The sequence below is a fragment of the Cryptomeria japonica genome, chromosome 10 (assembly GCF_030272615.1).
Source record: "Cryptomeria japonica chromosome 10, Sugi_1.0, whole genome shotgun sequence".
NCBI classification, from domain to species: Eukaryota; Viridiplantae; Streptophyta; class Pinopsida; order Cupressales; family Cupressaceae; genus Cryptomeria; species Cryptomeria japonica.
The window spans coordinates 567,477,146-567,549,234 of NC_081414.1; the positions used below are offsets into that span (position 1 = coordinate 567,477,146).

General features: G+C 35.7%; 1 protein-coding gene across 1 annotated transcript; it reads right to left on the minus strand.

Moving 5' to 3' along the window:
* Positions 1-1,566: 1,566 nt before the first annotated feature.
* LOC131060723 (uncharacterized) lies at positions 1,567-48,848 on the minus strand. The gene is made up of 3 exons (XM_057994067.2): positions 47,815-48,848; positions 3,047-3,388; positions 1,567-2,617 (listed from the first exon to the last, which is right to left on the minus strand). Exons 1-3 carry the CDS (start codon positions 48,259-48,261, stop codon positions 2,048-2,050), a joined length of 1,359 nt encoding a protein of 452 aa, XP_057850050.2. The 5' UTR covers positions 48,262-48,848; the 3' UTR covers positions 1,567-2,047.
* Positions 48,849-72,089: the final 23,241 nt, after the last annotated feature.

Here is a 72,089-nt window from a genome sequence, read left to right on the forward strand (position 1 = left end):
ATATTCCCATAGAGCTAGCCCATGTAATTATCTCACGAGATCTAATCATTATCTACAAGCAAGAGCACTTCCCTAGAAGATAATTATCAAACAAAATGATTATCATCAAGCAAGAACATTATCATCTACAAGCTATCTATCCACACAAGCAAGCAATATTTCTTATCAAGTATCAAGTTATCATCTTATATTTGTGATATCATGGTTATGCTACTTTGAAGAGCAATCCACAATTCAAGTATTCAAGAAAATATCAAAGAAAATAATGAAGCAATCTAAGGCATTTGTTATAGTATAATTATTCGTTATTATCTTGTTTTATGCATAGATCTTACACTTTATTGAGTGAGTGTGAGTGTTACTTTGGATCTTGCATTGCATTGTTTCTATTTTACATCATTCACAATAGCTATTAAATGTGATTTTAAACATATAATTTATTGTATATATCTTACGGATCGATCTAATTGTCTTTAACTATAAATTATTTTTATTAATGCTTAGAGATTGGCTTTTTACTTACTTAGAGTATTCAAATAAAATACTAATTTAAACATATTATTAAATGTGATTTTAAATCATTCACAATAGCTATTAAATGTGATTTTAAACATATAATTTATTGTATATATCTTACGGATCGATCTAATTGTCTTTAACTATAAATTATTTTTATTAATACTTAGAGATTGGCTTTTTACTTACTTAGAGTATTCAAATAAAATACTTATTTAAACATATTATTAATTTAGCTTAAGAGTCTAGTTGATGACATTATTTTAAATGTTTAACGGTGAAATTATATGTTCTACACTCTTTTTATTTGTTTTGAGTTTACTTTTACTCAATTTGTATAAATGGGGTGTTTTTTTCAATAAAAGTTGGCAAACTACTTAACAACAATTAATTTTGACCTCCCACATTTTAAATGTTCAGACCCAATTTGTAATTTACCTCTTTTTTTTCTAGGTGGACTAGCATACACATGTATTTTTGTTGAAATCTAGTGAATTAAATATGAATTATTGCATCCCAAGCGTCTAGATCTCATTCATAATTTAATGTTTTCCAACCTATTTAGATTCTAATTTTATAGCACAAAACCAAACCTCACACCATCTTCAAACTAATTGTTGTCCATCAACTTAAACACATAACATTTTAAATTGATTTCTAGAGTAATATAAAAGAACATGGCCCTACTTAGTATGGTCATCTAAGATCTAGAAAACCATATCATACTAGTTCTAGGACAATTTTACATCATCATTATTAAAGCCTTACATCAAAACTTAACATTATATATCTACACTAACAATTATGAATCATTTTGTACTATTTAATACAATCTTATTGATATATGAATTAAAAGTAATTATTAAACTAAAAAAATATGGTTCAGTGGTGGACTTGATATGCACTCTCCCTTAACTAAGAAAACAAAATCTCATCCTAAGTTTTATCCAGCCTTCAAACCTCCCTTGATCTCAATTACAAAAACAACCTAACTTTGGTGTCCTCAAATTTTCTTTTATCTCAATTGAACTAAAGAAGATAGCCTTACTGTAATATAACATCAATCTTACATAACTCATTAATTATACTATTCTTGTAATTTGCACCTATTTTCAATTTAAAAAACATTGATCTTACATAGCCCATTAATTGAACTATTGTTTGGGGGACTGGTGGATGGTGGATAAGCCATAATGGGCAAATTCCTCGTGTAATTTTTTGGTGGGGGGACAGTCAAAACGTATATTCCTTGGAAACAGTTCTTATACCCCTATCCCTAAACCAAAAAAAACTATAAGGCTGAGGTATTTAGTTGTAAGGTAAAAGCCATTGACGAGTCACTATGAAGGCCAGCCTGTAGTTGATCTGGTTACCTGAAAGGTTCATCAAAAACCTGTTTGAATTCCATAACCAGAAAAGCTGCTACAACGCGAGCTTCTTTGCTACAAATGATGATGAGTTATATATGTACTTTTACAGCATGAGGAAACCATCATTGCAAATTCCAGAAAACCTCCGGACAGGGAAATTATTATTTTAGTTGCTTTAAACAAGTCTGCCAAGCATTTCCATTTCCAAATTTATCTAGTTTCAGCTCTCCGGGATCCTCAATATCTGATCCCTTTTTGACATCAGCTGGTGGAATGAAGCAGTCCATGGAAAGACCAGGAACATTAAAAACAATTTCCTCTATCACCCATGTTTCTTCCATCCGTGTCTTGGCATAGGTCATTCCAATCTGAGCTCCAAATGTAAAAACCGTTACTACAGATCGACCTGCGTGAGCAATCATCACGCCATCCACACGCTTGTAGTCATGAATTGTTGTTTCCGTGGTGGTTTCCCAATATACAGAATCCCCTCCAGTAGATTCAATTCGAGTAAGGTGAGAATCCTCCATGCATACAAGAAGACCACTTCTTTGACTGAAATAACCAAAGAGAACATGTCTGATGATCTCTGCAGGCCCATCGCTACGTTCTGCTAAAACTGAAGGACTGGCTACAAGCTTCAAGGTAAAGCACTCTTCCTCTCCAATTCTTTTCTCCCCTACACAACGCGCATTGAGGAACATGCTTGCTGTTGTTCTAGGATCTAAACCCTGAAAGAAAAGGTTTAGAAAAAGGCAATTATATTAATGTCCCACCAATAATTAAAGTAGGTCCATGGGAGTCTAAAGAAACAAAATTACAAAAGCTAACCACGAGTTATAAGAGGCAATTACAATCAAAAATGAAAATTCTGAAGCGTGCTTAGATCTAAATCTTAGAAGCAATACAACCAAATATTAGGATACACAACAAAATTGGTAAGATTTGTAAACAAGATGTATATGCAAAGACATTTAATATAGCATACTCATGAGAAAGGAAGGTCTTGTGTTGAAAGAACTGTTGATAGAAGCAAGACAAGGTTAGGTAGCACTATTAAGTCGCAGAACGTTCATACCCATCTCTTTGCAATTGCAACTACTTCAGTGAATATAAGAGTCCTCTTGGCAACAATTTCAAGGTTAAAACCTCAAGTATACCTGTATGGCACGACGTAGAGGGCGCGCAGGACCTTTTGCTGCATGAGATCCTAACCATGGAGTCTGTCGCCAGACAATGTTGCCATTACTTCCAGCATGAATCTTATTTGACCCTACCACAAGCTCCATCAACCACATGTCTGGTGTCAATTGCCACAAGACAAAGCATCCACTTTCAGCACACTTGGATACATTTTTAGAAAGCTTTGTGGCGGTTTCATATTCTGTGGCCAGCATTTTCAACTTTCCCATAGTGTATGAGCTCTTCACTGAAGAATGGATATTTGCGCAACCTGTTGCAGCAATGTATTGTTGAACAATGTACTGAGCTGAGGATGTTTCCTGTCAAAATTAAACAGATAAAAAATTTCCTTTCAAGCCTAAAAGATTCAAAACACAAGTTCTAGAAGCAGAGTAACAGGAGTATTAACTAAATTCCCTTGGTGAGGAATGTCAACAAGGGGCTGAATCAGAGGAGCTGTAACAAAAAGACTCGTAGTCTTTTACTTTAATACAGTAAATGGATTTAACATTGACTTCGAATCAATAGAATCGGAAAAATGATAAGAATACACAACATTTAAGCATCAAAGTACAAATGGAAGGTGAAGATCAACATTTATACCAAATAAAAGATTCAACTCAAATCCGTTATATATCAACTCCTAGAGAGGACAACAAAGGTGAGTTTGATGCCTCAAATGAAGTTAAACTCATTTGGTGGTCGTCAACCATTGGAGGTTAGCCATAAGACAACTATATTTATGGTCTTTGACACTTGCAAGGATGTTGAAGTGAGGCTATATCAAAATTTAGAAAAGCAATCAGTATACTATTATATTGCACAATTGTATTGGTGTACAATTCTCTTTACTTGAATTTGTTCACACTCTGCAACAAGAACCAAGCATACATGAGTTGAGACAATAAAAATCATATTCTTTGTCTTTGTTTTTGTTCCTAAAGGTATCCTCCAGGAAAATATCAGAGCTCGCCCATTGATCTAATCTCGGTTCATCGTCATACTTGCATAATGCCAAATTTCCAAGGCATTCAAAGGCAGGTTGGCACATTATAAGAACTGGCTACTGACAGGAACCATGCATTCCAGATAAAGTAGCTTCAATCAAAGTGCTACTACATGCTGGAATTAACTTGCATATTCTTTTAAATTAGATCTGTTTACTCCCCCATTTCATGAGACCATTCTTTATTCTCTATAATCCAGAACATAATTCATAAGAGGCCAAGTTTCAGAATCCCAAACACATTAAATGAGACGTTAGCGTATTTATATTGACAAAAAATATCAACTCTTGGCACAGACAATGACCTGTAACTAAGATCATAGATCATGAGATGTAAAATAAAACATCAATAAATAATGAAAGGTATCTAAGAAAACTTGAAGAATGAAAGGAATCTAATCGAAATTGAGATCCTTGCCATAACCCAACCAGAATCCAAAACACGAGCAAATTTTGGTTCCAAAGGAAAGCATGGAAAAAGCCAAGGAAAGAAATCACCAAAGAAGAAGCCCTATATGGAAAATAGAAAGAAGTTATCAGACCTAGGAGGGTGAAATCCCCTCCTCGAGTGCAATGAAAATCATATTTTGGAATGTTGGGTTTTTTATTACAATGCCACTTGCAAAGGTGCGTTGTTAAGCACCACTTAGAGTTACAACAGACTGATCTAATTCTTATTCAAGAAACTAAACTAAGAAAGGAAGAGGCTTTGACCCTGTTGGAAAAATAGTAAAGATAGCACGGAGATTTCATCAGTGTTGAAGGTGACTTGAGTGGCTTGGGTTTTCTTTGGTATCCCCTGGATTAGGATCTGGAGGTGCTTGGGCTTGAGAACAAAATTAGCAATTCTGTAAGGTCAAGAGCAATTCTGTAAGGTCAAGAGCAATTCCTCAAACTTTGTTTTCTTTGTTTTCAACATCTATAATCTGATCGGCCATATTTTGAAAAAGAGTTTTTAAAATTTTTGAATCAATTAGTCGTCGTTCATTTTGGGCAGCGACCTTAATGCAAAAGACAAAGAGGTGGAGTTCCTAGAGCTACTCAATCCCAAATTGAGTTTTCTTCCTTTGTCAATCAAAGGAATATTGTGGATGTGGAACCCAAGAGTAGTTTCTTCTCTTGCACTAACAAAAGATTGGGATTCTACAAGATTGCAGAAAGATTACTAGATTAGATAGATTCCTCATCCCTCCTTCCTGGTTGAGTAGAGATTGGATTTTGAAAAGTAAAATCCTCCTGATTTCTAGGTTGGATTATTTTCACGTCTCTCTAGAGTTCATGGAAACTGGCCTCCTCAGTAGTCCCCCTTCAATTTCAAAAATATGTGGTTCATAGAGTCAAGCCTTCCGACAATATAAAGAATTGGTGGATGAATGCTCCCAAGTTGAAAAGTTCAAAGATATTTAGTCTAGCAAAGAAGCTTGCCCACATAAAGGTTGCCTCAAAGATTGAAATGTGAATGTTTTCAAGAATATTTTCTTAGCGAAGTTGAGAATAGAATCAAAGTTGGAATCCTTGAATCACTTGGTATTAGATTTTGGAATGAATTAGGATCCCTTTATAAAGAAAAACTTTTGTTGGTTAAGCGTGCTAAAGTTTTGCAAAGAAAAATGATTTTTCAAAGACAAATCTAGGGAAACTTGGTTGAAAGGAGACAAAAACAATATTTTTTCATAACTACACTCAACTGCATCGTAATGTTAATTGGATTTCCTCCATCAACTCTAGGGATGGTAGAGTTTTGGAAGATCCCTCTGACATCAGAATGGAAATGATTGGTTTCCTTGAGGAACTCCTGGCCAATAAGGATGTCTCAGCTTTGCTTGAACACAATTTTTTTCTTCTGAACATTTCACACATTGTCTCTAATTTCCTAAAACAAACACTTAAATGCATAGAAATCTTAGTCAAGATACATAATAGATGAGTTGACATGGAAAGAGACCTGAAAATGGATTAATGCTGGCTCTTTTGGTCCCTTAGACAGCCCGATCTCATGAACGTTATTAAAATCATTCAATTCAATTCAATCAGATTTTATCCACCAACTTTGTAATGTCCCCATCCTAGTCAGGGACTTGGGATTGAGGAGTTAGCTTATTTTTGGACCCTTGTAGGCTAACAGAATATGGATAAAGGGGTCAGTAATGCAGTATCTTGAGGAGTGATCTGTCTATTTGTTCTAGTTTAGTGTTGAGTTCAGTTATGGTCTTCGTTTCATCAGTTTCTAACACTTTATAAGGATTTCCTATTTTTTAGGGAAAAATTGCTAAAAATAGACATGGTCCTATTTTCATAGGCATGGCGAACTGTGACCCTAGCTTCAGACAGATTCAGTTTCCAAGCAATAATGAGAGAGATGAATTTTTTAATGGTTCCACAAGCAATTAATATTTTAATGAAATATTAATATAAAATCATAAAGTGAATCACTTAAATTTATTTAAGTGAAGATTTATTATCTCCTAAGCTAGGCGTGACTTTTAGGGTTAAGTTGGGAACCCTAAAAGCAAGTTATTATTTTTAAATCCCTAATTACCAAAAATCACACCTTTTGGGTATTTAGGCAGCCAAGATGGAAATTAAACCTCATTCTTGATATTGAGCATTTGCATTTTCTTCTGAGCACTTGGCTATGGCGGCTAAGGTTTGGACCTGTTTTTGGAGAGCGTGCATTCGTCAGAATTCAGTAGCTTTAAGATTGTGAAAGATCAATCGAATTGTTGCAGCTTGGTTGGCTTCATTCAAAAGTCAAATTGAATTGAATTGGGGCAGATTTGGCTTCTTACAAGGCAGATTTGTTGTAGGATTTTCCTATTTACTGTTTTGTTGTTGATTCTTTTGTGGTTTGGAGGCTTCTTTTCCCAAACACACAGCTTGCTCATTTATTGGCACCATCTTCCACTGTTTGGGTGTCTTAGTATTTAAATAAGAGCAGATCTGAATTGTTCCAAAATAAAAATCAGAACTTTGTAAGTTGTTGATTTATTCTTTCTTTCCAATAAATTGGCTAAGGACCTACGGGTATGCTTCTAAATTCTCCAATTCATTGTTTCAGTTGATTAAATTCATGTATTATTCAATATGTGTTGCAAATTAAATAACCCTCTTCTGCAACTTCTGTCTATTTCTGAAAGACCATCTTAATAATTAAAAAATTACAAGAAGATCTACAAATTACAGCAGGTTGAAGAGTTGAACCAACAAGGGTTCATCACAGTGGTATCAGAGCTTTGATCCTGCCTTCCTAGAGGGTTAGATTTTTTTTTATGCATCAACAACAGACTGGGCCTCACAGGTATTACACACGCATGAGACCTAATTTACAGGGTGATCCTAATCAAACTGAAGAAATACCCTTGGAAATTATGGGGGACAGAAATGATGATGAGCCACGCAGAGAGGCTATGAACAATGAGGACCTAGATGCCGGAATTATTATGAGGGGTTTAGTAACAGGGCAGCGACAAGTGGCAAATGTGTTGCAGCAGTTGACTACAGCCATACAACAGATCACTGTGTCGAGGGGGCATAATCAAAACCAGGAGGAAAATGGTAGTGTTGTTAGTCGCCCAAGGGTAAGAGTGACTCCCACACACACCTATGATAGGCCTACACGCCCAACCTTTGTTAGAAATGAACCTGAAGAAGAGGACGTGGCTGAGGAGGAAGATGAGGTGGCCTTTACAGTTAACGTAACCACACTTCATGATGAATGGGATGCATTACCACCAAGAGTTAAGGAACATCTTAACTTTGACAGGTTTATGAGTCAAAAGAGGGAACACAACAAGAAGTGGAATTGGAATGATAGGAAACCTTGGAACAAAACTAATGATCTCAAATATGCAATCAACAAGCTCATACTTTCTACTTTTGATGGCAGCGGTAGTGTTACAGCCAGAGCTTGGATCAGCAAGTTGGATACCTTCCTGAATCTACGTCCTATGTCAGAAGAAGATGCTATTAAGTTTGCAGCTTTGCATTTGGATGGGGTAGCCCATGCTTGGTGGCACCATGGGATGGTGACTTTGCATCATGACCTTATTACTACATACCAAGAATTCACTGACAGATTGGTTGAGCGTTTTGATAAAAGAGATCCGAGTTGTATTTCAGGGATTTAGCTCAGTTGAAACAAATGGGCAGCTTGGAATCTTATATTAGTGAATTTTAGAAGCTTTCAGTTATGGTAACTAACATTTCAGAGAGAAGACTGGTCATTCTTTTTGTTGAAGGTCTTTATGAGCCTATGAAAGGTTGGATTAAGGCTTTTGATCCCCCTACCTTGCAAGAAGCCACGAGGAAGGCACGCAGCATGGAACTTACCGCTCCTCGTAGTAAGTTCACTCCTAACAACTCAAAACCATCTTCATCATTTAATGACAGCAAATTTGATCAAAAGAAATCAGAAAATGCGGACCAAGGGAGGAAGTTTACAGCACCTTTGTATAGGGGAACACTCAATGATTTGCATAGAAGGAGGCTATGTTTTCATTGTAAGGGTCCTTATGATCAAAACCATGACTGTCCCCTCAAGCCTAAGGGTCAAAATAGGAATATGGAGTGGTTTTATGAGGGAGAAAACATGGCTGATAACACGGACCAGCATGCAAGGAGAATTCGATCTACGGGAAGCTCATAGGTCTAGCATGCAAGGAGAAGGTTCTTTTAGGTTGCGTGGACTCTTGGCTGGTCAAAAGTCATTTCTCTACTTGATACAGGTGCAACTCATAATTTCATAGATGCACGGTTGGTGGAGAAGCGTGGGATTCAAACTCAAGAGTTTGAAGGCATAAGGGTGAAAGTTGTTGATGGTAATGTGTTGACTTGTGATAGAATGATTTCAGACTTACCCATGAAACTCAATAATTATGAATTCAAACCTGATTTTTATGTGGTTAACATGGGAAATACGGATGTGGTTCTTCGCATTACGTGGCTTCATGCCATAGGTGAATTTTCACTCAACCTCAGAGATATGGAGATGAAATTCAAGGTTGATGGGACTAATCATGTTCTTAAAGCTATCAAAGCCAGCAACTTGAAATTAATAACTCTTAAAAGAATGGAGAGACTTGTCAAGCATGACATGGTGGATTGGGCAGCAGGGTGTAAACTCTGTCTACTTATGAGGAGCAGCATAAAACACCTTATCATTCAGATATTCAGGAGCTTAGAGTTAAGCATACAAAGGTGTTTAGTGACATACCTCCTGGTAGGCCTCCTGATAGAGGCATAGAACACATTATTGAGCTTGAAGAGGGCACCAAACCCATTATGATTACACCTTACCGGCACCCCAAGCGGTTGAAAGATAAAATTGAGAAAACTATCAAAGAACTTCTAGCAATGGGACACATAAGGCCGAGTAAATCTCCTTTCGCTTCATCAGTTGTTTTGGTGAAGAAGAAAGATGGACTCAGAATGTGCATTGATTACCGTATGCTGAATAAAAAGACTATAAAGAATAGGTATCCCATTCCTCGCATTGATGAGTTGTTAGACGAGCTTCATGGAGCTTGCTACTTCTCCAAGATTGATTTAAGAACAGGTTATCATCAGATCAGTGTCAGGGAGTAGGATAATGAGAAGACTGCATTTAGATGTCATTGTGGACACTATGAGTTTTTGGTTATGCCTTTTGGGTTGACCAACGCACCAACTACCTTTCAGTCCACTATATACAGGGTCTTCCAATCTCTGTTGAGGAGATTTGTTCTGGTTTTCTTTGATGACATTTTGGTTTACAGTAGAACTTGGGAGGAGCACTTAGTTCACTTAGATACTGTTTTGGGCATACTTGACAGGGAGTCCTTCTACGCCAAAGAGTCCAAGTGTGCATTGGGAATGGCAGAACTTTTGTATTTGGGTCACATAATCAACAAAGAGGGAGTTCGCATGGATCCTGATAAGGTTCGTGCCATTGTTGATTGGCCTACTCTTGAGACCCTAACTCAACTCAAGGGATTTGTTGGTTTATGTGCCTTCTACCGTCGGTTTGTTAGTGGTTTTTCATGGCATGCTGCACCACTCACTGATTTGACCAAGAAGGGTGCATTTGTTTGGACACCTCTCACACAGGAGTGTTTTGAGAAGTTCAAGCAATTGATGACTACATGTCCAGTTCTTGCTTTACCCGATTTCACCAAACCTTTTGAGCTTCATTGTGACGCATGTGGAGAGGGTATTGGTGCAATAATTATGCAGGATCGTCATCCTATAACTTATGAGAGCAGGAAGCTTCGTGGTCCAGAGAGGAGCTATAGTATTGATGATAAGGAAATGTTGGCCATCATGCATGCAATGGCCAAGTTCAGGCAATATTTAGTTGGCAGCAAGTTTTGTGTCAAAACTGATCATAATAGTTTGAAGCATTTTCTTGGACAGCGGGATCTAAATGAGCGTCAACAGAAGTGGATCAACAAGTTACAATCTTATGATTTTGACATCTCCTATGTCAAAGGGACTCAGAACGTTGTTGTTGATGCTTTATCTCGCCGCCCCCAATTGAGCTCCATGGCAGCTGTGTACGGAGATTGGAAACACTTGATTATAGCAGAGTATGCCAAGAATCTATGGGCATCTAGTATTATTGATGGAACAGTACAGGACATCAGATACTCTCTTGTGGATGACCTCATCATTTACAAAGAGAGGATATTTTTAGTTCCAGGTTCTGAGGTGAAATGCATTGTATTGAGGACTTTCCATGATTCACCTATGGCTAGACATCCTGGGTACTTGAAGACCTATAGGCAGGTACGAGAGAGATTCTCTTGGAAGGGTCTCAAGTCTGATGTTCTTCAGTACGTCAGAGAGTGTTTTGTTTGCTAGCAGAACAAGCAGGAGCACAACTTCCTTGCAGGGTTACTTCAGCCACTTCCTATTCCTGACAGGAAGTGGGAATGCGTGTCTATGGACTTTATTACAGGCTTGCCAAAAGCCCAAGGGAGAGACAGCATATATGTGGTGGTTGATCGGTTGACTAAGTATGCACATTTTTTCCCGATCACGACTACTTATTCCGCTGGTTAGGTGGCTGATCTTTTCTTTCGTGAGGTATTTAGATTGCACAATTTACCTCGGAGTATTTTCAGTGATAGGGACAGCTATTCATGGGTCACTTCTGGCAGGAGTTATTCAAACTTTGTGGGATAGAGCTCACTCCGAGTACCAGTTACCACCCCCAAACTGATGGACAGATAGAGATTGTCAACAAGTGGGTGGAGGGATACCTGCGGAACTACATCTCAGGGCAGCAGAAGGCTTGGGTGAAGTGGTTACATTTGTGCGAGTATTGTTATAATTCCACTCACCGCACGACTATTCAGATGACACCTTTCAGAGCTCTTTGTATGGATATGATGCTCCTAGTTTTCTGGATTTATTGATGAGCAATTGTCGAGTACCGAGTGTTGGGAATCTACTACAAGAGAACCAGGATATTATGAGAGCACTTCATGATAATATTCAGAAGGCTCAGAATCAGTAAAAGCAATATGTTGATCAAAGGAGGATTGAGCGATCTTTTGAGATCGGGGATATGGTGTATTTGATGCTACAGCCCTACAGACAGTCCTCTCTTAGAAAGAAGGGCTCAGAGAAACTCAAGCCACGTTACTATGGTCCTTTCAGGATTTCCAGGCGAGTTGGCCAGGTGGCTTATGAGTTAGATTTACCGGCTGATAGTAAAGTTCATAATGTGTTCCATGTGTCACGCCTTAAGAAGGCATTGGGACAACAGATAGTTCCCTCTGCAGTTCTACCACCCTTAGATGATGAGGGGAAGTTAGTGCTAGTACCTGAGGCCATTCTGGAATTCAGAGAGCGTCATTTGCGGAGAAGTGTCATCAGAGAATTTCTGATTAAATGGAAGGATCTGCTGATAGAGGATGCTACTTGGGAGTGTGATAGCATTTCACAGCATCCAGCATTGAGTTTGCTTGAGGACAAGCAAATTTTGGGAGGGCGGATTGTAATGTCCCCATCCTAGTCAGGGACTTGGGATTAAAGAGTTAGCTTATTTTTGGACCCTTGTAGGCTAACAGAGTATGGATAAAGGGGTCAGTAATGCAGTATCTTGAGGAGTGGTCTGTCTATTTGTTCTAGTTCAGTGTTGAGTTCAGTTCTGGTCTTCGCTTCATCAGTTTCTGACACTTTATGAGGATTTCCTATTTTTTAGGGAAAAATTGCTAAAAATAGACATGGTCCTATTTTCATTGGCAGGCGAACTGTGACCGTAGCTTCAGACAGATTCAGTTTCCGAGCAATAATGAGAGAGATGAATTTTTTAGTGGTTCCACAGGCAATTAATATATTAATGAAATATTAATATAAAATCATAAAGTGCATCACTTAAATTTATTTAAGTGAAGATTTATTATCTCCTAAGCTAGGCATGACTTTTAGGGTTAAGTTGGGAACCCTAAAAGCAAGTTATTATTTTTAAATCCCTAATTGCCAAAAATCGCACCTTTTGGGTATTTAGGCAGCCAAGATGGAAATTAAACCTCATTCTTGATATTAAGCATTTGACATTTTCTTCTGAGCACTTGGCTATGGCGGCTAGGGTTTGGACTTGTTTTGGAGAGTGTGCATTCTTCAGAATTCAGTAGCTTTGAGATTGTGAAAGATCAATCGAATTGTTGCAGCTTGGTTGGCTTCATTCAGAAGTCAAATTGAATCGAATTGGGGCAGATTTGGCTTCTTACAAAGCAGATTTGTTGTAGGATTTTCCTATTTACTGTTTTGTTGTTGATTCTTCTGTGGTTTGGAGGCTTCTTTTCCCAAACACACAACTTGCTCATTTATTGGCACCATCTTCCACTGTTTGGGTGTCTTAGTATTTAAATAAGAGCAGATCTGAATTGTTCCAGAATAAAAATCAGAACTTTGTAAGTTGTTGATTTATTCTTTCTTTTCAATAAATTGGCTAAGGACCTACGGGTATGCTTCTAAATTCTCCAATTCATTGTTTCAGTTGATTAAATTCATGTATTATTCAATATGTGTTGCAAATTAAAAAACCCTCTTCTGCAACTTCTGTCTATTTCTGAAAGACCATCTTAATAATTAAAAAATTACAAGAAGATCTACAAATTACAGCAGGTTGAAGAGTTGAACCAGCAAGGGTTCATCACAAACTTCAAGGATAGTAGAGTTCTAGAAGATCCTCAAACATCAAATTGAGGCAGTTGGTTTCTTTGAGGAGCTTTTAGCCTGAATGGTTTCCTTGTGGCTTTTTTAAAAAATGTTGCGATTTTGTTGGAAAGGATGTTTGGTTGGCGGTGGAAGAGACTAGGAAATAAAGAAAAATGTTTAAGGAGCTAAATTGTACTTTCTTACTTTAATTCCAAAGACTGTTTAACCTTCCTCTACAGAATTCTCCCAATCTCTGTGTAACACTAAGTATAAAATTATTGCAAGAGCAATTAAAACAAATTGAAAGTGCTACTCCTTTATCTTATCCCAGTTGTGCAAAGTAGTTTTGTTCCAATAAGAGCTATTGCAGAATGCATTTTGATTTCTCATTAAGTGGTCTATTGAATAGTCACTTCTTATTTGAAAAGAATGATTATCAAGTTGGATATGAGCAAGGCATAGGCCAGAGTCAACTAATTCTCAAAAATCATTGGTTTCTATTTGAAAGGGAGGGAGTGGATCGTAGTTATATCTGAAGTCCTGAATTCTCTATCTTACTCAATAGGAGTCCACCTTGTTTTTTCAAATCTACAGGTGCTCTGAGGCAAAGAGATTCTTTCTCCTCTTTCCTCGTCAGAGACAATGGAAAGATCAATTCAAGTGGCAAATTTGGCTCACTTTTGGAAAGGAATACAGATCATTGATGGTCTAAAAGCTTTCACACACTAACAATGTGCAACAACAGAATTCTCTTTGTGAAATCTAATTTGTGAGAGGCTTCCATCATCAAAAATGTTATTTCCACTTTTTCTGCAGCTCCAAATCACAATGTGAACAAAAACAAGTATGAGATTTTTTTCTTTAATTCTTTTGTTATGTAAGGTAGGATTGCAAATGTGTTGGGTTTCAATTTCAAAGTGGGATATTTCCCAAGTAAATATCTAGGTGTGCCACTAGTTGTTGGAGATGGCCACTCCTCCCTTTGGAACGATTTGGTTTATTGTTCCTATTACAAATTGGCTTCTTCGAAAGGCAAGTGGCTGACTTTTCCCAGGAGAATCTTCTTGATCAGATCAGCTGCATTTTTTTCATTCTACATTATGTCTTCCATCCGTACTCACTATAATCTTAAAATCACTAGACAAAGTTATGAGAACCTTCTTATGGCAAGAAATGGAGGAGAAGATATCGATGTTGGCCTACGATGTTGTGTGCTCCCCCAACTATGTTGATCTAAGAATCTTGAAAAAGTTGAACAGAGCACTGGGAGCAAAATTGGTGTATGGTTTTTTCGAATCCTTTAGCCAATGGTTTGTTTTTCTCTAAAACAAGTATTTCTTACTCCTGCCAACCCCCTTAAAGGCTCACATATTTGGATTTTTTTTTTTGCATTGTCAACCTTTAATCAATGATCATCTCTCTTAGGAAGTAAGGAATGATCAAAATGGACTCTTCTATGAGGATTCATGGAATTGGTTGCATCATTTGAGTTTGAGAGGAAATCTGAAGGATGTAAGGGAGATCTTAAGCGCTTCTTAGGAGAGTTAAGTCAGGGACTACATTGCCCAAAAACAATCCAATTGGTTGGTATTGTTTCACTGGAAAGAGCTATCTAATATAGTGATCCTAGAAAATCAAAAGATTAATTTTGAACAAAAAATTGGATAACAAAACAATTGTCATCATGGACGAGGAGGATATAATTAAATAGGCAAGTTCAAAATCTCGATCGTTCTTAGCCAAATTGGGTTACTTGATGGTCATTGATCCTCCAACTGATGATGAGTAGCTCGTTTCAAAATTTTGGAATAGGGATTGCCTTACCAAGGCTAGTGCCTTCGTGTGGCTGCCTTGCACAAGACGATCCTTCGTGGAGATGATTTGAAAAAAGTTGGGTTTGTTCGTCAGCTTTGGCATCAGTTAAGTCATCCTCCTATTTGTGGAGCATTTGGAGGTCAGTTCAATCTCTTGTCAAGGGACGAAGCTAAATGGATCAGCCGCTATTCGTTTCTTTCAAATTAAATTTTGATGGGCCCTTCTGTGGAAATCCAGGAGCCTCAAGAACTAAGTGTGTGATCAAGGATTCCTCATGTTCTCTCATTTGAGTAGCTTCAAAGAAATCGAATGAGGTAAATAAAAATGAGGTAGAGGCTCATGCCTTGGTGTTGGTTTTTCAAGCGGCAGCTCAAAGTGTCATTTTCTCTATGCAAATTGGAGGGGGCTCCATGGTTTTACATTCCTTGGCCTCTTGGGTTTCATTGTCCTTTGGACATCGCTTAAGGGAGGCAAATGGGGTGGCAGACTTTCTTGTCAACTTGGTGATAGATTCAAATGAAGAGTTAACTATTGATGACGATATGGAAAGTTGGTAAGGCTTAGAGGTCATATCTGACTATATCCCAAAATTATTTGAAAGTGCTACCCTTGCTTCAGCGCATTGTTACAAGCGTATGGCTTGTGAAATGACTTATGTCCTTCTGGGGCCCAGTTTTAGATCTTTGACTGGGTATCATCTTAGTTTTGCGGTTAGGTTCACTTGAACAAGTGGTGGAGGGAATAAGGTCTGTTGATCTTGAAGTCGACATTAGGAGTAGAGTCGATTCATAAAAAAAATTCTTCCGCATCTAGAACCTCGTAGATTTTGATAATGACAAGGACTTCGTTAAGTCTCTTGCTATTGATTATGTTAAAAACGATCACTAGGGTGGTCTGGATTCGGTATCAGCTATGGGGGGGATTATTTACATGTCTCCCACTTGTAAATACACTATCGGGGGTGCAAATAATCCCCCCATAGACGGCACCTCTGGATTCAAGCTTGGAAGCGTTCAACGCTTCACCAGTGAGGTTATTACTTGTGGTGAGATTTGAATTTCAAGGATTAGTCTCAATGGCCTCCTTCAAAGAGCTTGAGGCTCATTTCCAGTTACTAGGTGAAGAGTTTGAGAAGATGCGAAAAATTCTGAACAATGGTCAGTAAGGCTTTTTGCCTTGCACGTCTTGGCATGTGTAAAGGTTCGTTTTTGTCCCCATTACCCTCACATGGACAATGATAAAGTAGACAGCGAAACGAGCGGTGAAATACCCAATAAGAATTGCGGGCTTGCTTGAGAAAAATGATGGAGCTCCTGGTTTCAGCACCCCTGTACAGCCTGTGAATATGGAGCAAGTTGCAGAAGATATTATGGCAATCCTTTGGTTCTTTTTGTTGCTCTTGAAAACTATAAGATATATATATTAGGGTTCAAAAGTTTTCCTTCCATATTTTTCCCTGGATTGTGTTTATCCCAATTCCATCTTGTTCAAATAATGAACCATTCGATGTATTTTAAAAATGTGTTAAATAATAAAAAGGGGCGGGGCTCCAACTCCCTCGATTAACGTATTAAGAAAACAATTCCGCCTCACAGCCAAAAATGGAATGACTGAAACAAAAAATAAAAATAAAAGGTTAAGAAGCACGAAAATATCCAAACATGAAAAGAACAGAAACAACTTTGATCCAAATCAACTTTAACTTGAAATTATGTGATCCAACTGGCAGCTCGAAATCTGTGGTCAATATCAGCAATAGACCTAACCTCCTACTCAGTCATGGCCAATTATTTAATATTAACTTCACCATTGCCATTGACACAACGACACCATTATTGGATTCCCATTATCATCCCTGGCCCCTTTCTTATCGGGTTGCTCATCACTAAATACTACAAGACAAAGAGTCAATTTGTTAAACATGGAAGACCATTATTTCATCTTCCATAATGATTCCTTCTCCTTATTTTGAGTAACAGAAGATAGCTAGTCAATCATCTTCAAGAGAGAATGCCATTCAAAGAACATTCAGATTTACAAAACATTGTTTTAGTTAATGTCTTACTTCTGATTTAAGGAAGCGTGTTATCTCTATTTTTGCTTTCTGCTGTTCAATACTTTAAGGTGTTATCCAATGACTATCTCTTAGGATCTGGATCTATATGTCACAGTAAAAACTTCAGTTAGCACTAAACAAGAATCCTGAAAGCTGAATTTTTACACGAGACCCCATTGTGAAGTCCAAAAGAATTAATGAAACTAGTAACTAAGTGTACAAACTACTCTTGCTAATTGTAGCCGATCTCACTATAAGCAAATTTTATCTTTTGGAATCTGGTCCCTCGGTTTATATCATAATCTCATGCAGCTGTTTATTATTTATTGGTATAATGGTCCACGTAATTCCTTTTTCTTTAATTAAAGATAGTGTATTATTTGAAATTTTCTTCTTAAATATTGGAGCAGCTATAATTTGAGATTTAAATGTTCAGTTATAATAGAAAAGGGGCTGAATTATGTGCTTAACCACAAATTTGTTGTGTGATAGAACATTTTATCTTCACAATCTTTTTATTTTCTTATAAAATAATTAATAATTATTTAAAATAAAACATGGAAAAAATCATGGGACCACTGACCCCATCTCTTAACTTTTTGAGCAATGCCTCCTTAAAAAAATAACCAAGCAGCTGTATCGGACCATTTGGAAGGACTAGAGTTCAGACTAGTCACGTGAAGGAATATGAAATGAGAAATATACTTTTCTAATGTAGACATGATGCAAGATCATGGGGACACTTGGCAATAAAGCATCGCATAAGGAGAAAAGACCAGTATTTAGTGAATAAACTTAGCGAACATGTATTGATGCCACCTCCCCATATTCCACTTACAACAGTTTATTTTAATTAAATAGGTGATGCTCTTGGTTATTTCTTCTTGGGCTGTGGTCTTATTTGGGGTTAGCTAAAAAAATTCGGTGGGTGCTGCTATATATTTTTAAATTCACTTCTGTTAAAAATGTTCAAGTGGAAGTAAAGAATTTTTAATAAGAAATTATATGTAAATATATTATTCATATTTTATTGATGTCATATACACTTTTATAGACATAAAACTTAAAAGTCTTATATCGAAGGAGGAAACTTTCGAGTCCTCTCCCAGCACTTGCACATACATATGTGTGGCTATTGTATAGGGACAGATTCATTTATATCGTTTAGTTGCATTTTACAAAGAAAAAGGTTTTGGGATTGTTTTTTAAGAAACTCTTTGGAGAGTAATCTAACAAGAGAGGCTAGCAATAGAAGCAAGATGTGTTTAGGATCAAATAACTAAATAAAATACTTAAAATCTTATGTGTAGTGAATTTTCACTACAATGACAAGATCCCTTTTGCTTTGGCATATTTCGATCTATATGACCTATAGCTAGGGTAAAAGTATTTATTTGTTTTAGTGCTTTGAAATTTTTCACATATAACTAAATGTTTTGAAGTTTTGGAAGCTTGGCGTAGCACACCTCATCTGATCATGTCACATCACCTTCATCTAATGGTGTGGAGCACTGAAGTTTAACAGTGAGATGCTTTCAAGGTGAAGCCCTAACATTGTGACACATCAGAGAAGTCGGGCCCATACCATTGACTTTTCAATGCCAAGCTCCAAAAGTCCTTTTTCTTAATAATTTTTTGACACAAGGCCTTCTAACTACTATTGGTGGCAAGCTCCAAGGGTTTTGGGGGGAATGAATGGGGTATAATCACAAGGAAGGAAAAAAACCATCCATCTCACCATATCAGCATTAACCCAAAAGTCTACAATTCATATCACAAATATCTCAACTGCTTTCAAGAGTGATAGATCCTACTAACCAATTTTTTAATCAATAAAACACTCTAATGAGGATTTAACTTCCTCTATAAGGCATTTGGAAAGTGACAAGCCTTCTTGACCATATTCAATTTCAATAGGATTTTTGATGCCTTGTCTTCTCATGTTGCGCTAACTCAAAAGTTGTATCATGTGCCAACGTCTACCTCATGCGTTGAGCCATTTTGGGGGTAATTTTGTTGTGTGTTGCAGATCTTTCATACATATGGAGCATTATGCTCACATATACTTTAGATCTTGAAGCCTTTAGAGGCTTGGAGCAGCATGCTATCCAATCACACCACATCACCTTTATCTAACAATGCTTAGAGATCTAAGCTCGGCCAATGAGAGGTTTCCAAGGTGAAGCTCTGATGTTACAACACATCAGCTAAGGCAAGCTTATCCCTTTCACTTTTTGATGCCAAGCCTTTATGAGTGGCAAGGCCCACAAGTCCCTTTCTTTAATACTTTTTGGCCACAAAGCCTCTTAACAACTACCAAGTGACAATCTCCTAGGGATTCAAGCAAAAAGAGTGAGGGAGAATCACAAGGGCATAATAAAAGTCATTCATCTCACCATGTCAATAACAATCCAACAACCCACAATGCATATCACAAGTATCTCAACTGCTTTTGACAAATGATAGAGTCTACTAACCAATTTTGAATATGAGCACTTCAGTAAGGATTCCACCACCTCTATCAAGCATTTTGGTAAGACAAGTCTTCTTAACAATATTTAGTTGCAAAGAGATCCAAATTGGAAATTTTCATCCCCTTTGTCCATTTTGTCTTTGCTAGCATGGGCCTCACACCTTAGTCATTTTGAGGGGAATTAATGTTTGTGCATTAGAAATATTTCTATAATTATGGAGAATTATGCACATTTATACTTTGGATTTAGCTATGTGAGAATAAGTTCTATGATCCTCAATTGTTGTTTTACTTCTTAGTTTCTTTGTTATTAGGCTATAGGGGAGCCTCTATATATGTGTCTCAAAGCATTAGCTTTTCATTTTATGTAGCTAAACAATATAGTTCGAATATTCAATATAAGGGTTCAAGATACCTATTATAATATTTTTGAGTTGTTTATTAAGTGATTGGGTAAGTGCATCAAAATGGGAAACACAAAAGGATTCAAAAATTGCCACTTTTTTTGTATAATGCATTCAAAATTTGAAGATACACTAGAACAAGAATTGTACTACTTTGAATATAGTTTCTAAACTACTAAACTTCTTCTAAAATGGTTAAGATTAAGAGAATAAGTGCATGCAAAAAAAATCAAATTTTTCTTACTTGCAACATAGTGCTCAAAGTGGATCCCCTTATTTTTTGTTGCATTTAGTATTTTTTAAACTATTTGATAGAAATATAGTTAAGAGTAAGTACTAGAGGTTGTGTAATTTTTTTATAATCTTCTGAAGTGGATGCATCCTAAAAGTTTCATCACTGAGCGTGTGCATCAAATAGCTTGCACAAAATAATTAAAACTATGATTTTTTTTAATATGTTTACAAAGAATAAAACATAGAATGACCCTCTATAACCTTTTTCAAAATTTGGCTAAATGGATCAAAGGTTATAAAGAAGAATCAACACATACCTATATGAGGAATGTAGGAACATAAATAGAAGAAACTAAAAATAATTATACTAATGTATTCTTAATAGAGAAAAAAAAATTATATGGTTAGACAACAAAGATGATGTGCAACATTTTTTTGGTAATTTTATTAAATATCATTATAAAATGAGTATATTTTATAATGTTGAAAGTGAAAAGTGTCAGTGAAGTACAAATAAATGGTACAAATTAGAAGTACAACCCTTTAGGCTCATGCAAGTTTTATGGGTCCTTACTTAAGAACGAAAAAAAAGAGGTTAGATCTTTGCAATGTTGCATTTTTAAACCCTAAATAAAACTTTTGTATATTGTGAAAAGTGTAAACTTTGTCCATGATTTAATCTTTTAGATTTTTTTACCCAAGTTTTCCTTTAAAAATGAATTTTCTTTTCTAATTGAAAGCAAGATTCTATTTTGCGCATGTTATGTTTTGTATTGTCTAAAAATAAATAATTTATAAAAAATGCTAATAAATATATTGTATAATAAATCTTATATGTATATCTCACAATATTGTATCCCACTTTTAAGAGAGTGACTTTTGCCTGAAATCACATATTTTTCAAAAAAATATAATTGAAGAGGATTAGATAAAACCCCCTTGGATAGAACCCCTCTAGTTTTACTTGCAATGGAGTCTCCTCTACACCTATCAAAATGTTGACAAAAAACTACTTTTGTTTTACCTTTTGGAGGATAATATGGTTTGATTTAGAAGCTATGATTTGTAAGTATGTAGCCCTTATTATAAGCTTTCCAAAAAGTATAATTATGAAGATATTTAATTTCATTATTATATTTATTTTTATTTCATGTGAATTTAAGTTTTTCACCATTAAGGTCTTTGTTTCACACATGAAAAATAGAAACAAAACATAGAAAAATTAATTTAAATGCATAGAAAAAAATTATGCAATATGACATACACCTCTATTCAAATTATAATTACTTTGACTTCGAAAATTAATGAAAAAATATATGCAACAAAAATTTATTAAAAAGTTTTCATGCACTATATATTGGTGTGACAAATCTATATATTAAAAATTAAAATTCTATTATTTCTATTATGACATAAATGTCATTTTTTTAAAATGTTATTTAAAAAAGTTCACAATTTATTTTTATTTTTTAAAAACATATATTTAGAATTTACATGAAAATCTCACAAATTAGTAGTTTGTGTCATCTTTGAATTCTTATTGTTTAGTTGCTAAAGTGTTTGAAAGTGAAGATTTGGTTAAAAAATGTTGATTTCACTATCCTAATTTATCCAAAAAAGTGGGACTCCTTATTGTGGGTTGACTCATACATTAGATAATTAAATGAAAAATATCATATACCTATCATTTGATTACCAAATCCTTTACAAATCAATATATCTATATTCTAAAAAATAAAAATAATTAAATTAAAAAATTAAAATATCACTTATTTAAATATTTTATTAAATTAAAACATCTAAAAATATAAAACAGCTTCAATGAAAAATTATTGCTCAAATAATCGGATAATCTATTAAACGGTATACAACCGTATATAAAGAGTTTACAAGAAGACGTTCTAAATTAAGAACTAGTCGTTTAAGTGAAATCTAAAAAACTAAAAAGCTTAAAAAGCTAAATAATAAAAAGCTAACTATGTGTCTTTAATAAAGAAGCAATAGTTTCACTTAATGAACTAAAAAAGCTAAAAAGCTAAATGACCATTAATAAATAACTAAATAATGCTAATTAAAATATAATTAAATATTCTAATACCCTCTCTTAAAGGTCATTCTATCTACTAACTACCCTATAGAAGACACTGCAGATCTTTTGATCACAAACGGAAAGAACACTTTGTTGCGGCGGAGACCCTCTCAAGATCTGCAAAGTGTTAATTATCAAGAATATCAGAATCCATCCAACTTGAAGTTGGGTAACCAAGTTGAAACATGAAACCATGATTTTGAGGAAAAATCAACAAATACAAATCATCATATTTTGTAGAAAAAGGTGGTTAAAAAACCCTAAACAGGAACTAAAACCTTGAAATGATTTTTGAGGAAACAAGTGGACAAAACCCTAAAATGTCGAGTGACAAAACCCCAAACATCATGCGATAAAATATTAGACATCACGCGGCAAAACACCAGACATCACGCAGTAAAACATCAGACATCATGCGACAAAATACTAGACATCACGTGGTAAAACAACAAACATCACGCAACTAAACAACAAACATCACACAACAAAACACCAAACATCACGTGGTGTTTTTTATTTTTCTCCACAAAAACCCTCCCATGATTTTTTGTGGAGAAAAATTAAAAAAACCCATCCGATGACAAAATCAAAAAACATAGAAGGTTGACTCCTCTTCAGAACGCTCTACAACATGAGCCTGCACTTGCTCGTGAGACCCTCCCTAGCTGGACTTCTGATCAACCAACCTCTTTCTGCAGAATATAGGTCCACCACAATAGTGGCGCGTGAAGTTCTTCGTGAACCCTTCCTTAGAGTTGTGTTGCCCTTTCTGTTGCATGGACTTGCCTTTGCCCTTGTCTTTGGTGATAAATGCTTGTTCTGCACTAACACCGTTACTACCAAACTGTTGCTTCCATCTATCTTGCTACAAAAACTTGTTGCAAAGATCAGGAAACTTCAGATCAACACTAGTAGAAGAGATATTGAGTGTGTCAATGAAATGCTCATAAGATCAAGGTAGGATTTTCAGCGTGATTACTATCATATCCTCTTTCTCCATGGTCACAGATCTCTTTAATCTGCGTAAGATGTGCTTGGATGGATATTTTTTCAACCATCATGATAAGAACGCGCAACTCTTGTTGGATGTCTCGTGAAGATCCTTCAAGAGATACCAAATCTCTTTTGTTGTTTTACCTGAAGGCACCTGAGGGAGTTGATCATCTGTGACAGATAACTTGATAAGCATGACAGCCTCTTGATTTTTTGCATCATGTTTGTCTTGGTCAGCTCCTGTTTCTTTAGGACGAGGAGCCTTGCTCAAAACAATCTGATCAAGGCAATGATACTCAAAAATTGAGAGCATCCTTTGCTTCCAAGTAATATAGTTATAGTCATTGAACTTCTGACTGCTCTCCAACATGACATTCGTCAATGATGTCATCCCTCCCATTTATTTATGTACGAAAAAACGAGGTCAAACTGCAAATTAAAAAAAATCTAAAAAAAGATGCAAAGCCCTGGCATGGAACCCAAGGCACTCAAATTTGAAAAATCCATAATTTTTCTGCGAACCCAAACAATTTGCTAAAAACCCCAGTCGTAGGAGTAATAGATTAGAAAGAAGCACCCACAAATTCTAGAGAAAATTCTAGAAAAATTGTGAAATCGTGGAAAAATCGAGAAAAACATCCATCAGACAAAAATAATTGTGCAAGTTGTGGAAATTGCACTGAAAATCCCACCGAAAATAAACGATTACTGGAAAGGAAAAAACATTGTCGCCAAAACACCAAAAGAGGGTTAAGCATGAAAAAACGCGGAAAATGCGATTTACAGGTTGCGATTTTTCTAGCGAACAACACAAAAAAAACTGATGAGCAAAAAAGTCTGCAAGTTGCGCGAACAGCAAATAAATCAATGCGGGAAAAAAACCCTAGCCGATTTTCAGATATGCAAAAAAAACACGAACCCTACAAAATAAATCATGCACGAACAATGTTGCCGCAATATCCTCTACAAACAAACCCTAGCCCACAAAAAAAGCATTTGCCCAAAAACAAAGTGATGACCTCCTAAATGGCACAAGGTTAGCAAATGATAAACAACACCAAAGACACAAAAACCGTAAGTGTTAGTTAATCAAAAACTAATCTATGAAGGCATACCAAGAGAGACACTAAAAGCATGCTAATGTATCTAATAAACGAAACAAAGATTATGAGGCATCTCCAACTGCCTCTTAGCATGGCCTTAGCTTCTTCTCCCTTGTTCCTCTCCTCTCCAAGTTCCAAAATAGTGTAGCTCACAGCAGCTTTTTGCACTATGGATGCTTATGGAGGATTGAGATTGTAGTATACCTCTAAATGTGAAATAAAAAGCTAATACTAATGCTAAAATGATGTATTTTAACCAAAAAGACAAGATGTTAGATTGCTTATGCTAAAATGCTCTCTAAAATGTCTATAGGTTAGATGCATACAAGTTTTTCAGGATCTGGATTATGAAGGAATAGGCTCTATTTATAGGAAAAATGGAGCAATGGATGGCCAGGATTGAAAGGTTTAATCAAGGGTCAAGCTTGAAAGTTGGGGATCCATGTGCACAATTGGCACCAATAAAATAGTGACAAGTGTCAACACAGGATTGGGTTGAGAGAAGATGTTGGAGGCATTAAAGGCCTGATAAGACCTCATGGTTATCTAAAGGCTAAGGGTCAAGTCTAAATTAAGATTACCCACTGGATTAAGAGTTAATCCAAGGATAAACCTTTGTGCAAATGATTAAGAGATAATCATGGTCAAAGCATTAAAGGCTTGATGAGACCCTTGGGTTGGGTAGAGGTTGAGTCAAAACAAATGTTTTAACCATGTGGGAAGGTTTGAATTAACCATTAATGGTTATTGGAGACTTTGGGGATTAAGTGGTTGAAGGTTGAAAGCCTTTAAAGGTTATCAAAGACTTTGAGCCATTTAGTGGTTGAAGACTTGAAGCCTTTAATGGTTATCAAAGACTTTGAGGTTTTGAGAAGTGACTTCCTTTTGCTTAGGGATGTGACAAAGTTTAGAGGATGGATTAGGCTAATTAGGAAGGGGTTAGAAGAATCTAGAAGGGGATTAGATTTTGCAAGTGGATTTGGTGGGTGAGGAAAAATAGGATTTTATTTAAAATAAAAATTCATTTATTTCAAAATGTGTGCAAGTTGCATTTGTAGGAAAATGCAAGTGGGGTGGGGATAATGATTTAAATAAATGTTTTATTTAATTTATTTAAAAGAGGAATAGGGGGATTTAATTAAATAAATAGATTTTATTTATTTAATTGAATGGAATTTGATTTAATGAATTAATTAAAATAAATTGAATAATTTATTTAATTAATAGAAGAATGTTTGGAGATGAATTAATTAAATATTAATTTAATTAATTGATGGTTAGTGGATTTTTAATCAAATAAATAGTGAATATTTATTTAATTAAGATGGACAGATTTATGTAACTAATTTGCCCCTCTTTGAGACAGTGCGGTTTATTGCGTCGTTTCAAAGAAAGAAAAAAAATAGGTGTGAAGAAATGCCCCATAAAATGTAAATTTAATGGGTGGTATGCCCCCTCGAGAGATGGGCCGAAAAATTTCAAAAAATCGGGCGATCTCTCAAAAAAGAACGAAAATTGGCAGGGTGGTAGAAGAGAAGAAGTTAGGCATACGGGTGAAAAATAGAAGAAAACGGGAGAAACATGGAGAAATGGGGGGCTCGGGAAGTTCACAGGGACCAAGGCGATGAGCGGGGTGAAGTTACGGTGACCACGAAGGGTATAAATGGGGTGAAAGGGGTGAAAACAGGATCATTTGTGACCGCGACCAGTTGAAAACGAGAGCTCTGATAGTGACATTTGAAGGAGCAAGGAGGAGCTACTATGTCGATTCCGATCACCGAGCATAGATTCGAGCGAGTCCGACGGTTCCAACGCCCAGACGACTACGGACTAGCGGTACGCAAATTCGAAAACTTACTTTTTATGCATTTTTGATAGGTTTTTAGCTGAGTCCAAGTCAAGTCGGAGCAAGAGCGCTGGAACTTTGGTTTTGGCGCTTTTGCTCCATAAACTAGCGCTATTGTTCCGCAATGGCGCTATTGTGCTCTTGTTTGAGCGTTTTTGTTTTTATTAGCGCTACTGTATGCATGTTTTAGCGCTTTAGACTAAGTAGCGCTATTGTATGGTTAATTGAGCGCTATTGATGTTAAATAGCGCTATTGTATAGCTGGTTTAGCATTGTTGTTTTTGTAGCGCTTTTGTAGAGCTTTTTAAGCGTTTTTGATAGGGTTGTAGCGCTATTGTGGAAAATAGCGCTTTTGTAGATAAAATAGCGCTTTTGCCTTAGGATAACAAGATGCCCCAGTTTTGGACAAAATAAATCTCCTGATGCCGAATGATTGATGGATGGCGAGGTGAAGTGGGAGTTGTTTTGAACCATAGCAGCCCGATGAGACTTAGGTCATTTGTTAGGATAAATGTCTGTTGAAGTCTAGGTGGCCATGATTGCTTACCTGTTGAGACCCGAAGATACTTGATCAGAGTATCTGATGATAGTCTAAGTTTAAACTTAAGAAAGTTTGAAAACAAAACAACTGATAGTGATTGATGAATGTCTATGTGCAGGAGGATCTGCGCGTGTTGCAGTTACGCGAGCGCCATCCTGCGACACAGGGGTTGCGGGACCGATTGACGCAGGCGGAGATAGACTGTATTGCAGCTACTGGCCTCTACGAGGTGATGCACATGCCCGTGATTCGGATGAATCACGGCCTGATTACAGCCTTGGCAGAGCGATGGCACAGTGAGACGTGCACGTTTCATCTAGCCCAGGGAGAGATGACTGTGACGTTAGAGGACGTGTGGCGTATCCTTCGGATTCCGATTCGGGGGGAGCTGGTTACATACGATAGATCCTGGAGGACTGTTTCATGTCAGAGGATTTTTGATGAGGATGTATACATTGACGATGGCTCGATCGCATGGGAGGATATAGCGACACTATATGAGCCCCTTCCAGCAGTGTTGTCAGGGATTGTGGGAGGACTGTTGTGTCCAGATAGGCGGTCACATGGATTGGCAGTGGGATGGGGACAGGTGATAGAGATGATGATGACTGAGGGGACCCGATTTGCATGGGGGTCGTGCGTGCATGGGGGTCGTGCGTGCTGGCGCACATGTATCAAGAGCTCCACGAGGTAGTGTACCGAGGGAGGGGTTCTCTTGCAGTGGGCATGACGCTGCTACATGTGTGGGCATGGGAGCACCTACCAGTGACTCGACCAGTGAGTCTCAGATTCCGAGCCGTGGACCAGCCATACATGTTTATGTACAGTGGCATGATAAGTCAGCCCCACTTGGGGAAGGTAGAGTGGTGGCGGCGGGCATTGGATGACTTAGATGCAGTGATATGGCGGCCATACTTGGAGTGTGAGCCATGGGAGGATGATGCGGAGGCACTACCTTATGTCTTCATGACCCGATTCCTCATTGGGAGGACCTCTTATCATGTAGAGAGACAGGTGCCGGGACGAGTGATGAGGCAGTTCGGACGGCAGCAGGGACTGTCGAGCGGATCAGGGGAGTATGCACGAGTGATTCGGGAGCGGTATGCATGGGGTCCAGTGCTACCGTATGATTAGGCACTGGCAGAGTTTCGGACACTGCAGGCGAGGCCATGGGACCTACGACCGAGGGTCGTTGATGCAGGGGTGACAGAGGAGTATACACAGTACCGAGCAGCACACCCGATCTGACGGATATCAGACCCAACAGAGCCAATCCCATCTTTTGAGGATGAGAGAGGACGGGGACGAGGACGGAGAGCAGGAGGCCGAGGAGGAGGAGGAGATGGAGGAGGAGATGGAGGTGGAGGAGGAGGAGGAGGTGGAGGAGGAGGAGGTGGGTTGGGGATGTCGAGGCAGCGGAGAGGGAGAGGTGGACTACCTCTTCAGATATCACAGGGACCTTTGATGCAGGGAGGAGTGCAGCTGAGTGGGAGGGGGATGGAGAGAGAGATCCCGATGGATACAGGTGCAGGGGAGGGTGGTGCAGGGGAGGGACCTAGTGGAGGGGGTGATACAGGTGCGGCAGCCATGGACACGGGAGAGGGAGCTACTGGGGATCTGCGGGAGCATATGATAGGTTATTTGCACACCTGGGTAGAGAGATTAGAGGAGGAGGTAGCAGCTAGGGATGTGCAGCTATTTGCACGTGAGTCAGAGCTAACGATGGTGCTGCGGGAGAGAGATACTGCGTTGGAGAGATTGGCGGAGCTGCAGGAGAGAGTGAGGATTGGAGCACAGGGGCCTTCAGGGGAGATTATGAGGGAAATGCGGAGAGCTCAGGCGGAGATAGAGTACTGGCGGGGGTTATATGAGCAGGTGGTACCGGTTAGCCAGCGAGCTCTCAGCTATTCACAGATGCGGCAGGCCAGATCCGAGCGATCACAGAGGATGCAGAGCAGCGGGGGTGTGATGGGTCCTCTACAGCAGGAGAGATCAGGGGATGCAGGAGGGAGTGGGGGTTCGATGAGGCCTCCACAGAGAGATGGATCAGGTGGTGTAGGTACCAGTGGTGGAGCAGGTAGGGGTGGTGCTGGTACAGCATCTGGCCAGAGCAGCATTTGAGAGAGCATTTTTGCATACATGTATTGTATCATTGTCTATTTATGAACTGTATCTTGGATGGCTTTTCGTAGCCGATTTTTGTAGACTTCATTGTACTCTGATATATGAGATGATATATATGAGGAGATCCCATATGGTGATGATTATGCATGTGATTATGTATGGATGTTTATGCATGATGATGATTTATTGCCTAGATGTATATGTGTACATGTATGCATTTGATAAGATGTTTCTTTATGCATGTTTTTATGATGATTTATGATGTTGTATACTGACATATGAATGCAGGTTTATATGTGTATGATTTGTTTTTTATTTTTGATGTAATGCTTTATATATGGAATGCCATGATGATGATGTATGCTTATGATGATTTATGAACAGGATTTTTGGTATTTCCTATTTTGTTAATGATGCGATGATTTATATATGTAATATAATGATGCAATGATTTATGTGATGATGTTAATGCAATGGTTAGATGAATGATTTTATGTATGGATATGCATCTAGATGTGTTTAGATGAATGTAATATGGAGAAACAAAATGTAAAGTATAAATGTTTATATGATAATGTTTAAATGAATGCGTATGTATAATGTAGATATATATAAAATGGGAAGAACCAATGTGTTTTTGAAACAAATGTTTTTATGATTCTAAATGCTTTTAAATATGTTTGTAAGTACAAGTGATAATGGGATGATACTATAACTAATGGGTATAATAATTGCACCTTAATGTAATGATAATGAATGCAATGTGAATGAATCTTACAATGAGCATAACAAGATACTTAGTAATGAATGAATGCACCTTTTAACTATAAAGAAATGTATGCAAATGATAAATGATGAAAAGATAATAAAACGATAATGGATAATTTACACTGGATGAAATGCTTAGTAAATGATTTAAAACAACAAAAGATGATTTGATCCCATGAATGAATCTAATTGTTTATGATTGATGCAATGCTACAAAATGATTAATGAAAACTAAATGGCAAGAAAATGAACTATATGCAAAGTTAAAAAAATGACATGAAGTTTTAATGCAAAATGCAACTAAATGTTTAATGCAAGATGCAACTAAATGTTTAATGCAAGATGCAACTAAATGTAAGGATGATATGATCATGAGGAATGCAAGGTTTTTAAGACTTTGCATGATGCATTGATGATGTATCAGAGTACTCGATCGTGATTGTATCCAAGACCAGCTTAATTTTCTCATTTTTGCATATAAAACCACTAAATGGCTCAAAGTCTTTGATAACCTTTAAAGGCTTTCAACCTTCAACCACTTAATCCCCAAAGTCTCCAATAACCATTAATGGTTAATTCAAACATTCCCACATGGTTAAAACATTTGTTTTGACTCAACCTCTACCCAACCCAAGGGTCTCATCAAGCCTTTAATGCTTTGACCATGATTATCTCTTAATCATTTGCACAAAGGTTTATCCTTGGATTAACTCTTAATCCAGTGGGTAATCTTAATTTAGACTTGACCCTTAGCCTTTAGATAACCATGAGGTCTTATCAGGCCTTTAATGCCTCCAACCTCTTCTCTCAACCCAATCCTGTGTTGACACTTGTCACTATTTTATTGGTGCCAATTGTGCACATGGATCCCCAACTTTCAAGCTTGACCCTTGATTAAACCTTTCAATCCTGGCCATCCATTGCTCCATTTTTCCTATAAATAGAGCCTATTCCTTCATAATTCAGATCCTGAAAAACTTGTATGCATCTAAGCTATAGACATTTTAGAGAGCATTTTAACATAAGCAATCTAACATCTTGTCTTTTTGGTTAAAATACATCATTTTAGCATTACTATTAGCTTTTTATTTCACATTTAGAGCTATACTACAATCTCAATCCTCCATAAGCATCCATAGTGCAAAAAGCTGCTGAGAGCTACACTATTTTGGAACTTGGAGAGGAGAGGAACAAGGGAGAAGAAGCTAAGGCCATGCTAAGAGGCAATTGGAGATGTCTCATAATCTTTGTTTCGTTTATTAGATACATTAGCATGCTTTTAGTGTCTCTCTTGGTATGCCTTCATAGATTAGTTTTTGATTGACTAACACTAACGGTTTTTGTGTCTTTGGTGTTGTTTATCATTTGCTAACCTTGTGCCATTTAGGAGGGCATCATTTGGTGAACCCGACGTGAATCGAACATGCAACCTTCTGATTATTTTTTTTGACAACTAACATATTTTGCTTGTTGAAAGTGCCACACAGGTCGCGCTTCGGCGCTAATGAACACGTTTTAGCGCTATCGAAACAATTTCTTTTAGCGCTATTGTCCCTAAGATAGCGCTATTGAAAACGTTTTAGCGCTATTGACAACATTCTAGCGCTATTGACAACATTCTGGCGCTTTTGACCTCTCGGATTTTTCTATTCTTTGAGCGCTACGGCAGTGTAAATTAGCGCTTCTATAAGCGCAGACTAGCGCTATTGTATAAATTAGCGCTTCTGTCTAAAAAGCAGACTAGCGCTATTGCGACAGAGTGTTGTCCAAGTCACTTTGTAACCAAAAAATTGAGTATCTTAGGCTTGTGGAAGCCCCCCTTGAACATTGGTTTTTACTAACTTGTTTTTTTGGTTCATGCAGGTTAACAATCCAACATAAAAATCACAAAATTTTCATTTAGTGCTTAAAAAGAACTTGAAAAACACAAAAAAAGAAAAAAAATATTCATTGCTTTCTAGTTATGACTCATTTTCTTTTGGTGTTTAAAATCAACAACACAAATTTGATTTCCTTGCATCAATTTGGACCTAAAATTTACAATCCACACTTCAAAAATTTGGTGCAAATAAAATATACAATCCACTTGTTTTGATCTTTTTGCAAACAAATTTTACTTCAAGCAAAACGTGTTTTTCATTAAGTTGACCAGGATTTCCAAATTTTTAGATTACAACACATTTTGCCATTGAAGTTAAAAAGAACACCATGACTATTGGAGCAACATCTCCAAATAGTTAAATCATCTTTGCAAATGCTGGATTAAAAAGAACAAGTGTTTTACGTATTTGGCACGCTTGTGCAAAAAGTCAGTCGAGTGGACCTACTTCTAACACACACTATCCTCTCCCTTGGCTTTCGTGGTCCTAGGTGCAAGAGAAAAGTGTTAGTAACACTCAAATTTTATCTTTTTAAGAGAGGCCTACCAAGGGATCGATACTCTTGGGAACGACCTCGAGCAGTAAATCCTTCGAGCCGCTATAGAAATCAGGTGAAAGCGAAAGCTGTAGCCTTGGGTATAGCTGTTCCTACAGTGTAACTGGCTGAAAGGACAAATGGGCCCCACCACCAGTTACAAGGCTCTTAAGTGAGTCACTGCAGAATGAACTTATGTCCAAAAACATCGAACATGACTAAACACCTTTAAGTAGTAGCCCACCCGTTCTATTGATTGAGGATATTTGAGGTATAATTTAGTGCAAGAGCATAGATGGTTTTGCTCCTAAGATACTCACCATACATATTTCCTTGAGTAGAAACATAGCTTTTTGAAAAGTCACTTGTGGCTTGATAAAAGTGGTGACTCCCCCATCATAGGGATCATCTATTTGTTATGCTCGTGCAAGACTTAGTATATCACATCCTTACCTGCCACGGCGGGATTCATAAGGTATGTAGTACCAAAGTCGAAGAAATATCAAGATGTGGGCTAAATTTATCACAACTGGCCATTTGACCTTAGGGATAAAGAGTGTTTGAAGTGTGTTCGTTTTACAGACCTAGTGCAAATTGAGCCGACTTCAGGCTTTGGAAATACATCTTAAAATACATCTAAAAGAAGGGTCAGAAACAAGTCCAAGGATTGGGTTGATCTAGACCCATACTCATTTGTGCCTTTGAGGCTACAATTTTGTGTTTGTGTGCTTGCTTTGTTTTCTTATCAAAGAAAAATCAGAAAATCAATCCCAAAAACAAAGTATTCATCCAACATCTGTCAACACAACCAAAAATACCAAAAACAAAGTACAAACAACACAGAGTCACAACTTTTATGACCATTCTTCACATCTTGCGAAAGAAGAAGTGTCATCAGAATATCAACTTGAAAAGGAGACCATTGAGCTCAAAGGCTTTAATCAAAAGGAGGAAATTCTTCTATATCAATCGACAAATCTTTGTCTCCCATAAAGTCTTTCTACATCACATGCGTCTATACCTTCAAGGTAAAACAAACGAGTTTGATTCAGAATCATTGAACAACAGAGCTTTTATGCAATATAGAGCTCTGAGTTATCACAAAAATCAAGGAGGAAAGATTAATCCCAACTTTTTCCCCAACATCTGTATCACCTACAACACAGCTCGAGAAGTGCCACCAACGCCTGAAAGGGAAGAAGAAGAGTTTGTCCCATTTGTGACACAAAGTTTTTATTGAAAGTTGAAAAACAAAACATCCAACATCTTATTCATACATCATCACTTCATCATCAATCTGTCCCAACTCTCAAAACATTAAGAGGTTCTTGTCCCAAATTCTCTTTTAGATATTGTTTGAAATCAAACACATCATATCACTTTTTAGATTGTTTCTACATCTAGGATAAGCTCATCCTAAGAAACACATCTACGCAGGTTAAAACTAGTTCATGAGTGAATCCTCTCATTACTAGGTAGTTAAATCTGTAACACATCTCAGATTTATCTACACCTTATCACATCAAATCTTATCAAAACAAGCAAGCAATTTAAAGAAGGAATTTTGGTTACATCTACCTTAAAAGTGTTAGAGACCTACATACCACCAATCCACTAAATCATCAATACTTCATCAAACAACTCATCATCATCTTCAATCAACTTCAAACAAAACTCATAAACAAAATGGCTCAAACCCGATCACGATCAAGGCAACGAGAAATAGAAATTGAGGAAGAAGAGGACAACCTCAATGAATTTCAAGAAGCACTTTTTTTTTTTTTTCTCAAAAAAAACTCTTTAAAAAAAATTTGAAAATTTTTAATTAAAAAAACTTCCGAAATTTTAAATTCTCATGCTCTTATACCATGAAAAATTATTGCTCACATAATCAGATCATCTATTCAACGATATGCAATCATATATAAAGAGTTTACAAGAGTCAAGACGATGTTCTAAATTAAGAACTAGTCGTTTTTAAGTGAAAACTAAAAAGCTTGAAAAGCTAACTATGTGTCTTTAATAAAGAAACAATAGTTTCACTTAACAAACTAAAAAAACTAAAAAACCATTAATAAATAACGAAATAAAACTAATTAAAATATAATTAAATATTCTAATATTCAACCCTTACTAATAAAAAATCTAAATTAATGTGTCTCTTGATTTAATAAAAACAAATCCAAATTTCTATTAAAATACTTTTATCAATAAAAGACTCTAAAAAAAAGTTGTCTTATAAACATATTAAATGTACCTTCATCCAGGTATAACCTTTAATATTAATACTTTGCACAACATAACTCTACTTGTTCTTAACACCATACCTTATTATTCCTTTAATAAGGATCTCCAGAACTATTTACTATTACAATTACAGAATGCTAACCATGTGTTTAAGCTTAAGTACAAGATTCTACACATAATCTAATGCTTTAATATTTCTAATTGTGAGTAAAAAGCTTCATATGACAAAATTAGGCACTAATAGTTTTAAATGAAGGCTTTCAATATTTGTAGAGATTTTTATTATTATTGATTGGTATTTGTTTTTATTTATTTATTTTATATAAATAAAATTTATTATGAAAAATCTTTGTTAATAATATGATTTTTAAAGAGAGGGATAAAATTAATTTTATTTAAAAACACGTATACGAATTTAAAATCAATATAAGGGATAGTGTGTGTGTGTGTGTGTGTGTGGAAGAAAGTAGAAATTATGGACAACCCATCAAGGCCTTAGCATTCTTAACATTCACGACCACCAAAAAATGTGTGATTGGTAAAAGGCTATAGGGTCACTAAGTTTGTGATGTCTTGTGGATCTATCATATAAACTCAAAAATTGATCAAGAGGCTCTTCTAACTATAGTGAGAGTGTTGAAAATAGAAAATAATCAATCTAGCATAAGCTCCTTCAGTGGACATATCTCTAAAAATTTGTTGACAAAGTTCAAACATCTCCTTCAAGTATAGAGTAAGAGATCTTTGATCCTCGTAAGCCATGAGAGCTTAAAAGGAACCAATATCCTTTGAGTAGAAAAAAACTTGTCCTATAGTCTCATAATAGGGAGAGCAATGCATGTAATGTTCGTTGATCTTCGATTCTAAGAAGCATATCAAGCAAATATGCTCCTAAAGAATATATTAGTTCATCTCAATGCAAGGATTTCTGAGAGAAAACTTTGATTTATGCAAGAGGAACTCTTAGACTACTCGATAAAGTCTAGTATATCCCAAGTAGAAACTGAATCAATCCTTTAACTAGGGTAATAGATCAAAGTAGGAGTGAAGTTTTGAATATAGTGGATCTCTAGTTGAAGTTCATGTGAATTGAGGGTAGGCTCTATAAATCTCAATGTGAATACCCTTGTTTATCTTCCCCCTTGGAGATATCAAGATAATTCACATAAAATTCCTAGAATGGTGGCCTAGCAATATCAAAGTTAATGACATACAACACGAAGTAGCCTCTCACATATCAACAAGATTCAAACTCCCAATCTACCAACACCATAAAGGATCTACGAGCAAGAGAATTATACCTAAGATGACCAATCTAGGAGGTGGTCATTAGTCTTGACCTAGTTATGATAGTCACCACACAAAATATTACTTGAGTAGGAGCTATGACAAATTTTACAAAGTTGATCTTTTAGTATAAATATGTATATAGATAGCATCACAACTAGTACTCTTTATAGGAATTGTAGGGAAATGGGAACCAAAAGGGGGTCTTAATCAGCCCACTTTTCCTTAAAATCAACACATTAACTTTGACTAGTAATTCAAGATGCTTACATTCAGATTTTAAAAATGTGACAAGAATAAGAATTGTAGCGTTTAGAACCTATTTTTCATACTAATTTTGTGAAAAATGGTGAAAACAAAGAAGGTCAAATGTTGAGCACACATTGAGGTGGTTTTATTTTTATCACTAAAATATAACATAGCATTGAGTGTGAGCCCCCCTTTTTTGTTTTGTTGAGTATTTTTTAAAATCCATTGATGAAAAGATAGATAAGAGCATGTGTGCAAGTTATACATTTTTATTATTTTTTTTTGTGAATTTTGAAGTGGAGGCATCTTTAAAAACCAATTATTGAGTGTGTGCATCACCTAACTTCAACAAAATTAATTGAAATGCGAAAAAAAATTTGTATAGAAGGAAGCATAGAACAATCCTATATAATTTCATTATATTAAAATATAGAAAAAAGAAATAAATGTGTATTTGACACATATGAAGACATCATTAGGAATCAATAAAAATTAATATCTTAATTTATTTCAACTATAGTAAAACTCATATGGTCAAAAAGATAAGAAGTAGCTTAATGTGCAATGGTGGTTTCATGAAAATCCTTGCTAAAACACATTAAGTTGCTACGAATGATGGTTGAACATGCTATTTTTTCTACAAAAATTTAGAAGAGAAATATGCAAGTTCAACCTTCAAGTAGAAATCAATCTCTTCCAATCCTAGGTGTTTCATTGATTTAATGTATTGAGCACATGTTGCAATGCAATCATGCTACTAAAAGCACAATTACATTGACTTAAAACATAAACTTGGCCACTTTTCATCTTCCTAATTCCATGTGCATGTCCCTATATCTGATTTCAATCCATAGCCTAAAGGTATAGGCCCCAAATTTCACAACCATACAAGAGCATAAGTGTGACCAATGAATGAAATAGGTGGATCTTTATGGAAATGTCCTATAATTGAACTTGAAAGCATTATTTTTTAGGCTACAACTATTCAGGCTCCAAAACTACAGCACAGAGTCAATAACATGTAGGTAATTGATCGTTATACACCGTTGATTTTGAAAAGAATGGCCACGATTTTTTAAGTTGTCAACAACACGTTGTAAGAATTGAAGGTTTTGGAGCCAGAATAGATGCGTCCTATTTTTCAAGGTTGGTAGGAGAAATTTTTCATTGAATACTTGACTCAATAACTAGAGTTCAACTAAAGTGTGGGTCGAAGATGAGAACCCATAAACAAATATATGAAGAAACAACCTCAACCTTCTCATCTCTATAAGTAAAAATTATTTCACATGCCTCCTTTTTGGAAATGTCAAGAAACCATAACTTTTATTTACCTCAAATTAACTCAAAATTAGTGGATATCATTAACAAGGCTAAAATATCAAGTTGTCTCTTTAAATACATCACTAAGTAGGACATCAAGATTATATCACCTACAAATAGGAGAATAGCAATAAAGACTTGGAAATGTAAACAACTAGTTGCATAATCTAGTGTATTTGATATGATTTCCTCTAGTTTGTTGATGTAGAGCCCAAAATGTGTAGGGGAGATTAAAAAGCCTTATTTAATATCTATGGTACTCTAAACATCCTCTATTTCACCGATCATTCTCCATACCCTCCCATTAATAAACTTATGGAGTATCATCATTGATGAAACCTCTATAGGTGGAACACCTAAAGCTTTAAGCATGTCAATAAACAAGTGTTATTGAACTATGTGAAACCTTGCAAAAATCCACAAAAGAACAATAAACTATACACTTGTTTGTTTTAGCCTCCTCATTTATATCTACTGGAAATTGAAGATGTGATATTAAATCCTACTTATTCATTGGCTCTCAAATTCTTTGTCTCTACCCAGGTTGATAAGGCTTTTGATACTTTGGTATGCTTACAATTATATGTATGTTTTTAGTTTTCAATTTTCACAAGAGTAGCTTCCTACCAAACCCACATTAATCAATTCATAAAATTGTATAATTTCATTAGAGTTGTAAAATTATACCGTGGCAGAATTTTTTATTTTGTTTTTTGATAGGTAATTGGCCGAAGCCTGGATAGCTTTTGACTGGAGCTATGAACTAGTGGGGCCACAATAGGGGGCCCCATCCCCATTACATATCTTTGAATTATTATTATTATTATTATGTTTGATTAGATTGACCCCAAGACCTTCCCCATCTTTTGGAAGGCCAAGAGTCACAGCTTAGAATTTCACTTTAGATGTCCCTATTGGGAATTGAACTTGGGTCTCCACAATGAGAACTCAGTGTTTTAACCAGTTAAGCTCAACCCCTTGGACTAAAATGATAGGTAATTGGCCGAAGCCTGAATAGCTTTTGACTGGAGCTATGAACCAGTGGGGCCACAGTAGGGGGCCCCATCCCCATTACATATCTTTGAATTATTATTATTATTATTATTATTATTATTATTATTATTATGTTTGATTAGATTGACCCCAAGACCTTCCCCATCCTTTGGAAGGCCAAGAGTCACAGCTTAGAATTTCACTTTTAGATGTCCCTATTGGGAATTGAACTTGGGTCTCCACAATGAGAACCCAATGTTTTAACCAGTTAAGCTCAACCCCTTGGATATACCGTGACATAATTTTACAATTAAATATTTTATTTTTTTTAAATTATTATAATTTAGTTAAAATTTATAAAGTTATATTAAGTCTAAAAAATATTATATAAAATTTGTGCAAATAAATTAACAATGAAAATAATTAAATAATTTATATTAAATAAATGGGTGTTGTGTAAATAGATAGATATATTATGATATTGCTATCAAGATTCAACTGTGTAGTTTGACTCGAAAACTACACAATTGAATCCTAATAGCAATATCATAATTTAACTTGTTGTGGAAAATATCTCCTACTTATTAGATAGATATATGCCTAATTTTTAGTTATGCAATTAGTTAAAAAATAGATAATTATCATTTCCTGAAAACTTATCAATAAAAAATTATATAAGATGTGTACAAGATTTTAGGGAGTAGTTTTAAAGAAGAAAATACATACTTAATACTTGTGTCCACTAATTTGGTATTCACTTTATAGAAATATAGATATGTTAATTTGGTGCTTGATTTAGGTCATTTATGCATAAAATTCAAGAGTGCCTTAAAATCGCTCCTCTATTTATCTATTTTAGCCTTCATTCATTCACACATTCCACCTATCCCCCATTTGCACCTCTTGGAGACAATTGTTGTTGTCATTATATCTCTCAAATTACATCCACCTAATTTCAAATTCACTTCTTGTAAATTCAAAGTTGCAACCAAGATCAAAAGCTTGACTATTGCCTATCGGCTTGGGATCTAGGCTACCATGGGAGATTCACTAGGTCATTAACATAACATATCATTATAAAGAACAAAAAGAGAACATTAGAGTGTCAATCCACATTCAAGGAAAGCATTAAGCATTCATTAGAGATTGCATCATCACTACCTAAGAACAAATACTACACTATTGTCTTATATATTATGAAAAGCAACAAAGTGAGGATTTACTACAACGCGAAGAAGTTTCGGACAAAAGCATGAAGTTGTGTCGCACTTGGAGCTAACTAGGGGTAGTTCGGTCGAACTACCACCTTGCCACGTGGTGCCCCATGTCGTTGTCGTGGTGCCTAAATAGCGGCCAAACTCTTGGCGCCATTTAAACGCTTGAGCTTAGAATTTTTAGAAAAAATTTAAAATAGTTTGGTCGAACTCACCTATGTGGCAGGTGTTGTGACAGCCAAATCACCTATTTCGTCTATACTTCTGGAAATTTTCACTTCTGCTCAATTTTTCTTCGAGAAGAATATTTTTTTACAAAAATCAAAAAATACCTTTTTGTAGAGCTCGAAGTCACGAATCTAGACATATAAATTTTTTAATATTTTGATTAATTTTAATATTTTTTATTAATTAAACATTGCGAGTAGGTTTTTTGAGTTCAAAAAGAAACTAATTAGAAATTTTTTTAAAAAATTAAATCATATTAAAAAAAAATAAAAAATATATTTTTCACCAGATGAGAAAATCATCTCCAAAAGGGTATATATTTTTTTAGTAGACAAAAGGTGATGTTGAATGAAAACTACCAAATTCAGCTATGTTGGACTTTAAAATTTTATTGCGAGAAAAATATACATCAAATTTTATTTTTTTTTAAACACTACATATATATATATCCTCTATTTGGAAAATTAAAATCAACAAAAAATAAGTTCATTTTCATTTTGTTTGGTGACGTCGACTAGAACCCCTGATTTTGGTTTTCAGCATTTTTCAGCAATAAAAAAAATGTCTTTGAATATATAAAACAAATGTCAAATTTTTTAAAAAAAAACATACATAAAGTTCATTAATATTTCTATATTTGATTAGTTTTAGTTGTGTTGGCCACTTCCTTTATAAAAGTGAGACACGTCATTGTGTTTTTACCCTTTCAATACTTCAATTCTTGCATTAGAAGCCCTCAATAAGTGTTCCTCAACACTACTTTGTTTTTAAGAATATATTAGGGGTGAAACATCTCCACAAGGTTATACATGTAATAGATAATGTTATAAAAATGAGATGCAATAGCGAAAATTAATCAAGCTAACAACCACAATCCTAATTGAAAACCTAGTAGCACAATCAATTCATTATAACCAACTACACACATTACCAATATTTCATCTAATTTATAATCAATGCCTATCAATACATCATAATAAAATAGCTTTAAAATATTTTTCCCATTTATTTAATTATGTTTATACATGTTATGTTAGTTGAAATATCGTAGGCCTATATAAATATATTCTAAGTACTTTTAGAAAATCTAACTAAAGTTTGTTTTCCATACAAGTGTATTATTTTCAGCTAGGTTTATGTTATTTGTTTGAAAAACTTCATAATTTTATACAAAATTTGATTGGTTCTTATTATGTGTCAATAAAAAAATAGAGAATGAACTATTAAAAATATTCTAACACCATGAGTTAAGTTGAGGTTATGATTTTTATTGGTTCATATCAATGTCTTTAGTTGAAACTTGGAGTACAAATAGATTGTTATTATTTTGATACTATGTTCATTTAATTTAGTTGTATAATATATTATTAAAATAAGTAATATTAAAGTCTCTATATATGCAAATATCTACATCTACCAAACAATACAATAATCAATATAAATTAAACCTAAATAAATACATAAAGATGAGAATTATAAAAAAAAATAAGAAGCAAATAAGAATTGTTTGAAGCATGCAAATATGTTCAATGACCTATCTCAAGCTCTGCAAATCAAATATAAAGGATGTGTAGAGTCAAAAATTGTATACCTTTTGCAATTTCACTTACACTTTTGTATCAACTTTGGTGTCCATTCGCTTAGCATTTGTGTAGGCTCATTCCAGCCCTTGCATCAGCTATTTCCTTCTCAAGATACTCAAAGTCACTTTTCCGCAAATACCTTTTTGCATCAATTTGTGATAACCATGTAATTATCTCGTCTCCTATTTTTTAGCATGATTTGTCTACTAGCACGTAGTGCAGACATTTGTGGGTCATGCTAGCATCCTATGACATTTTGTCATTCAAAGGTCAATTTTGAGCATTTTGCCACTTGTCACCTAGCCAAGTTAATGGAATCTACTTAGGACAATTCATAACAAATCAATGACCCTTATTTCCCTCCTAATATCTCCTTTTAAATCCATCTTTTCACTCCACACAGACTCAATCACAATCTCTCTAGCGCTTTCTTTTAAAATCTCTATCAGACGTTCTCTAGTTTCCTGTACACACACTCTCTCTCTCTCAAGATCGCACAACAACTTGCTACAATAGACTTCGCAACTCTCTTAGCCTCTTTGGTAATATCTCTCGTGTCTTTGAGCATTCTAGAATTTATCACATCCCATATCAAAACATTTGTTTATTTATCCATCTCTCTAATTGTTGTGGAGGTGGAAACACTGAAGTAGGGACTTGACTGAGGCAAGCCCCCAAACAACCCTAAACATTTTTCTCTTATGTGTGTGTGCGAGTTTCCTAAAGATATTCAACTACATAGAGGCTAGTCGAAGCACAAAGTCAGGTTCTCATGTTCTCAATGTGTCTATTTGTTCATGATTCATACTGTAAATATTATTGATCAAATTGCTCATTACAAAAGGAGACAAAAGGCTCCTTAAATAGAGAATACAAGGTGATTTTTCCTTAACGAAAATAATCGAAAATACAAACACAAAAGACAAAAATGAAACTTAACAACTAACTAAGATGAGCATTATAGAAATATTACATTATTATCTTAATACCCTCCCTTAATGGTCATCCTACTAACTACCCTACAAAAGACTTAACACAATTTGGAGGTCATTTGACCATGAATGCAAAGAAGGTTGCCCCCTTCTCTTCGGATAGGAGCTTGCTGAGACCCTCCCTAGTTTTGCAGAACTTTTGGATATGACCAAGAATACCACAATCCTTCCAACCTGGTGTTGGGTGACAAAGCTATCCCTCCCTTTATCTAGATACACCAAGATAACCTTCTAAAAAACTTCAATTTTTGTTGACAAAAAAATCGGTAAAAAACTAAAAACATGATTTTGTGGAAAAATCGTCAAACCCTTGATGTAATGTTGCAATCACACACCTTCGTTTTTGTGGAAAGAAAGGTAAAAACCCAAAAAACAACAATAAAAGACCACAATTTTAGGTCAAAATTATGCAAAATCCTCCATGATTTTTTTGTGGAAAAAAATAAAAAATACCCTCCATCAAAGAAAGAACCATTGATTTTTCAAAAAATCATGCAAAACACTAGAAAAAAACAAAAATCCTCGCATGTGGCCAAAGCCCTTCATCGCATGGTAAAACAAAAACAAAAAACACATCATGCAGAAAACAGGTTGCAGCCGCAAACAAAACAACCCATCACAACAAAGAAAACCCACACAAAAACCTTCATACAGCGTCTCACACAAAACACCCATGATTTGTTGAAAAATCATATGATAAAAAACTCAGACAAACCATTCATAGAAAAAACCCTTACATTTTTACAAACAAACCCACAAATTTTCTAATCTGAAAAAACCATCAATTTTTATGCAAAAAATCATTAAAAAACTTCTGAAACTATGATTTTTCATTTAAAAAAAACATTAAAAAACTTTTGGAAATAAATTCCTAGTAACTAGGATTTTTTTTTAAAATCCATCAAAATATCTTTGCCCGCTCTCATACCATGTAAATATTATTGATTAAATTGATCATTACAAAAGGAGATGAGAGGCTCCTTAAATAGAGAATAGAAAGCAATCTTTCCATAATGAAAACACTCAAAAATAGAAACACGAAAGATAGAAAGGAAACTAAACAACTAACTAAGATGACCATTATAGAAACATTATATTATTATTTTAATATGTACAAGACTACAGTGCATTGCATGGACATCTACACCTTGCATTGTTGTCCTTGCTTGAGAGGCTCAAATTTGGACCGAAGACTCTTTGTTGTCTATACATTCCATTTCTATAATTAGAAACTTTATTTTATTCATTTATAATTAAATATTTTCACTTGTTTAACTTGTTTAACTTGTTTAACTTGTTTAACTTGTTTAACTTGTTTAACTTGTTTAACTTGTTGAAGATATCTGAAATGTATGTAGTGAAATTGCTCTCAAAGGAACATAGTTTTCCTTTTGTAGAGCTGCATTTCCTCTATTTCAAGATGACTCCTATAGCCAATTTCTTTATCCAATCCACTATTATAGGCAAGATCACATGTGACTCTATCCTAGTCTTGCATGCTCTTGGCTTTGTCTTGCACAATTAAATGTGAGAACATTGCCTACCTTTAAAATCCCTTGTGCCTTAGTGAAACACCTTTGTTATAAGAATATTAAAAACAAAAGATGCTATACACCAAATGCAATATTTTCTCATTCAATTGTAGAATGTTGTACATGATCCAATGCTCTAAATCTTAATGAGGTTCTATTGATGATCTGATGACTTTTTTTATTAGTGCCTTTTGAATTTCTTTAAATATGACATTCTTGGTGCCAAATTCAAATGTTTTTGCATGCAAATTGACAAACAATAGTCTCCTTTTGGAAAGAAGACAACTTACAGTTCTTTAATAAATATTTGCACAATTCTATCTAGACAACAAAATCACATTGTTGGATTTTGAGGGCCTCCCCTTTCGTTGTCGGAAATGCTTCTCTATGGGTCATCTTGCTTCGGACTGCTCTATTTCATGCCACAAAGGTGTTGCTACTTGGTGGAAGGACGCTACTGCTGATCACCTGACCATCCAAGGTGTTTCAGATGGCTCCTCTCAGGAGGATGAGGTGCCTCTTACTGTTGTTGATGTTTTGGCCCCTCTACTGGACTCCTCTTCTGCCCATGTGGTTTCAACTCCTCTCACTCCAACTTCCCTGCCTCGTTCCTCTCCTACTGTGTTGTTGATTCTGCTATTGCTACCCCTCTACAACAGCCTTTTGCTTCTCTACAACAACACTCTATTGGCACTTCTATTTGTAACCTTACAGGGTCCTCCCCGCTGGACCTATCTCTTGCTGGTCCTAAAAATTGTATCACCTGGACTATGGTTTGTCGTAGGCGGAAGAGGAAGTCCTCCCCACTCCCCCCAACCCCTCCTCTTCTTTGAGTGGGTTTGGGTTGTTTTTCTTTCTATGTTCCTTTCTAAGGGTTTGCACCCTTGTTTTTGTTGTTGTTTTGATAGTCTCTGGCTATGTTAAAGGTCAGCGCCCTAGTTCTCGCTGCTTTTTTAATCAAAAACAAAATCACACCCATGATTTGGTTCAAATTGAGAAAATAGACAAGAATCATGCAAGCTCTAGACCATAGGAACTTAACTAGTAAAAGACAAAGGAATTGGCCTAGTATGTCAGCTTACACACTAGAATACATTAAATTCAACATCAAAATGACACATCTTAGGACAAGGCCAAAATAAGTATGCACTTTTCTAGTTAATATTTTTAGGTCTATCAAATAATACAATAAATACAAAATCTCAATATAATAATTCAAAAAGGTAGATAGATAGTTACAAGCGTTTATCTCTTAATGATGGTATAAGTTGATGTTGTTGATATAGAATTTTAGACTATGTATAGATTTATTTTAAACAACCAAACACTAATTCTAAAAATCATCTATTTAAAGAATGACACCTATAGTTTGTGTTTCTATGATATGGACAATCGGTAAACGGGATTACATACAATTCTACATTGGTCTTATGCATTTATGTCTAACTTGCCACATTTTTTCTATACAACTACTGCCAGCCTCTAAAATGTGTGCCCATATTGTGATATTTGATTTTGCACTTAGGCAATGCTAATGGTAACCTTAGAATTTTGTTGTGGTAGAATTGAATTTTTGAACATCCTCATGCCATGTAGCCAAACTCTATTTTGTTGTTGCCCACGAGAGAGAATATCAAAGACATGCAAGACACAATATGTCTAATGTACTACTCTATCGATGCAAGTGCAAAATGCTATATATAATTTGATGCTTTAATTCTCAATGATTCTCTTAATTTTGATTTTGATTTGGTACTAAGCTAGTGATGGATAATTCATTTAAAAGCAAATTGGCTTAGAATACCTAAAAGTTAGTTCAAATAAAAAAAGATTTGACGGCACATGATTGTGTCTAAAAGATAAAATCATACTTTAATTCAATCTAAACTAAAAAATGAAAAAAAAAATCATATTGAATCAAAACAAAAATTTACTAAATTTTCTTGATATACACTAAATATATAATTAAACACCAAAATAACATGTATAAAACCCACAACCTCTCCACCCATTACTTCCTCCTCTGTGACCATGAACTTGGCCCTCCCACGATTCCTCACCAACTGCTAGCACTCTTAAAGAGCGAAAACCCACAAACTCCAAGTGCAAGAGCAAAACCTCTGGTAAAAGGAAGCGAATTGTCGATGACAATTCGAGCTCTAAAGAGAATGAGAAAGAGGACCCCAATGTCAAGATTGAAGGGAGGAGGCGATCGCACAAGATTGCCTCTCGAGATGTGGGTGGCAAGAAAGGAGACAAACGGACTGATGATGAGTCTGAAGTGGACATTGAGGAGGGCGATGGAGGGAATAATGATTTGAATATTGAGAAGTCTGATGAGGAGGACACGACGAATGAGGATGCTGGGGTTGGTGAAGACACTGGGATTTTGGTTGGCACTGGCCCTCCTCTGGATTCTCGGGAAACGAAGGTGGAGAAGGTGGACCCTACGAAAGAGCTAGGTCTGAACATTGTGGATGAGGACAATGAGAGGGAAGGGGACAGATTGGTTAGCATTGCGAAGAGAGAAGACAATGGGAGGAAAGGGATTGTAAAAAAGAAAGGGGCAAGGAAAGAGGAGAAGAGGAGTTGTCAAACTATTGAGGATGTGCAACAAACCATGAAGGTGGACGAAAATGCTAAGATGAGCTGTCAGAAGGTGGAGGTGAGTTGCAGGCCCTGAAACTAGTGGTACGAGAGCTAAGAAACAAGCTAGAAAGCCAAGGGGTGAATGCGGAGTTGCAAGCCCTAAAGATGGAGATGAGGGAAATGAAGAACAAATGGGATATTCTTGACAAGCATAACCAAGTTTAGCATGCGGGTTATGAATAGCTCGGCAAGCACCCTTTGTCTGTTGTAGGATATGGCCCTAGGAAAGGAGCATGAAAACAAGGAATCATGCAGGGAGCTCTTCAAGTTTCTCATCGATGACTAGGACAATGTCCTTAAAAAAGCTGGTATTCGAAAGTTTGGTCCCTAGGTCTAGGTGGTTAATTTTATGTCTATATCATTAGACTTACGAGGTTTTCACTATTATTATTTCTAAAACTTCTACCAATAATATCCCTTCTCCGTAATCAACCTAAATTTGATTATTATTTTAGAGATATTTTAAACACTCCTTATATATACCTAAAACACTAATTATCTTCTTTAATTCCATTGACATATCTTGACCACACTCGTTTGCGTCGCCGACAATGTTGCGCCAAAAGTATGAGTGACAACTGACTTGGCATCCAACGAGTGGGGGCCGTTTGGACGTCAGAATATTTTTTGAATTAAAAACATATTAATTAAGTTTTACCCTTTGCATATTTGATAGTACAAAATTAACTCGGAAGAAAAAGATACCGCCTAGATCAGATTAATGGAAACATAACGATGTTGCTCAAATTCATCATTATTATTTTTTCATTAATTTATTTACGAACAAAGCAATCAAAATGAGAGCACTTGATACAAGCATGAACTTTATGAAATCGAAATGAAAAGTTTTGCGTGTTTCGATTCCGTCAACAGATCACATATAATAACAGCAGAATAATAAATTGGAAGTGCGACTAAGATATTGAAGAAATCAAAATTCACACAATTTTTTCAAAAACTCTGTCATTTCAATTTAATGGAATGTGAAAAATTGATTAGAAATGTGATCTGAAATACTGTAATAAATCAAAATACGCACAAATTTTTCCAAGAACTCTTCATTTCAATTTGACTGAAATTTTGATTGGGAGTATGATCACAAATATTGAAGAAATCAAAATGCACACAATTTTTACCAGAAACTCGTCATTTCAATTTAACGAACTGAAAGTTTGATCATTTCTTTCATTTCAATTTAATGGACTGAAATTTTGATCATTTCAATTTGAAGGACTGTGAAAACTTTATGTTCACTAAGAAGTTCATGATTAAACTCAACTTCTAGGTTTTCACTTGAGAGATAAACTGTAAATTGTTTAAAGCTGCTTGTATCTAAAGCTTCTAAGCACAGGATTCCAAGCATGATGCAGAGCGAAAGATAAAGTAAAAGAAGAGGACAATTTATCCAAAAGCAGAGAAGTAGGAAAGGGAAACTCACAATCGGCACATTTTGGAGCGAAATTGGAAGAGGCGGATGAGCGGAGAGGACAGCAACAGGCGCGAGAGGGCAACCGAAAACGCCAAGCAAAAGCTTCAAATCGCTACAATTTTGACGCCTCCGCGGAATCCAATTTCTGCCAAGCTTCCAGCGGCTCTCCTTTGTCGCCTCGTTGGAAAGAGGATCGCAGAGATCGTGAGAAGGCCCTTCCAGCAGGGGCTCCATGCATACCACCTTTGCACTACAAGACCTCACCAGCGGCCTCCGCAGGGCCCGCAAATCGATGCTTTTCTGCACAGTAGTACTACTCTCCACAGCCATGACCATGCCTCTGCCAAACCAAATCACAATCAGAACAAAATAAATCTCCAGAAAACCGAAAAACCCCTTCTGACCACCTGCAGAGGCTTCGCCGGCGGCGTCCACTATCGCTTTGCACTTCTTCATATTTTGTGCCCTTTTTACCGCGCGTGAATTGTGAAAACCCTCTCTCACTGGAGGTTAAAGCGCAGTGGGGCCATTTCGAGGGTTTCGCTTCCCAAACAAGTTAGTGGCGACGCGTGCACGAACATCACCAGGCCCACAATGATGGCGGCCGCCGGATTCCACTCTTTGTTTGCCACTGCCGCCGTACGTTTTGTTTTCACGCATTTTCACAGCGACTCGCTTTCCGCTCTTTTCTGGATCGGCCGCCTATGGATTTTGGCGTTGTGAACCCGACCGGAAAAAGCTGTGCTCACAACTGAAAACCCCCGTTAATTCAAAGCGTAGAAGAAAATTTGTGATAATGCTCCATTATGCGAATGGACCGGCCTTCAATTACAAATATAATTGTTCAGTTACAGTGATGCATGAAGCATGCTCAGGGTTATCTCAAACTAACTCCATTCATTGTTTCGCCTCCATTATTATGCAAATCATGACTCATTTTGCAATGAACTTCGCTCCAGGCTTTAATTTTTTTTACCGCCTGATCATTGTGGAGAAAGTACCTGTTGATTCAAACCTGGTTGTGCGGGCCAACTCTTTCTCATATACATTCATCATCACTTGTGGATACCAAGAAAAATTATATGAGATAGTTGGCTCACAAACGTATTTGAAATAGAAACAATATGTTAAATTAAAATTTAAAGAGTGGTAAGTTGGTATTGGAGAAAGGAAATTAGATTGATTATGATTTTATGAGATGAATTGATTGAGATAATTAGGATTAATTATGATTTTTTTGAGATGAATTGATTGAGATAATTAGGATTAATTATGATTTTTTTGAGATGAATTGATTGAGATAATTAGGATTAATTATGATTTTTTGAGATGAATTGATTGAGATAACTAGACTTTATGAAATGTGAAAAAATCATAGGTTGGTATTATAAGGTTGAGAGGAGATTGGATTAATTATGATTATTATATAATTTTTTAGATGAATTGGTTAAGATAAAATTATTATTATTATTTTATGGAGATCCAGACTTGCGAGCACAACAGACCAGCAAGGGCATGAAGCCCGCGAGCTGCTAGCCCAGCGAGGGCCTTCACGAAGTAATTTTTGTCACCTGATACGAGGGCACAAGCCAATAGGTTGAACCTCTTCAGCTAAGAGCCAAGGACTAAGGGGTATCCATTCTACCAAATTCGCCCGGGGCACGATCCCAACCTCATCCCTTATGATGTCGGAGTTAAACTTTGTGAAATCCTTAAAAAAAAGGTAGGTTGGTATCGAAGAACACGAGTTAGATTAATTGATGATTTGTTTTGGATTTTGAAATGAATTGATTGAGATAATTGGACTTTGTGAAATCTAAAATTGTACTCAAACTTAGGTTGAATCCATATTTATAGTTTTAACCTATTTTCTATGGCTGAGATGTTAAGATCTTCAAGACTTTGGTACTTGCAACAAAGTTTTGCATATGACTTTACAAAGAGAATACTTGATGGTGTTGAAGAACGTCATTAGAACTTTCTATATTAGGGGAGGAAGGCAACTAGCTTCTTCTTCTTCCTATAGAATTATGTTCTATGATCTATCTCAAGTTTTGACTCATCCTAATGATGGATCATGAAATGTATTATGTAGGGTACTCCTCCACAAATACAATCACAAATTGAAACACACTACAACATAAGTTAAAAGCAACGAAACTCTTGTTAATTTTTAAGTAGAAGATTGCAAATCTAATTTTATAGACTAGCAAACATCTCTACACCTCTCCTACAACAACAAGGGTTGTTATACAATAAAATTATAATCATACATGATTAGATTGGGACCAAAGCTAAACAATGCACAACCATGCAACTTATCTTCAATCAAGAGCTAACAATCTTTAAAATCACACAATCTACAAAATGTAGAAGTTGACCACTTCAATTTGTAGCCTTTATACACCTACAAACACACTTCTAATATGGTTTCTCTTGTTATAGTGGATGCCTCCTTGGTTGAATGCTCTAAAGTTGTCTTTCACTTGAACTTCACATTACCTGTTGATCTTGAATGAGCTAATTTTTTGGATTTTCAACTTAAATATGTTTATATCCATTCAAAATGGATGTGATTCTCATTTGGACACCATCCTAGGATGCTTCTAGAAAATCTCATTAGATCCCACACCCTCCTTGAAGTGAATTAAATTATTAAATTTAATGTAATTGCAAATTTTTCCTATTTTGGCATCTAGGAGTTTCCTAGGAAGATCCCATGCCTCATTTTGCCTATTTTTGCATTAAAAAATAAAATTTAGTGATCTCTACATGAAAGAATTGCATTAATCTTCAATCATCGATGTAAGAAAATCAATATGCAAGGCATCTAATTTAAGTGCTCCTCCATAACTCTTGTTGATGCCATCTTTAATGACTTCCAAAATCCACCATCTCATATTATGTAAAAAATAATAAATAAATAAATAAAAAATAATAAATAAATAAATAAAAAATAAATCCTCACACAATAACTTTAACTGAGCTCTTGATTACTAACAGTAATAGTAAAACTAATTATCTAATAGTAAAAAATATTTATTTGATTGCAAATTCAATAAACATAAAGCATTAGAAAAAAATTGGATTGTCGTTATACCCAATATGCTCTTTTATCAATGTAATCCAAAACATTGGTATAAAAACTCCCAAGTTTTTTCACCACAAGCATTATAATCCATTTATATGGATTGTGGAAATATCATGTCTATAACAAGATCGATTGATCGATTTAACAATTTTGATGTAGTTGGAAGGTATGTAACATATGAAATTGAATATGATGCAATTATGAGTGTTTCTTAGGGGTAAATTCAGTCATAAATAGCATAATCAGATTATAAGAGCGAATCACAACTCTAATCTAATTAAAAATACTCCTAAATGATAATCAAATAATGCAAAATCAATTGAATTGAAATGAATTCTAATTTAAGACTCCCTTAATCGATTTGGCAAAGCTTCCATTGCTCTTCTCCGAATTGTGGATGTAGGATGGCTCTCAGGTGTTGCACTGAAATTCCTGCATAAGATAGACAATTGCTTCGAAGATTATAATTCTGTGATTCTAAATTGATTTGAGAAAATGATCTTGTATTTATAGATTTTTAGGTGAGATGGGATGAGAAATTGAACTGAAGTGTTGATTGATAGTTCACTAATTTTGATTGATCAGTTAAGTGAATTGATTGATCTGTTAACAGGATAGATTGATTTGTTAACTCGGTTGATATATTAGTGGACTGAATAGATTATCCAATTCACTGAGTTGATTGAACAAAAGACTGAATTGATTGATTAGTCAGAAAAGGTGATTTGGAGTGAAAAGGGGAGATTGGAGAGTTAACTGAGTTAACTGATTTGATCAACCAGTTATGATTTTCAACATGTGGTGTAGGAGATTGAATTGAAATTCATTTTCATTTTGATTTGAATTTGAATTTAGATTTTCGAATGTTGAAATGCACACGAGATTAACTAAAATTCAGATTTGATGAAATGTGAATTTGGGAAAATGAAATTAATTAGAATTATTTGAAATTCAATTTTGGGGATTTGGAGGAGTGAATTAATTAATTAAATAGTTTAAATGAAATTATTCAATCTTTAGAAATAGAATTAATTAAATAATAAAGATTTTTTTAACTAAGGAATTAATTGTAATTAATTAAATAAATAATATTTAATTAATATTTGAGAAAGGGGGTTAATGATGAATTGATTAGAGGATAGAAATTGAATGATTAATAGTGTTGAAGGGTGATGGTTGAGTTAATTCAAAAGAATAATTAGCTTGATTAAAGAATTAAAGAATTACTTAATTAATTAGGATGAATAATTAGTGTGCGATTAATGAGACATTTTTAGGTGTCAACAATGAGGATGCCAAGTATTTATCACTTGCTATTATGAAGTTGTAACATCCCATGGGGGCTTCACCTGCTAGGCAATATGATATCGTGTGCATTCATATTGGGGGGTTTAATATCCCCAAAATCCAAAGCAATATATTGTTGATATATTAAGGAAGTAGGGGTTTTATAAATTTCCATCCCGAATACGAATATTCGAAGGTACTTTTTATTTGTCAAATGTTAGAAGTAGGGGTTGGAAATAAGACTTCCACATGTGTCATCATCAATGGATAGCGGGAGTCAAAAATAGATTTTGTTGATGGTCATCCTTTCTGATGTGTGCATCCACGTTTACATCGTCAAGTGAACTTTATTGGAACTCAGAATTTCACTGGCGACTTCCACATGTGTCATCATCGGTGGATCACGAGAGTCAAAAATATATTTTGTCAATGGTCATCCCTTCTGATGTGTGCCTCCATGTATACATCATCAAATCGGCAAGATAAGATTTGAACTTTGCCGGAACTTAGAATTAGGTGCAAAAAGTGATGAAATGGCTAACTGGCCGACATAAATATACTGTGACTAGTGTTAGACACCGCCAAAAAGTGAGAACAATTTGAGGATAGGCACAAATTTGTGTCGCAAATGACAATTTGGATGCAGTAAATGCTTTTTTGAATTTAAGTTATATTCATTTTGAGTCAAACAATGTTCATGTAGAAGGCGGGAAGTAAACCTCACAGAAACCTACAACTTCAAGTCCTTATCAAGATTTGTAGTTAAAGAGGACTAAGGAATAATACTTAATCAGGTATTTAGAAACAATTGTGTCCCCTCCATTTAACTATTATTCTCATTCATTTGTTTTAACTTAGTACTATCGACCATGGAAAGCACTATTACATCTGTGAAAAAATTAGTAAACTAGGGTGAAGAACCATCATTTGATCTATAACTAAGAGCTAGTGAATACTGATTATAGTTTACAATATCTAACAATACAATAGAAAAACACTAGAAAAAATGCCCATGAGCGATTATGGAGATCTCAAATAGAGCAAAAGAAACTCTCACAACAACATAATATATTAGAAAAATATAAAGTTTTTTTACAGAAGTATTGTCATAAGGGGGCAACTCCCATATGTTCAAAAATTGAAAACAAGAACATAGATATTAAGAGCGGGCCTGACACCATAGGGACATAGGGGGGATCATTAATAAGAGAGGGAACACGAGGGCTATCAGTGATATAGATAACCAATCCCCTTTCCAATCACTTTCAACCTTTCTACAATCTTTGTAGGCAACAAATTTCCATTATCATTCATGGAGGCCTCAAACACATCCAAGTTGTATTTCTGGCCTACCCCAACTTTGAATAACTTCCATGCTTTAGTCATTTTGGTCTTTATGCCTTCTGCATTAAGATAAAAAAAATCAAGCATGATCTTTTACTGTGGCACAATCTCAAGGGTCCCCAACGCAATCTTCACACCTTGAGCATTCTCCTTCTTCACCGTGCAATGCACAATACCATAAGCATCAAGGGCATATCCCAAAATCTAGATGATGGGAGAGAACAAGTTCACATAAACAATTCCATCATGTGCATGCCCATTAGCCCATAAATTTGTCCCTAAGATGTTTATCACAAACATCTTCTCTTCATTGTTCCCTTTGTTGAATACGCGGGCAATCTTCTCCTCTGGGGATTCTCTGAGATTGTTCGTGCTCTCACACAAACACTTAACACCAAAGAAATTTTCCATTTTCTATACACAGTCTTGATGAAGGAATCACTACTTTATAGCCTTCGTAGCTTTCATATCTTAACGATAGAAACAAATCTCAAAATAAATCTTTTTGGGATTTGTTTATGAAGTTATTGCCCAAATTTTTAGTTTGTTACAGATTGTTGTCATTTTGTTGAAAAGGATATGTTGGATATTGTTGCTACTAAGATATGTTGTTGTCATTGATGTCAACATATTCCTATGTTGCAGAGAGTTGTTTGGTGATCCGGTGTTTGGAGTGAGTTTATCTGGTTGGTTTATCTATTTGGGATGTTGAATCAACTAGAGATACCTCATTCTTTATTGATTCCATGATGTTATACAGTGATTTGGTTGAGTTGTGGATTTCGGTATGAAGACTGTTCTTCTATTATGTGGTTGGCAAAGTCTAGTATTTGATCCATTGTGCTCCGATATGATTACATCTTTGGTTACGGATTTGGGAGAGTGTTTTGGATGTTCACGTGTATCTACATTTTAGATGGTTTGTGATTTGGTGCTCTGCAAGTTATCTTTCTAGTCTAAATTGTTGTTTTTAAGCGTTCTTGAGTGTTAGCGTGTTGATCGATGGATATTTGAATAAGTGGTGTTGGTGCAGCTATTGTGGATGGTTCTAATGTGCTTGTTGGTGTTTCCTAATCATGTATTGTTTTTTATGGTCTGCATTGATCATTGTGCGTAGTATTGGTGAATTTGTTGATCCAGTGATATTCTTCGTGTTATGCGATATTTTTGGTGGTGTAGCGTATTGTGGTTGATCTTGGCGATATCTTTGGTAGTGATGCGTGTTCAACGAGTTGATTTAGGTCCACATTATGTTGTTTATGGCATTGTATTGGTTCGGTGGTTGATTTATGAGTCGTGTGATGTAATTTTGTAATTAAGGGTTGAGGGTTTGGCTGACCTTGTAGTCAAGGTTGATGATTTATATAAATAGGTATATTCATGTAATTTGGGTGTCAATGGCGTGTCTGCATTATCAAAGAGTAGTGTATTTGCGCATAAGTGAATTTATCCTTCGGTATGGTGTATTGAGCAGAGATTGTTGCAAAGCAAACAAATGAGCTTAACTAAAAGTGTCAGCAGGCATTAGCAGATGCTATCTTTGTAGTTCATGTAATCCGGACTGTAGTCTGAATATTACTATCCTTCCCCGAGGGTTGGAGCTTTCTGGGTTAATATATTTTGAGCAATGAGCTCTAGGCAGTGTGCCTGAATGCATGTGCATTCACCATTGTAATATTTACACATACTACTATAGAGTATTATCTTATTGTGGGTAGGTTCCCACCGTGGTTTTTCCCTTAACCGGGTTTTCGATGTCAAAAATATTGGTGTTATGTGTGTTGTTGTTCTTGTCCTTATCTTTATTCTTGTTGCAGTTGATCAAATCTGAATTTGTGCTTAATTTGTTCAATCTAGTGAAAATTGATTCATGATTCACCCCCCCCCCCCTCTCATTTTTCCTTCACTATTGTTGCCAACAAGATAAGACCCTTTCATCCATCTGCCACCTGTTATGTTCAAACCTACATATTGTACCTTTTACTAGAAAAATAGATACGACTGGATAATTCGATCAATTACTTTTCAGTTCACGAAGAAAATCAACTTATCAAGTTCTAATTTAATATTTGTTTTATCCTTTCTATGGCCTCACGGATGGCAGACTCTACCATCAAAATAGAGATTTGCAATCTTACAGAATGCAATTGCAGTTCCATGTGAAGCCATGTCATTCTGTCCAAGTAACAAATATTGATTTAAACTTATCTGAAACTAAAAGATCTCATAAATCATCCCTCGGTAAGCCTAATTGGAATAGAAAGGAGAAGAAATAGTTCCTCGAGACAACTGCCAAGGAAAACAAACACCTTCATTGACTCTTAATTTTCCCATTTCCAAATTAACCCCTTCAAGTGTAAATTTGACTTTCTTTTTTTATTTAGTTATGGATGCACTAGGATGAAAATGCATATCATTTCATAGCAATATTATAACCAGACTTCTGATTTTTTTATTATAATTTTATCCATTACTTAACCAATTGATAGGTACATGTGGAAAATAATGCAGATGGATCCAATTGTAGATATGGAATATGTAATTGTTGCCGATGAAGAAAATTTTGTTGTTGGCACAGTCATTTGTCCAAAAGGTTGTACACATGGTGACATCCATCATGAAATTGTGGATGATCAACTCATTGAATATCCTTTCAATTTTATCAGTGCACTTGAGCATCCTTTAAATATAAAGCAAGAACAAAAAAGGAAAGCTACAACAACACTTATAAGCATTAAGAGGAAACATGACACAGTGTAACACTACTACGGTCGAGTCAACTATAACGGAAAGTCCACCAAACCCTCAACACAATAGAGAGAGTGTGGAGGTAGGTATGCATAAACAACCAAGAGTTGGAGATGGGCCTGAGTTAGTGGAACAAACCATAGTTGTTGAACTTGATGTATTGGCATCTTGGAATCAGAAAGTAAATAGTTTAATGGAAGAATTTGTCAATGAGAAACTTACTCTCACAGTATATTCAGAAAAGGAAGAACCTAAAATAAAGATTAATTGTGAAAGTTGTGGCATTAATTATGGAACAAGGGAAGTATCCATGGCAGCACGAACAGTTTGTAACTTCAGAAACAATCTTATGAAAACAATGTCCCATCAACATCACATTTTAATGGAGGGAAATGGTGAAAATCATTCAAGTAGAATAGAAAAGAAGACAATCGTGGTTAAAGATCGATTTGAGATTGATCAAGCAAGTAAACTTCTAGATGATTTCAACAAGACACAAGAGCCTAATTTGTTCAAGGTGGTGGAAAAAATACTTGTAGGCTATTAGGATAAGAAAAAAGTAAGAGTGGAATGTACACGATGCAATAAATGGTTTTGTTTGGTTCCAACAAGTGGTAATATTGTCAGTTCTCTAAATGAAAACATGAAATCAAAGAAATACACCACTGCTACAGATGAGGATTCACATGATACAATTGTTTTAAGGAGTGGCACAACTGAGAGACCCAAGAATCCTACCAATGTTATCCCAACAAAGTTTGACTAGGTTCTTGGTCCCATCATCACCATCTGTATTACACAGGGGTTCTACAGGTGTAGATCCTTCTACTTCAGGTGTGTTAACTACCCAAGTTCAAATTTATTTTGAATATGATCTATTCTAATTTGTTCAATTTTTGTTGTATCATCTTATTAAAGGACATTCATCGCCATTGATGCTACAATATTGGGGGTATTGGTATTTCTATATTAGTAGAAATGGAGAGAGATTAGACACAAGCATTCTAATGGATGATCAAAGGGGTGGAAAATTATGTGCCATAGAGAAGCATACCAAGATAATGTTATTTTATGAGGGTAATGAATATTGTAATGATGGCACATATAGGAATATTCATTGCAAGAGGGCATTTGAGACATAAATCCCATTTGAATCATCGACATGCATCTTTTGTAAGATGATTCTAGAATGTGATGACTTTAGGATGCGTTTATATCATGAATAAAAATGTGCCAATAAAAGACATGGGAGGGTTATAGGGAGAGGGAGAAGACTAGACTATTTGTCTCAAAATGAACTCAGAATAGCTGATAGGGTTTCAAATGCTAGCCAAAGATCAACAATGTGAGCTCTTTGGTGGGAAAAGACAAAGATTACTTTACTCTTTGTTAGAATGAGATCTACGATGCTAAAAATGTGGTAAATAGAAAGGCATACACATATAAAGAGACAATAAAACATAAATGAAAAGCTTAATTGAAAAATAGATTAAAAATGCAAACCATAAGCCTTCCTTGAAATGTACCATTTTCTTCTGTTCTTGAGGACCTTGAAGGTGTTGGATTGATTGGCTCTCAGCGGAGCAATGACCTCCAAAGTGGCAACTCAAGAGTTGAGTAGGTACGTGATCATGATTGATTATGCAAATGATATAAAAATGCAATGCTATGATTAATCCAAAATGTTAATTACTAGATGATTGAAATGAAAATTGCCTATAGTAATGATGCTAAAGCTATGAATGCAAGGGATCCTTATTGCTCCAAAATGAGGGGTATTTATAGGAATTCCAAGGCCAAAGTTGAGGTGGCAGGAATCAACGGTCTAGATCTGATCTGAAGATATCAAGGGCCAAGATTGAGGAAGTTGGAGAAGAGGTTGGAGGAAGGGAAACTTGTCATCTCTATGGTGACAAGTGTTAAGGAGCCTTTCTCATGAGAGGGCAAGTGTCCAAGGGAGGAGACATGTGGCAAAAGTGCCATGTGTCTCAAGGGGGGAATATCCACACCATAGGAGGTTAGGATAAGGAGGTTAGAATGTGCAAGATAGGATAGGGTTAGTTAAACCCAAGGTTAGGTGGAATGGGTTAGGTTAGGGGATGGTTAGTTTAGGTGGTTAGAAGTTAGGAGCTATGTGCTCATTTGAATTTAAAAATTCAATTAATTAGAAAATGATAATTAATCTCAACAAACTTGAGTTTGTTAATTTTATTTAGGGATTAGAAGAATTAATTAATATCGGGGGGACATTAATTAATTTAGAATTGATTAATCAAAGGGGGATATGAAATGAACAATATAAATAAATCATGTAGATTTATTTACTAGTAGATGAATAGAGAAATTAATTAAATTGCTTGTGAATTCAATTAATTAGGAAGCGGAATTAATCAAATAACTGCGTATTTAATTAACTATCTTCAAACCATTTTTAGGTGTATACAAGATCTTTAAAGGAGAAGTTGTTTAAATCGATAGAAAGGAAATATGTCTTTAGGTTTTGCAAGGATGTGTGTGAGGCACATAAACAAGGAAAATTACAAGGTAAAGATGCAATTTGGGATTTTGTCAAGGATATCTTTCACAATCTGATGCATCCAAAGGCAGGGAGAAGGTATAGTGCATCCACTAAATCCCTTTATGAGATGATCAAGTTATTGGGGGGTCCTAGATTGCATAGCTTGAATCTGGATGGTCCTTCAATTTCTACAACTTTGAGGCAAGTTAGACAGTCATTGGCATACATCCTGGGGGGAGCATGACTACATTTTTGAGGCAATAGGAAAAATGTATGCTTCTTATAAAACCAAACATGGTATAGATGGTCCAATTCCTATCTACCTTGTTGACGATGAAACCGTTGTGAGAAAGTATGTTAGGTGGGTAGAAAAAAGTGATGCATTGGTGGCTTTTTGTGGTAATAAAGAAGAACTTCAATGCCATTCACATTTCTTGGTGACATTTGGTGAGGGAGTTACAAGCTTTGACATCATAACATATTCTTTTAAAAACAATGTTATTGGCCACTATGCATGTGTTATTATTGCAAACCCTTTACATGAAAAGATTCCTCATTTGGTTGTGGTTTCTCATCCAACATACAATAGGTTCAATGCAAATTTTGTTCGTCAACAATGGGAAATAATAGAATTTTTGTGGAAGAGACACATGGAAAATAATTTGGGACTTATTGTTGGTCATTCCTCAGATGGGGATAGTAGAAGAAGACAACTTATGTTGATGGACTTGTTGGAATCAAGGAACATTGAGAGGGGGGGGGGTGTGAACTAGTGTTCCACAATTTTTAACTTTATTAATCTGATCTTTCAACCACTTAATGCAAATTAAGAAAAGTAAAGTGCATAAACACAAAGCAAAGATCAACAACACCATAACACCAAGATGTTTATGTGTAAACCCGATTAAGGGAAAAACCATGGTGGGATTCTGACCCACAATATTAATATACCTTATTAGAAGTATAATAATATTACATGAGGGGAATGCACATGCATTCAAACACATTGTCTAGAGCTCACTGCTCAAAATTACAATAAGGGCTACAACCCCAGAAGGCTCACTACCTTACAAAATGAATACACATAATAATTGGAATGTTGAAACTGATAAAAAAAACATCTACAAATGCCAAAAACAATTCCGGTTAAGCACAAAAGACTCTGATCTGCAACTCTACTCTATTATGATACTCTGTTGTATTCTGGAGCACAAATCCTTCAATCGCGAATGTGAAACTGCACACAAATGCTCATACACACTTCCACACAACTACTAATAACTCATATATATTTGCAACATCAATTTAGGTCTTCATCATGTCGGCCCAAAAATGCATAACATGCAAATGAAACGTGTTACCCAAGTCGGCTCAATCCAATCTAAAAACAATCATGCCGACCAAAATAAAATGTCCACACACTTCCCACATGTTGGCTCAACTTCCTCAAACACACAAACAATCACCAAAATCGATCCACAAGATTCGCATAATGAATTTCCACACATTACTACCGATAACCACTGTTTTGACCAAAACTTGTCTATCGGATCTTCCAACTCACCAAAACTTATCACTAGAGGCCACAAACCTACAATAAGGCATATTACACAACGACAATGCATCTCTAAGATCTGCAAAGTAAAATATGCAGCACAAATGATCCGCTAACCAGAAAACTATACACTCTACCAAATACCATGTTCTTCCACCAAACCTCACAAATACTCTATCAATCTTTCAGAATGATCAAAACATAAATTGTAGATTGGATATCCAATACTAGTTTTCATCAATGACAACATCTGTACATGCATGTAGTGTCTCTTGCCAACAATCTCCCCCTTTTGCATTGATGGCAACACTTAGTGAAAAATGACTAAGTATTAGACCAAAACCAAAGTACTGTACACACTGCAACCAAAAATCTAATATGAATTCCAAAAAATCAAAAAATCAAATAACTCCCCTTAGGATCAACATTTTTCACTTCTCTACTCTCCCCCTTCAACATTAATGGCAAAGGTAGGGCTCCAGAAACCAAAAATTTAAGCCAAGAAAATGCTATTTGCATATGTACACGTAGTCCTTTTTCTTCTTTATACTCACAAAAATTTTAAGATGTCTGCATAAGAATTCTTCAATGTGTTCAAATGGCCATCCCAGCCCCTTTGCAGATTCTCCAGCACCATTATCAATCCACTAAATAGGTATGCTTGCACTTATGTTGATTTTACATCTTTTGAATCACCATTGGCCAGAGCATCTTGAGTATCATTAAGAGAACTCAACATAATGTCCAGCTTAGGAGTAATGAATATTGATTTTACATCTTTTGAATCACCATTGGCCAGAGCATCTTGAGTATCATTAAGAGAACTCAACATAATTTCCAGCTTAGGAGTAATGAGACTCCTAACTTCTCCAACTCTGCCAATTATTCTCTCCTGGTCATTATTCAATCTTCTGATTTTCTCAAGTAATGATATGACCTGATTTTCATGATTGCTCAAAGATACTGATAGGGAATCAACTGACTAAGATATGCATTCAATATCATTCTCATGTACCTTAGACTTGTCAATATTTGTAGTAAACTTGGTCAGAGATAAGCATGATTTATATAAGTTCCCACCTACGGACAATGCACCTTTCATGCTCTTCACACAGGCATCCAAAGTGACTATGTCTTTGGCAATCATCTTTTTCAAGTTCCAGAGCCTCTTTACATTGAATTCACTTTGGACCTTCTCCTCAACAGACTTCTCAAAAGACAAAAAATGTTTTTCTACAAAATTGATCAAAAATTTTAATTGTTTGGATGGAGTATCTAAAGTATTCTTTTGAATTGAGGGAATAAGTTTCTCTAGAACATTGGATGCCATAGTAAGAAACTCACTATCCTTTGTGTGGGATTTAAGCAAGTCCTCACTGGCTTTGGCTTGAGCAAATGCTGCCAATTTGAGTGCCTAGACAGTGGACAAAGAGGCTAGGTTGATAGGACCTGGAGTGAATTATGGATCCTCTAAAAGAGTCTGCTTCCACTTCATTGATTTCTCAATGTCTCTTGACTCAGCTTCAACTTCAACCTTGACCTTCACCTATTCCTTCATTGCATCCTTCTTTGTGTCTGTTTCTTTTTCAAGGACCATAGGGTTAGCTGCATCAACTGGATGGTTATCACTCATGTCCTTACCATCATCCAGGCTTTTCCTACATCCTCTCCACTCTTGTCAACTACATCTTCACCTCTAACTTCTTCTGGTTTAACAGTCTGAACATCTGGGGCAGAAGTGTCATTCATTGTCTACCTGACTTTCAGATTAGAGTCACCTTGTTGATTGACTTCATACTGATTATCTAACAAAATTTTTGTCAAAACCTTCTCAGTTTCCTTAGCAACTTCTTCATTTTTTCCTAACATGATTTTATTTACTCTATGCTTGCTTTTGAATTTGTTGTTTGCTAACTAAAGCAATCTTTCTATCTCCTCCTTAGAAATATTTGGACAGAGATTAACTAATACATCTTCCTTCAAGTTTTCATCCTCTTTATTTGCAGTTTGTCTCCTACCATCCAAAATAGCATACAGGCTCTTGGGTATAATTGTCATTAATTCAATTAGAGCCTTACTACATACATTTAGGTACTCTACAGTTGCTTCCTCTAATGTCCTTCTATTGGATTCATCAAAATTATCATACCACTTTGATAGTGACTTCAAGTTACCATTCTTAATGACTTCGTTCACTATCTCACTCAAAGACATGGGAGGCTTGTCTTCAATTTTTCCTTTCTTTAAAGCCTCATTAAGTTTAGATTTTTATTTCTTACCAGATTTAGGTACACCAGATGATTTATCCTTTGTGACCTTGGTGGGCTTAGTAGTTTTTCCTTTAACCTCCTTGATGGCTTCACTTGACTCTATCTCCTTGATGAGGGGCTCATCTTTGCATTGTTAATCATACTTTATGGTTTAAATTTTTTAATTATCTCTGAACTAATATGCCTGGCAGCATCCTTATAACTTGCATGTCTATTCATTTTTGCTACTATATTCTGTGTATTAGAAGTAATTTTAGGAATGATATCTTGTGGATAAATGTCTTACTTTTTGATTAATTTGCAAGTATGAATGTCGTTATAGCCAGAAATATGTTGCTTTATTCTATTTAATCTTCATAAATGTATTTTTAAATATATTTTAATGAGAATAAGCAAACTTAAACAGTCAACTCCAGTTCAATGGCCACCTGTATGATAATTCTGAAGTATTCTAAATTGAAGATCCTCTTGATCTTCCATGTGTCTATTTCATTGGTTGCCTTAAAAATTTAACTTCCTTCCAAAGTTTATTAGTTTGATATTAAGTTTTCTCCAGTTTGGTTGTAGTTATTACTATGTTTTAAGCGGGTAGCAATAGTTTGCATTTGAATAAAGGTGGATATCTATAAATATCTAGTTGAGTTCTATAGAATGTAATAGGAAAATTAGTCAGTAAGCTAGCTAGCAGTAGAGCTCCATATTTTGTAATCAACAAGTCTGTTTTTACTTCCTATTGGAAGTACATTTCAATAAAAATCTAAAGTTGATCTAAGAATTCTTGTACTTAGGATACCACCAGAGGAAGAGCATAGCCCACTCAACCGACGAGAGGTGATACTCGTGTTATTTCTTTTCATGTTTAGTTTTGTGCATTGGAATTTATCTCACATTGTTCAGACTCTTTGTTAATGCATTTTGACTAGATTAAGTGTTAAACTTCAAAAGTTGTAGTTGTTTAATCTCCATTTAGATATTGTTTCGATGAATGCATGTTAAGAAGTTTTAGTTTTCTATTGTCATTTAGTTTCTTTATAGTAAATGAATTTATTCTCATTTTAGTAAGATGAAGAATTTGGGACTAAGAAAAGAACAAAAGAATTATTGGGTTAAGTCATGGAATTTAGTTGTTTTCTTGTTTGTTTAAGTAGACTTCATTTCTGCAATTACAATTTAGATTTATTTCTTGCAAATGTAATTTAGATTTCACTTTTAGCAAGCGTAAAATAGGTTCATTTTCAATACTTAGTGATAGATTTCATTTCATAGGAAGATAAAAGTTATTAAAGTTTGTGATTAGACAATTCCATGATTTATATCTTAAACTTTGTTATGTTCAAACCCTTAGCATTAGATTTAAACTCTTAGCAAGATAATTGATTTTCTTAGTTACATTTGCAAAGTGTCTTTTTAGTTCCAAACCACAGTCATAGGAATAGTTCTGAATAGATCCTGATAGCTCCTGACGGCGCATGATCCAACCCCAGTCACTATTTTACAGTGCAAAACCCCCAATTGAGATCCTCCTTATCGCAAACAACTTTCAGACACACCCCGAGTCGATAATGAAAATAATTTAAATGGTGCAAGTTGTGACATCAACAACCTTGCCCACCACTCCTCTTCAAAAACAAGAATGAATACTCTGGCTTGTCCTCTCTTCGTCTTTCCTTCACCGGATGGTTTGGTTTGAGGCTTAGGTGAAATAATAGGTTTCTGAGCACCGGAGGAGGGTGCAGAGCTCTTTGGTTGCTTCGGCTTAGGGACGGGGGATTCTAATTTAGCCTTCTGTAGCTTGACCATATCTTCTTCTTTTAGAATGTTTTGCTCTCTAGCTCTCTGGACCGCCTCTTTGGTGGTTCCCATGCTCTCCACCAGCTGTTATACCTCTTTCCTAACCTTATTTTGAGTCTCGGGCTTCTTGAACTTAGAGTGCAAGTCCAAGCTCTTCTCCATGTAGGTTCTAAACCTTTCTTCAGACTTATCCATTGGTTTTCTCAATAAGTGTTGAGCATATGCATCAAGAATGTGTCCATCCACCTCATACCCCATGTGCATGATCCATGAAATTATTGGCTTCATAGCTTCCATGAGGCACTAGTTAGTTCAACCATAAAACAGATTCTATCCTCATATTTTTCCACTATCTCTTTAGGAATGCTCTCCCTGCTTTGCATCATGGTTTGAAATGTCTTGAAATATCCCCATAGAATCCCATTCCAGACTGTAGAATCTCCAAGGCCATGAAGTGTTTCATTTTTTTGTACTGCCACTGGCCTGTCATAGGCCCACTGGACTTTTCCCACTCCCGGAATCTCATTCATGAAATAGAAATATAAACATATGATCAAAGTTCCAAATTTGAATACATGCTTCTTATCTTGCCTGATTTTCTTCAAATTTCTCAATAGCTCACTCTGGTTGACTTCACATAAATCATATTTCTTATCTTCCTTCAATATCTGATAGGATGCATAGATAGTCATACTGAATATGGAATTATCCTGGCTAGAGTGATATATCTTGTATCCCATAAACATTGATGCAAATTTTACATCATGTTCAAGAGAATCATTGATTGTCATTGATCTTTTGTCAAATTGAGAACCGATTACCTCTGTTACCATCTGGTTCTTGACATTCCTCAAGGCAAGAACCTCATCGATTGAGCTCAAACATGCTACTGCCTTAATGTCACTCTTGGTAATCTTGTAGGGTTTGTCAAGTCACATGAATTCATCATTCATTCTACTCAGAATGTATCAGACCCACTCAGGTTCATCGAACACTGGAAATTTTATGAACTGCATGAAACCCTTCTCCACAATTGACTTAAATTCAGGTTTTAGGCTTCCCGTTCCATCAGTCATGTGCTGAGAGTATAGTTTCATCATTTGAGAACTCCCAAGCTCCTCAATGTTATAGTGGATGTAAGCCCTAATATGTTCCACATGCAATACTTTGTAAGGGACTGATGAAAATGTGCCACTCAAATCGTCCTACATTGACTTATTTGGATGCTTCTTGAAATTAGGCCTTGCCCTTTCAGTGACATCAACTACCAATGAGGTAGAAATACCAGAAGATGCCATATCTAAAATTTTAAGCTTCAAACTAAGAAAGTGTTAACTTATAAATACCTTTCAACTGAATGTAAGATCGCGTGACAAATCTTCTATTCACTCTAAATCTCTAAAAATTATCCTTCACTGCGCTCTTCTGCTCTCTCGCTTCAAATACAAAGTGAGAAATGAAAGGTAAATTTGCCTTTTATCCATCACATACCTTACTTTTAGGTATAATAAATGCACTTAACCCTAACTCTTCTAGATATCTTGCATTCACAGAGTTCTCCCAAAAGATCATCTATAGATCATCAAATCTGATCAGGAACATCTGGAAATTGATTTGAGACCATCACACACATCTTTTGCAACCTACCAGAACTAAGTACACATCTCCAACAGAGGGTTTGAAATATTTTCATGAAAATATCCCCCTAAGGCCCAATGCCTTAGCTTAGTTACCGGATGAGGTTTCAACACCGGAATCAGGTGCGAACCCATTTGTTACATTATCATCACTCTTCTTCACCCAAGTCTTCTTCATCTGATCTCTGATTTCCTCAATTTTTGTTTTACCCTTCTCATATGGCTTCACATTCTTGTTCTTGTCTTTCAGACCTCTCCTATTCACATTTCTGCTTCTACAATACTTAGCAATGTGACCGAATTTGTTGCAAGCACAGAAAACAATATTTTCTTGTTTAGGTCTGAATTTCATCTGATTTCCTCTTGATCTGCATTGATTAGCAACATGTCAAAACATACCACATGCATAACATCTGACATTTCTCCTATTTTGAAAGTTATCCATCACACTTTTGCATACATTTGCCTTATGGCCATACTTATTACATTTGAAGCATTGACCGATAAAAGATGGACCATTATTGTTCATCCTATTTCTGTGTTGACTAGCCATATGACCAAATTTATTACAAACAAAATAGTTACCATTGAATTTATGAGAATTAGGTTGCCTTACCTGAGGCCTTCTTGAGTTGTTCTTCTGTTGAGCTGACTTGGAGCTTTCACCTTTCTCAAATCCAAGACCTTTTGTGTTATTGGGATAATTCTAACTTGCAAGTATCTCATCTAGCCTGGGTGAACTGATCCAGAACTTCTCCTTATACTCATTTGGTGCATCAAGATCAAATTTGAGAAGGAGGACCTACTTTCCAAGATCTTCCTCATGCTCCCTAGCATCTTGTAGGTGAGTCTTCAACTATCGAGTCTCATCCTCAAGTCTGTAATATTCTTCATATTTGTCTTTTAGGGATTGAGCAAGATTTTTCTCATTCTTCTTCCTTTCTTCATGTTAGGATTCCCAAAGGTACTGAGAGGGGGGGGGGGGGGGGGGGGGTGAATCAATATCTTGTCGGTTAACATATTTTCTAAACTTATTAAACAAATTGGATTCCAAAATAGTGTACCGGTAAACCAGAAATAATGCAGTAAATAAGATCAATAACCACAACATAGAAAGCACACCATAACACAATATTTTTAATGAGGAAACCCAGTGTGGGAAAAACCTCGATGGGATTTGTGACCCACAATATTCACTCATTGGTCAATAAATGAATATTACTTACAATGGGGGCCTGCACATGCAGGAAGGCCAACTGCCTAAAGCTCACTACTTAATTACAAAAGGGAAGTCTCACTGACTTACAAAAATGGATTATGCAAATCCAATATCATGTACTGCTTCGGTTCAGCATCTGTTATGCCAGGTTCAATACCAGTTTAAGTTCATACAACTTCCATAAACCTTATTCCAAAATCTGCCTTATCATTCGCATGTTTGCATCTGCCTATTACATTCCATATTCATTACATAAATGATCCTACAAGATCTCATACTTATATGAGTCCTATTACAATTCACCTTGTCGGCTTACAAAAAGATTTTACAATTAAATACAAAATAAAATCCTGTTAGCTAGGGTGCCAGTAAACATCTTTGCCATTGTCGGTGTCGGTGCCTATGTCGGTGCTTGTGTCGGTGCCTGTCGGTGCCATAAGATTGTAAGGTTGCCATCAATGACAATATCTTCAATCACCTACAATATCTCATTGGAGTGTGCATTTTCTAACAATCTCCCCCTTTAGCATTGATGACAACACTCATGAGAAAAAGTCAAAATTGTATCCAAAAATGTGTTGTCCAAAAAACTATCTTACCAAAACTGTGTACTCCAAAATTGTGTGCTCCCCCTGAGTAGATGATCTCTTCTGCCAATCATTTTTTCTCATTTTACTACTTCCCCTTTGGCATCAATGACAAAGGTTGTCAATTAATATCAATTGAGTGTAGTTCTTGTCGGGATCCCTGTAACCGGTGGGTTACAATCTGATATAGATCTGCTAATACAAAATTCAAGTTGTTAGTGAACCTCTCACTATCCTTCAATGCTGCTTTTGTCCTTTGGATGGTATCAGTGAGTATGTGCATTTTCTCTTCCGCTGTCTTAAGTCCTAGAACAAGAGCCTCTGAAATCTCTTTTCTCAAAGAGATGAGGATGTCTAGTTTCAGACCAAGTTTGCATTTGAGTTCCTTAGCCTTGTGTTTTATACTTTCCTTTTTCTTCTCCAATTTCTCAAGTTTCTCCTCAAATCTTGCTATCGTTTGTTCTATAACTGATATGGGTTATGATGAACCAATGAGATTGTTAGCTATATCATTTATTTCTTTTTGTGCTATGTCGATTTCCTTGTCAATATCCACTGTCAGAAGATCAGTCTTGCAGGTATCTTTGTACAGTTCCTTAAATTTCGTTAAAGTTTTGTTTAATGCCGGTAGGAGGGTGTCAATGTGTTCTGTGCACTTCTTTATTGTCTCTTCAAAGAATTTTTCTTTTTCCTTGTTCATTTTCTCATTGAATGTCTCCTAATTAATCTGATCAACTATCAAAATATTGTCGGTGATGTACTTAGACAATGTGTCTAGTTGACTCAAAGAATATTTATTTTCCACATTGCACTTGGGTGCAATCAATTTCAATAAAGGAATTGTGTCATCAATATCCTTATATGCCTATGCATTACACTCTGTGATTTTCTTGATGGAAACCAATAATACCTCTGTTACATTTGTCGATCTAAATTCTATTAAGGAGGAGCCAGAATATTGTCCAACCGCCTTAACAATCTGCAATCCACCGATGTGAGTAACCTCTTTGCTTATGTTGACCTCTGGTAGGTCAGTTTGAGTCTGCATTTCTACTAGCAAAGGTTTGGGTTTCTCAGCTATTGTTAGTGGCATTGTTTCTGTCTAAACCTTTTCCTCTTCATGTTTCTTAGAATGTACCTCTGTCAGTTTCTCTGTGCTTTCTGATGCTTTGCAAAAAGGATTAGAAAATCTGTTTGATGGCAACACACACAAGAGCACAAGAAACAAACGTTAGTGTTAGCAACAAAAGATTATCCTAAACAGGCATATCAAGAGAGATATTAAGCATGAAATAGAAAGCATATAAACATAGAATAAAATAGCTAATCAAGATGCTCATAGTTGCTCCTCCCTTGTTCCTCTCCTCTCCAAGTCCCAAATGAGTGTAGCTCTCAGCTTTTAGCACTAGCCATGGATGCCATATGGAGATTCAAGATGGTTGAATATGATAAGCAAATACTATGCAAGAGTAGATAGTGACGCTATGAAAAAGCTCTATGCTAATGCCAGTATAACAACAATACTCTAAATGCTTTTTTTTTGCGCTTGAGGAGAAGGGTTCTATTTATAGAAGAAATGGGGAAACGAAGGGTTAAGATTGAATGGTTTAATCAAGGGCCAAGTTTGAAAGTTGGGGATCCATGTGCACAATTGGCACCAATAAAATGGTGACAAGTGTCAACATAGGATTGGGTTGAGAGAAGAGGTTGGAGGCATTAAAGGCCTGAGAAGACCTCATGGTTATCTAGAGGCTAAGGGTCAAGTCCAAATTAAGATTACCCACTGGATTAAGAGTTAATCCAAGGATAAACCTTTGTGCAAATGTTTAAGAGATAATCATGGTCAAAGCATTAATGGCCTGATGAGACCTTTGGGTTGGGTAGAGGTTGAGTCAAAACAAATGTTTTAACCATGTGGGAGGGTTTGAGGTAACCATTAATGGTTATTGGAGACTTTGGGGATTAAGTGGTTGAAGGTTGAAAGCCTTCAATGGTTATCAAAGACTTTGAGCCATTTAGTAGTTGAAGGTTGAAAGCCTTTAATGGTTATCAAAGACTTTGAGGGTTTGAGAAGTGACTTCCCTTTTGCTTAGGAATGTGACAAAATTTAAAGAAGGGGTTAGGTTATTTAGAAGTGATTAGAAAATTCTAGAAGGGGTTTAGGCATGCAAGTGGATTTTGTAGGAAAATGCAAGTGGGAGAAATTTTGGTATTTTCAATTAAAATAAAATCATTTATTTCAATTAAATTGTGTAATTTGCATTTGGATAAATATTTAAATAAATATTAATTTATTTAAATGAGAAAAAGGAAGATAAAGAATTAAAATGCTTGAAGACTTCGAGGGAAACCATTAAAGGCTTGAAGACTTTAAGGAAAACCATTAAAGTCTTAAGAAGACTATAGAAGGAAGCCATCAAGTTTGAAGACTTTAAAGCCATCAAGTTTGAATACTTTAAGGGAAACCATTAAAGGTTTCAAGTGGGTGAGGATAAATAGGATTTTAAATAAATAATTTATTTAAAATAGTTGTGCAACTTGCTTTTGTAGGAAAATACAAGTGGGTGGACGATAAAGGTGATTTAAATAAATTATTTATTTAAAATAATTGTGCAACTTGCTTTTGTAGGAAAATACAAGTGGGTAGAGGATAAAGGTGATTTAAATAAATGTTAATTTATTTAAATGTGAGAGGTGAGATTTTGGGGGAATTTAAATAAATATTAATTTATTTAAATGTGAGAGAAGATTTAATTAAATAAATATGATTTATTTATTTAATTAATGGTCTAAATTTGGTTAAGTGAATTAAATCAAATAAATTGAATAATTTATTTAATTAATAGGAGAAGAGGGTTAAGATGAATTAATTAAATATTAATTTAATTAATTATTAATTGATGGTTAAATAATCAAATAAATACTAAGTATTCATTTAATTAAGTGGACAGATTTATGTGACTACATTTGCCCCTCTTTGAGACGGTGCGGTTTATCACGTCGTTTCAAAGAAAGAAAAATAGGTGTGAAGAAATGCCCCATAAAATGTAAATTTAATGGGTGGTATGCCCCCTCGAGAGATGGGCCGAATTTTTTTGGAAAAATTGGGCGATCTCTCGAAAAAGAATGAAAAGTGGAGGGGAGGTAGAATAGAAGAAATTAGAACTAATGATGAAAGAATGGGAGAAAATGGAGTGAATATGAAGAAACAACAAGCTAGTGGGTACCCTGAGGTCATGCAAGAGATACATAGTAGATGTAGTGTGGGGTTTGGATTGATGCTATACAATTGATCAAAATTGGTTAGACAATCTGGTGCAATCGGTTTAATTGCCCTGGTCAAGTCAAAGCGTGACAGTTGATGTTAGTTGGTCGCTTGGACATGATAAAGTCTGAGTAAGTGAATCAAAGTGACCTGATGTGACTTAGACAATTGATGTAATTGCCCGATGAAGTCAAGGTATATGAAGCAAAATACTCGTTGAGATTTAGACAATTGATGTAATTGTCCATTGGATTGTGTTTGATTGGTTGATCAATTGATAGTGTGTACGTGTGATGGATGGTTGTGGGGAATCATGGCAGCCTCGTTGAGACTAGGTCATTATGATAAATGCCTGATGTAGTCTAGGATTACCATAATCGATTACCTGTTGAGACCCGAAGATACTTGATCAGAGTATCTGTTGATAGTCTAGGTGTGCGTGAGTTGATGTACCTATGCAGATAGAGTAACTTTCTTGACTTATTGGATGAATTAGGATAGGAAACACAATCCCTCCTATTTAGAGATGGATGGTGATGCACGTGGCTTGATTGGGTTGATTGAGAAACGATGTAGGGTATGTGATGCTGATTATAGAGATGGGGAGGGTGAGGGGGGGGGGGGTTCGATGTTAGATAGAAGAAATGGAGAACCTATTACATTCCTATGGAAGAAGAGGAAAATAGAGTATCCATTGTCATTACTATGTATGAATGATATGCAGCTATTTATGAATGTATGGATGGATGGAATGCAACGAAATGCAATATATACAGATGAGATGAGATGACGATCCATAGTGCTTTATTTTTCATCATTGAGCTTTAAAATGTTGTAAGAAAATACAAGCAACTTGACATAAAGATTCAAGATGACCAGAGTATTTCTTACATGGATTTTGATATAGCAAGTTAATACAAGCAACTTGATATAATGGATCAAGTTGACCTGAGTATTGCTTGCGGAACAGAC

Bases quoted from the DNA above. Each gene is read 5' to 3' on its own strand.
- LOC131060723 (XM_057994067.2), bottom strand. From the start codon at position 48,261: ATGAAGAAGTGCAAAGCGATAGTGGACGCCGCCGGCGAAGCCTCTGCA. The intron at 3,389-47,814 runs GTGAGTTTCCCT...TAATTTTGACAG, and splicing joins CGCTCCAAAATGTGCCGATT to GAAACATCCTCAGCTCAGTA. The intron at 2,618-3,046 runs GTATACTTGAGG...CTTTTCTTTCAG, and splicing joins CTCTACGTCGTGCCATACAG to GGTTTAGATCCTAGAACAAC.